Source organism: Rattus norvegicus, chromosome 20 (genome assembly GCF_036323735.1).
Source record: "Rattus norvegicus strain BN/NHsdMcwi chromosome 20, GRCr8, whole genome shotgun sequence".
NCBI lineage: Eukaryota > Metazoa > Chordata > Mammalia > Rodentia > Muridae > Rattus > Rattus norvegicus.
Window position 1 is genome coordinate 7,988,751 of NC_086038.1, and position 71,905 is coordinate 8,060,655.

The 71,905-nt window shown below is 48.7% G+C and overlaps 1 long non-coding RNA gene across 1 annotated transcript; it reads left to right on the forward strand.

The window, feature by feature from the left end:
• Positions 1-20,777: 20,777 nt before the first annotated feature.
• Positions 20,778-28,501, forward strand: LOC120098917 (uncharacterized). Its single transcript, XR_010060767.1, has 3 exons — positions 20,778-20,962; positions 22,589-22,770; positions 25,354-28,501. It is a non-coding gene; the product is annotated as an uncharacterized LOC120098917 (long non-coding RNA).
• The last annotated feature ends 43,404 nt before the right edge of the window (positions 28,502-71,905 follow it).

Consider the following 71,905-nt stretch of genomic DNA (forward strand, 5'->3'; position numbering starts at 1 on the left):
TCCTGTGGGCAATATCTCAAAACATAACTTTTAGAAGCAGAATAAGCCCCTAAATTGGCAATTTTTTGTATGCATAGTACCACTAACCTTGCAGGGAGACCCAAATGTTACCATTCTTCAAATACCATCCTGTCACGGGCGCTGCCTTTTTCCAGTGATTGAATATGAACTACGGAGGAAACGCAAAAAAAAGAAAAAAGAAAAAAAGAAAAAAAAACGAGGAACGTTGTGGAATTCTTGGCTGCAAACTCAGAAGCGGATTTGATATGTGAATGAGTAAAATCAGCATCGAATTCAGGGGCAGAAATGAAGCCAGGGCTAGCAGACACCCCTGCTTCATTGTGAAAAGTCTTGGGTGTCTGAATTCTCACGTTAAAGGTGTGCATAGCCACAGGCTTGGTCATTTCAGTGATTTCAACGACACTGCCTATTCCCCCACCCCAACCCCAACACTTTCTATGTTTGTCAAACCTGGGCACAACCCTTTCTATCTCTGTTTCAAAACAGGAATCACGACTGTCAGGCTAGCTAATAAGTCAGGCTCTGTGGGTTTTAAGGTTTTCATTTTAAAAAAAAAAGAAGAAGTTATAATTAACCTGGTATGACAGCATTCTCCTTCAATTTCAGCCCTCAAGAGGCAGAGGGAGGCAGAGTTTGAGGCCAGCCTGGTCTACAAAGGGAGTTTCAGGATAGCCAGGGCTACGCAGAAGGACCCTGTCTCGAAAAGCAAAACAGGCGAACATTTGAATATTAAATATTTGTGTTAGCTTTCAGATTCTGATGATATATAGTCGTGATTTTTTTTTTTATGTTTCCTTATTTTGATGGGTTTGGCTTGTCCAGCATCTATACCAGGTGGGGAACTATTTTATATTTTATTAAAATATACCATGTTATAAACATAGAGTGGCTCTTTAATAACAGTCCATGCATTTTATAGTATACCTTTTTATAAAAAAAATTACCTCAGAGGTTTTTGAGCGTTACTTTGGAAGCCGTTTATTATTTACAGCCCCTTTTCCTTCGTTATTTTTAAAATATCGCCAGGGAAAGAAACACACAATAATGTATGACATCAGAAATCCCCAAGAATTCTCAGGAATTCCCATTCCCAAATATCCCAAATTAGGCTTTTGTCACCGAGGGGCAGTGCCTGAGGTAGGGACCCTCGGTTTTACCCAGGGACTGGGAGGCTGGGTTCAGCTGAGGGTGGTTTGCACTATGCTAGCCCCAAAAGAATTCACTGAGGGCAAAATTCCCAACATCTTGGCCTCATGCTGGACTCTACATGGACTTACTAAGCTTGGAACAGTCAGAATCCCGAGAGCCTGCCTCCCTCTTCCCTGGTCCCCAGGAGAAGAAAAGACTAGCATTTACCTGTCTCCTAATTTAGTCCTTTGCAAATGTCAACAGGGAAGGGAGGGGACTCTGAGCCTGTCTCGGATCCCCAGTGGAAGCCCACGTTCCACATTTCCTCACCTTGTATGTCCTATGAAGGAGGATGAGCTGTATGCTACCCGGGATCTCTGTAAGACAGGCATGGCTCTGGGGGCAAGCGACACTGTCCTGTTCAGAGCATCCTTTCCTTTGGCTTCCTGGATCCCCAGGAACTACAGAAAGTTATGGGAGGCCACACAATGAAGAAACCAGGGTGGTGGGGCTGTCTGGTTTCCTTTGTCTTGGGGACACATGATGTTTGGCCCAGCTATTAATTGCTCTGTTATAATGTACCCCAAACTTCCTGGTTTAAATCACAAGAGTGTGCTATCACAGCAAGGGTAGGCTGTCTCTTGGGGTACAGCGTCTGTGGCTGCTTCCTTCCCTAGTGATACCCCTGATAGGAGCAGCATGGGGTTTCAGTCAGCTGGATCTGCTCAAGTCAGACATCTGGATTTCTAGCTGTCACCTTGAGAATCTTGGGGTCTCTCCCTGTGCCCTGGGCTCTCCACAGGCCATGGGGGCAGGGTCTTTGTTGACACAGCACTGGAGGAAAGGAGGCCAGCACGGGACTTCTCAAACGGAGGGGCAGGCCTCACTGGAGCTCAGGGCAGAAGCCACTAGATAGGACTGGACTGGTAATGGACCCTCCAAGACAAACAAGAAGGGTCAGATATGGTAGGTCACTCTCATAATGCCAGCACTTGGGAGGCTGAGAGAGGAAAATCTCTGTGAATTTGGAAGTCAGCGTGTGCTCTACGGAGCGTCTTCCGGGTCATCTGGGGCTAGAGTGGGACTCTGAGTTTAAAAAGCAGAGAAGGGGCAAGGCCCTGGGTTCGGTCCCCAGCTCCGAAAAAAAAAAAGAACCAAAAAAAAAAAAAAAAAAAAAAAAAAGAAGGTGGATACAAATTATAAAAAAAAAAAAAAAAGCAGAGAAGGGGAGGGAAGAGCTTAGAGCATTTGCTAGCTTCTATGGTACGCATTCTCATACCTACATACAGACATAAATCAATCAATGCCAATACATACTCCTTCCAAAGTCAGTAATCCAGAGGATCAGGAGTTCAAGGACAGCCTCCGTTACAATAGTGAGTTGGGGCAAACTTAGCCTAGCTAAAGACTCTGTCTCAAAAACAACAAAAGACTCATTGTGAGCTGCCAATATGCTATCGGACAGGTCATAAAATTCCCTCGGATTTACCAGTCAGCTCTGGACGGTCTTACTAGCCCTCGAGATCTCACTCACCAGGCCTCCAGACCTTCCTAAGACCCAGGCAGGAACTGGCACAAGACTCACTTGGGCTCCAGTCTATTCGTTACAGCAGAACATAAGGGTCAACTCAGAGTCACATGAGACAGAAGCATGGAGAGCTGTGAGTGGGTTTGCCTCATTAGAAGCCTTCAATGTGGCAGATTTCCACACACAACAAATCTAGTATCAGGCATGACGACACACCAGATGCTTTTGCCGAGCCTGATGGAGTGTGTGGTGGCTCTGGGAGTGGTACTATTAGGAGGTGTGGCCTTGTTGGAGTGGGTGTGGCCTTGGAGTGGGTGTGGCCCTGTTGGAGTGAGTGTGGCCCTGTTGGAGTGGGTGTGGCCTTGTTAGAGTAGGTGTGTCACTGTAGGTGTGGACTTTAAGACCCTCATTCTAGCTGCCTGGAAGCCAGTCTTCTCCTAGCAGCAGTCTTCAGATGAAGATGTAGAACTCTCAGCTCCTCTTGCACCATGCCTGCCTGGGTGCTGCCATGCTCCCACCTTGATGATGATGGACTGAATCTCTGAACCTGTTAGCCAGCCCCAATTAAATGCTGTCCTTATAAGAGTTGCCTTGATCATGGTGTCTGTCCACAGCAGTAAAACCCAAACTGAGACAGGGTGAGAATTCCCATTTTAAAGATAATGACCCCTAGGGTCAGGCAGGTTGGCAGAGCACATGTGAGCCAACAGGGGAAGGACATCATACATTATCAGATGGCACAGGGAACTCAAGGGGAATAAGGAACATCAATGCTTGTCAAACATGGGCTATGGAAGCAACAACCACAGGCTTAGCAGGAGCCAGGCATGGGGATTAAGAACGGACTCTCTAGGGGTTGGGGATTTAGCTCAGTGGTAGAGCGCTTGCCTAGGAAGTGCAAGGCCCTGGGTTCGGTCCCCAGCTCCGAAAAAAAGAAAGAACGGACTCTCACAAGCTGAGGGTTAACAGTGACACACGCAACACAACGTTGGTTGAATGCTTACTGTGTTCAAGGGACTGGTAAAAAAAACTTTGCACACATCATACCATCCGATTCTTACAACCCTGCGTAAGACCCTAACCTGTAAGGCAGAGGTTCTCAGCCTTCCTAATGCTGCCTCTCTTTAATACAGCTCCTCATGCTGTGGTGATCCAACAACCATAAAATTATCTCGTTGCTACTTCATAATGGTAATTTTGCTACTCTAATGAATGGCGGTGTAAATGCCTGATATGCAGGGTATCTGATATGCAACCCCTTTGAAAGGGTTTTCTGATACGCACTCCCCCCACAAGGGGGTTGCGACCCACCCTAGGTTGAAAACTGTGGCTACAAAGAACCAGGCACAGAGAAGTTACCAGACTCTCAGGATCACACAGCTAATACAGAGTGGAGCCAAGATTTGAACACCAAACCGCCTGATGGCCTCGAACTTGCTATTCAGCCAAGACAACCTGCCTCCATCTCCCATGTGCTGAGATTTACAGAACTTGCACCATCGTGCCTGGTTAACAAATTTCTGGGGATGAACTCAGGGCTTTGCACATGCCGGGGAAGAGGTCCACCAATTAACGTTCAACCCAGAAGCTCTGAGACTGCCAAAGGCCCAGGCCATGGCTCAGATGGGTTAAGAATAATATTCAGAGTTGTGCAACAAAGCCGCTGTGGTGGTGTGCACTTGTAATCCCTACATTGGGAGGTGAAGGCAAAGACTATTTGGAGCTTGAGGCCAGCCTGGGCTGCATGAAACCCTGTCTTACAAAACAAAACAAGGCCTGGAAGAAGTTAGTTAGGTAGGGTTTTACTGCTGAGAACAGACACCATGACCAAGGCAACTCTTATAAAGGACGACATTTAATTGGGGCTGGCTTACAGGTTCAGAGGTTCAGTCCATTATCATCAAGGCGGGAGCATGGCAGCATCCAGGCAGGCATGGTGCAGGGGGAGCTGAGAGTTCTACATCTTCATCTGAAGGCTGCTAGGAGAAGACTGACTTCCAGGCAGCTAGGAGGAGGGTCTTAAAGCCAACACCCACAGTGACACACCCACTCGAGCAGGGCCACGCCCACTCCATCAAGGCCACACCCACTCCAACAAGGCCACACCTCCTAATCGTTCCACTCCCTGAGCCAACCATATACAAACCTTCGCAGAGGTCAGTGTTCTGTCAGCATGTGGTACTCAGAGAGGTGGTATTAGCTGAGAGAACAATGACGTTTTGAGTGACAGATGGGTTACTTAACTCTGAAGCTAAGACTAACGCCCTAGTGTTCCCAGCCCTTACCAACAGCCACAAAGTCTCCTGAACGCTTGTGGCCTGCTGGTGTTGCTTGGTCTGCAAACTGGAAGGGTCAAGTGTAAAGATAAGCCAGCCCTCTTCTTCTCTCTATCTGAAGCCATGTCCCTCTCACGGACTCTGTCCCCTTCCCTGTCATGTGTGGGCAGGCTGGGCATCGCCGGGAGCCAGGTGCCTGCATCACCGAGAGGCAATTTATGAACTGTGGGTATTTTGTCTGTTTACTTGAAAGCACAAAAATTTGTCACTTGTGTGGGTAATTTGCTACTAATTACGAGCTTACAATCTGCAGATAGGAAAATCAGGGCCAACGTGCGCTTCTTGAGGAACAGGGAAATTACCCCAAGTACCGTGTAATTATACACTTAGCGGGCACAGTGTTCCCAGCCCTCACCCTTCCCACATGGGCTGACGATGCAGGGTGAGTTTGCACACACGCCCACGGAGGCTCCTTTCCCAGGAGTGGAGGGCTTGCCTGCAGTGAATCCTGGGAGCCACAGCGGAGACTGGCCACTCTCCTCATCCCTTCCATTCTCCTCCCAGAAGAAGGGAGACAGAGGTGCCTTTGGGTCTTGGGCGCCTCCCTCAGGTGATACAGACTTCAAGGATGAAGGAAAAGGAGCCCCTCAGAAGATGCGGTTCTGGCCTATTGGGACCACACTGTGATTGGGGAACAGACACCAACCTTCCAGGAGCCCCTAATCCAAACATACCACATTCTTGTAGACTCTAGAAGTTGTGGTTCTGATGGAGGAGTGCTGGATCCTGGGGATGCTCACCGACGAAGAAGGTACAGTTCCTCGCCTTGATGGCCCCAGGCTCAGTGAGGGAAGACAGTCCCTGGCTACAGGGACTCCAGCTCTGACCCAGGAGACAAGTCTGTTCAAGGTGCCCACTGGGCAGAGCCTCTCCATATACAGCACCCCGCCTATGGACAAGAAGCTGGTGCCCCAGCTCTCTGGGAATGTTTAACTCCACATAAAATGAACAAATTGATCATGCAAGTTGAAGGTTGGTGCGCCATTCACTCAAACTTGTTCTGGTAGGTATGTCCTTATATTAGTGATTTTTCTCTGGCTGTGATAAAAGACTGGACAAGAAGCAGCTTACCGGAAGAGGGTTTCTTCGGTGTGAAGGGACATTGTGGCAGGCAAGGCTAGGCAGCAGGTGTGAGAGAGACCACTGTTTACCTGGCATCTACCATCAGGGCGCTGGGAGAGAACAGAAGCTGGGTTCTGCTATAAAACCTCAAGGCTCGCCCACACGGACCCACTTCCTCCAGCCAGGCCACGCCTCCAAAAAGTTCCACAGCCTCCGCAAACAGCGCCACCATCTGGGGACTAATTGTTCAAACACACAAGCTTATGGAGGACATTTGATCCTCAAACCACAGACGTCCCCGAAGTCCACTTGCTGTGGTTTGACTCTGGACCGTTCGTAAAAAGGCTAAAGGCTTGGGACTTCTTGGGACTCCACTCCAAGGCAGGTGGAGCCTTCAGGAAGTGGGGTCTATTGGCCTCCAGTTGCTGGAGACCCACTGTAAAAGAGAAGGAAATAATGAAACCCCATCCTCTGCTGGCACTGCTTCCTGGCTGCTGTGAAGTGAGCAGCAGGTTCTACCGCGTAGACCAGCAGGTTCTACCGCGTAGACTCAGACTGCAGCCCCTAAGCACCAGGGCTGACTGAAGGCGCAAACTGTCAGCCTAAACAGAGGTCTTCTCTTTTTATTTTTAAAGTTCTTTTCGGTTTATTTATTTTGTTATTGAACATATACGCTGCTTTGCCTGCGTGTATATACATGTACCTCATGGATGCCCGATTCCTGAGGCCAGAAGAGGGCATCAGATTCCCTGGAACGGAGTTACAGACGGTTGTGGTGCTGGGAATCAAACCTGGGTCCTCTGGGAGGGACCTCTTTTTTTTTCTTTTTCTTTTTTTTTTCTTTTTTTCAGAGCTGGGGACCGAACCCAGGGCCTTGCGTTTGCTAGGCAAGCGCTCTACCACTGAGCTAAATCCCCAACCCCTGGGAGGGACCTCTTAACGGCTGAACCAACTCCCCCAGCCCTTTTTCTTACATTTGATGCAAAGTCTTACACAATACTTGGAACTCAGTGTGTAGTTCTGGTTCGTAGTGAGAATTTTGGGTTCCTTTAAAAACACAGAAATAGGAGTGTGCTTTCGTTTTAATCCTGAGTGTGGGGATGTGGGGCCGCTTCAGACTGTCCACAGCAGCTGACTATGATTTGCCTCGGGCTCTAGCAGGGGTGTGGTTTTACCGGCTGCAAATGGTTTCTGAAGTTGTGTAACATTTGGGATTCCAGGAACTTTTCAGAGCCGGTGTAAATGCTAGGGCCCTGAGTTGTGGGTTGTTGGTTGCTATTGACTGCAGTTTAAGAAGCCCTGTGTGGTGGTGGTGGTGGTGATGGTGGTGGAGTGGGGGGAGAGGAGGAGAAGGAGAAGGAGGAGGGGAAGGGGTGGGGGAGAGGGAGGGGGAGAGGGAGGGGGAGAGGGGGAGGGGATGAGAAGGAAGAGGGGGAGGGGAAGAGAAAGGAAGAAGAGGAGGAGGGGGATGAAGAGGAGGGAGAAAGGAAGGAAAGGAGGAGGGAGAAAAGAGGGAGGAGGGGAAAGGAGAAAAGGAAGAGGAAGAGGAAGAGGAAGAAGAAATTCAATATTTGGTGAAGACCAAACTTGACACCCCTAATCAGTAGAAAGTGGTCTAAGGATGACATCACCCCTCTTCCAGCCCCTGACTTTACTCAGGGATCTCTTTCCTTCCTATCTCTTTTTTTCTCTCTGATCTAGTGTTAGGGGGTTAAAAGTGGGGAAGAAAAGGGGTGGAGAAGGGCAGAAGAGAGAAGAACCCACAAAGTAGCCAAAGGCCAGCTATACAGGTTGGCCACATTATTGCAGCAATTCTCCTGCCTCAGCCTCTCCAGTGCTGGGATTACAAGCCTGTACCGTCCTATAAGTTTTCTTTCTCAAAAGAAGAAACACCTCCCCCGCTCCAATTATTATGGTGTGTGTGTATGTGTATGTGTGTGTGTATGTGTGTGTGCATGAGTGTGTGTGTATGTGTGTGCATGAGTGTGTGTGTATGTGTGTGCATGAGTGTGTGTGTATGTGTGTGCATGAGTGTGTGTCTGTGTATATGTGTGTGTAGTGTGTGGGCATGAGTGTGTGTGTATGTGTGTGCATGAGTGTGTGTCTGTGTGTGTGCATGAGTGTGTGTCTGTGTATGTGAGTGTATGTGTGTGTGCATGAGTGTGTGTCTGTGTATGTGAGTGTATGTGTGTGTGCATGAGTGTGTGTCTGTGTATGTGTGTGCATGAGTGTGTGTCTGTGTATGTGTGTGTCTGTGTGTGGGCATGAGTGTGTGTCTGTGTGTATGTGAGTGTATGTGTGTGGGCATGAGTGTGTGTCTGTGTATGTGTGTGTCTGTGTGTGGGCATGAGTGTGTGTCTGTGTGTATGTGAGTGTATGTGTGTGGGCATGAGTGTGTGTGTGTGTGTGTGTGTGTGTGTGTGTGTGTGTGCATGTATGGAAATGATGTTGAAGATGAGGCAAGCCTGTGCCAAACAAAGCACATGTGTAGAAGCCGGAGGACAACTTTGTGGATTTGCTCTTCCTCCTTTATCTGGGCCCCCAGCGTTTAACTCCGATCACCACCGCTGCACAACTGACACTTTTGCCGCTGAGCTAGCCCACTAGCCTCTTTGTTTAGGTTTGGTTTGTTGTGCTCTGTTTGAGACAAGATTTTACATAACCCGGGATAGCCCCAAACTCTCTGTGTAGTAGAGGATGACCTTGAAGGTCTGATCCTCTCAGGGGCTGAGATCAGACATGTGCCACCACACCCCGTTTCTGCAGCCACTCTACCAACCAGGCTGTGTCTCCAGGTCCCGCTTGCTTCTCGTTTCTACATTATTCTATCTCCAGTGTTTTGTTATAGTACAGAAGTCTGTCTGCCACACTCTGTAGAGGTGCCAGACCCTCTCCGCCTGTACTCCGAGTCTGTCCAGCTGTCCCCCATGGCAGGGCAATGTGTTAGATGACTCTAGAAGTCCCTGCCTTCTCTCTTCCAGATCCCCTTTATTTGCTGTTCTAAATCATTCATGACTCGCAATAAAGGCCTCCCTGGCCCCCTCCCAGCCCCCTGCAGAAAATATTATTTAACAGAAAGGTGACAGTTATGTAATTTAGTCTCTGTCTCCATTATTGATGAATTTGACCATGAAATATTTAGGCGCCTCTGTGTTCTGCCGCTCGGGGTCTGGTGGGAACAATGTCACATTCCTCTTCATCCCCATGGAGGAGGAAGGCTCTCCCTCTCCCACTCAGGACTGCACCCCACCTCTCCACACAAAGACCTTCTCCCCATCCCCCTCCTCTCCTGACTTAGGCCTCTCCTTCCACCAGCAGCCAAGTGGCCAGAGTCCAAGAAGGGGCCTGTGAACTGAAGGCCAAGTGAGCTAAGATAATGCCAACTTGAGATTTCTCTACGGCTCCACAAAGGAGGCAGGATGAGGACCCCCCCTTTGCATTTGAGAGAATGGAGGCTCAGAGAAGTTAAGGTATCTTTTCAAGGTTACTTTAGCCCAGACTGGGCCTGTGCTGGATCAAACCTTTAGCTTTTGAGCCTCCGTCTTTTCTACTCTGTGTGACGCTTGTATTTGGTGACTTGTAGACCCGTGCTCCTTCTGTCCTGGAGCTGGGAATTCTGGGAAAGGTGGAGAAAAGAGAGGACAGGAGCCTGTCCTTAAAGGATTCACAGCCTGATTGGGGGTGGGGGTGGGAGACAGTGCCCTGGAGAGGGGGGCTGGTGTTATTAGCATAAAATCAATTCTGATGCCCGGTCAAGTGGCAGTTTAGCTGCAGTGGGGAAACTGAGGCCTGGGTATCTCTTTAGTGCCATGGGAGGTAGAAGGAACGACTTTTGGTCTTTTGACTTGGCACAGCTCCCAGGCAGCCCTGTAGGAGCGGGGACAGGTCCCCCCAAAAATCAGTAGCAAGATTTTTTTTCCTCCCAGTTCTGCCAACTGTCTGTCCGTCTGTCTGTCTGTCTGTCTGTGCCTGGCTAGGGGATGATTGATGAGCAACTCGGATGCGATGTTAAAATATGCATTAGGCTAATTGCATGCTAATTAGACAGACGAGCCCATTAGGGCTGCTTGGGGGCCCATCTGTGCTCTGGTGTGCCCTAGTGTGCTGTCAGAGCTGGGGTCTGCTGACATTAGAGACCCAGGCTGCCAGGGGGATGGGCAAGGTGACCTCTGAGCAAGCTGCAGGGATGCCAGGCTGAGCAGGGCTGGGGTGGTGGTGGAATGGGGAGCCATTTCAAAGCCAGGGAATGCTTACTTTATCACCTCTCTCCTTCCTTCCTTCCTTCCTTCCTTCCTTCCTTCCTTCCTTCCTTTCTTTTCTGGGAAAAGAAGGATGCCGACAAGGTCTCTCTATGTAGCCTAGACTGCTCTTGAACTCACGACAGCTGGCTCCAACATGGGCTCCTTCTACCTCAGCCTCTCATGTGTTGGGCTTGCAGGCGTGCGCTACCATACCTGCCTCGCAAGGGAGAGCTTCTGCTAAATGATAATAGTGAGGTCCTCGTGATTGGGGGGTAAGCAAGCAGACAGATGAATTTCCCTGAAGTACTTGAGGTTGGCAGGGAGGAGTGGATTTGAGGTTCCAGTGACAGAGGAAGCCCCTGGGTCATTTAGATGTCCCTTTTACTCAGAGGCTCACTCACCTCAGGCTCCTCTGTGGGGAGCAGGCAGGAGGCAGAGAGCTAATTCTCTCCTCAGACCCAAAATGTGCCCTGTGAGCCCAGTGCTCTGGGGGATGAGAGAAAACCCATGGAGAGCACCCGGCCTGCCCTCCCCCCTCAGCGCCATCCTACCCACCACTCCCCCCACCCCCACCCCAGACAAGAGAGAGGTTTCTGTCAGGGCTGGGGACACACTCGTTTCATCGTCTAGTGCCTTGTGTGTAAATATTTCATATCCCCATTGAATATTTTGGGATGATTATGAATTCTTGATGTGCTAAGGACTTGGTATGTATGAGATGTGGACAGCCTATGGGGAGGAGACACCGGAAAAGCAGATCAGATGGCCAGTTCACACCTTGCTCTCCATACCACCTCCAACACAGAACACCCGTGTAGTGTCCATACCTTGTTCACGAGATTCGTCATACCCCACCCCAACACCCATCTACTCTCTCACCCAGCCAGCTGGCACATGGCTGTTCCTAGAGGATGCCTGAGGTTAGGATCTTATGTGAGGTCATAGGGCTGGGGTCATGACTTTGCCTTCATTACAGAACAGAGAGGGTCAACCACTATTCCAAGGCTACCCAGAGAGCCAAAGCTAACCCTATGCTGGCTCAAGCTGTCTGCTTGTGTAAGTCATTCTGATTTAGTAAAAGCGGCTCTCCCGCCAAAGTCAAGGTGGGAGAGTGACTTGTGGACAGCAGGCTTGTCCCCAAGCTCTGTGCCTTTCTGGTGTCTGGGAGCACACAGAGTATCCTCCCACCCCCATTCATTGATAAGTCAGCACTTCTCAGAATGATGCTCCCAATGGTGCCCACATGACCCCAATGGTGCCCACATGCTCCCAATGGTGCCCACATGACCCCAACGATGCCCACATGACCCCAAGGGAAAGCAAAACCACAGGATGCAAAGGAATGAAGGCTGACTCGTGCTGGTGTCTGGAGCACGTGATTGCGTTCTTTAGACCTGGGAATCTATGGGAAAGTTTTCTTTTTTCTTTTTTTTCTTTTCTTTTTCTTTTTCTTTTTTTTTTTTTTTTTTTTTTGGTTCTTTTTTTCGGAGCTGGGGACCGAACCCAGGGCCTTGTGCTTCCTAGGCAAGCGCTCTACCACTAAGCTAAATCCCCAACCCCATATGGGAAAGTTTTCTAACCCTGTCTACTCTCCTCAGAGCAGCCCTCGTTAGCTGCTTTTCTTTTTACTGTGACCAAGTACAGGGTGAGTAGTGACCTAAGGAGGCTTTCAAGGTGAGGGAGCTATAGTTACACACAACATGCACAGGTACATACACACACATACACATGCACATACAAAAATAAAATAAAGAAAAATAAAGAAGACCCTAACTGGCAGGTGCCTATAGACTCTGAGTAGATGGAATCTGGTCTGACCTCTCTCTTCCCCTCCCCCTCCCCTTCCCCTCTCCCTCCCCTCCCCCTCCTCTCCACCTCTCCCTCCTCTTCTCCTCTTCCTCCTCCTCCTCCTCCTCTTCCTCCTCCTCCTTCTTCTTTCTCTTTGTCTTTTCCTCCTCCCCTCCCCCTCCCCCCTCCTCCTCCCCAATGGTGCCCACATAGCCCTAAGCCAAGAAGAAAGGGTCTGGACAAGGTGGCCTTTCCCCTGCCTGGTCTCCATCCCATAACCAGGCCCTTCAAGCCTTCTCAAGGGTTGATTTGATTGAAGACCCATTTCTGTCCAGCCTCTGCCCTCTCTCCTCTGCAGAGATGGCCCCTCATGCTGTGCATTACCAGCCCCTGTGCCAACCAACTTCCTTCACTGCTGTCGCAGTTACCTTGGGGGTATGGCATGAGTCTGTAGTGTAAGGGGACAGCCCAGCAGTTTTCTCCTCTCAGTAGCTTGAGTCATGTTAACACCCCTTGCGTGACAAACCATCTGTCTTATATTCCTCTTGTGGGAGACGTCTGGAGTGGTGTCCAGGTTCTGTCCGGATGCTCTTCGACAGCCTACTAGAATCCCTATCGCCAGAGAAGGCCAAAGGGGGCTCCTCCCTCCCAACTCTTCTGTGTCTCTCTGGGTTCCCTTCCAACCACTGTGACGTCAGTCTCTCACTCAGGTAAGGCTTACGTCTTGAGTCTCCTCCATGTACCTACTAGGTTCACAGTTCCCAAACCACAAGCCATGGTGGATGCACTGGGGCATCATAGCATTGCTAGGTATAACGTGCTCATAGAAACACAGCAAGAACTCCGAAGTTCCAGGTAGATCTTGTTCATGGTAAATAAACACTCTAATGTGCTGTACCCTTTTGATAAAGTCTATGAAGACGAGTTTCTGGATTTTTAAACTATTTAAAAAAATTGTTTTTAATCATTGGCATATATGTGTGGGAGGTGCAGGCACACGGGAGTGCAGATGCCTACAGAGTTCAGGAGAGGGATCAGATCCCTGGGAACTGGGGCTGCAGGCCGTTGTGGGCCACACAACATGGGTGCTGGGACCCAAACTTGGGTCGCAGGCAAGAGTCATATGTACTTTTTGAGAACTGTGTCATCTCAAAAGTCCTTATGGAATGGAAAAGGGGGACAGACATGAAGTGGTTGATCTAATGCTAGAGCTTGAGAAACCATGGCCTCTGCTCCCTTCTGTGTAATTTCAATGTCTGTGGCAATGTCCAAAACTAGTAAGTGCGGGGCTGAAGGGGTGTCTCGGTGGTGAAGAGAGCTTACTGATCTTGCAGAGAAAGGACCAAGGTTTGGATTGCAGAACCTACAAACTGCTTATACCCCAATTCTGGGGATCTTATGATGCCCTCTTCTGGCCTCTGTGGATTCCTGCATGCACATGACACATAACTCACTCAGGCACACATAGACACATAACGTTTTTAAAAAGATATTAAAGTCTGGAGGATGGACACACACAAACAGACAGACACACACACACATATACACACTTACAAACACATATAGACACACACAGAGACACACACAGACACACCTACACAGAGACATACACATACACACACACTCACACTCACACATACACAGAGACACACACATAAAGACACACACACACACACACACACACACACACACTCACAGCCCATTCCAACCACCCACACGTACCACACAAACTGCTCCCCTATAGCTGGACTTTTATCTTTTTTTTTTTTAAGATTTATTTATTATATATAAGTACACTGTAGCTGTCTTCAGACACACCAGAAGAGGGCATCAGATCCCATTACAGATGGTTGTGAGCCACCATGTGGTTGCTGGGAATTGAACTCAGGACCTCTGGAAGAGCAGTCAGTGCTCTTGACCGCTGAGCCTTCTCTCCAGCCCTGGACTTTTATCTTAAAAAAAAGAAAAAAAAAAAGAAAAAGAAAAAAAGAAAGACAAAAGAAAAATAACCCAACCCTAAAGCTTGACCTTATTTATGACTTTACGTGCAAATGTTTTGACCGCACTGATCATGTGTCTTGACAAATATAACTACGTATTAAAAGAAAATAAAATGAGTCAATATTTCAAAGATTAAGAAAAGATACTAAGCAGAAAATTCTAAAACAATTGCACTTTAAAGTAACTTTGATTATATTGTTACGACTTGTATTTTTAGTGATTATTAATCTCTTACCAGTCGCAACTTATGGATTACACTTTATCATAATTATGTAGGCAGAGGAAAAACACACAGTGCATAGATTATTTTGGCCCTATCTTCGGTTTCAGGCATCTGCAGAAGGTCTTAGAACATAAAGGGCCAGCAAGATGGCACAGTGGGTAAAGGGGTCTGCAGCCAAGTTTAATGACTTGGGTTTGATCCATTGGCCCCAGATAATAGAAAGGAAGAACAGACTCCTTCAAGTTGTCCTCTGAACACCATGTGTGTACAAAGGCAGCTGCGTGCTTGCACACCCACTAAATGAATAAATCAACGTCATTTTAAAACACGTAATAAAGCTGGGTGTCATTCGTGGGGCACACCTGCAACCCCAGCCCTTGGAAGTTAGATTTAGAAATATCAGAGTGCGAGGTCACTCAGTAGGGAATCCGAGGCCAGCCTGGGCTACAGGAGACCCTGCTTCAAAGCATCCAGAAAGCAACAAGAGGAATCTCTTAAGATGCTCTGAGCCTAACTGTAAGGACAGATAGAGTTGTTTAACTTATTAAAAAGCCATTGAGTTTAGACATGGCCAGCAAAACTTAAGGTATGGGGGCTGGAGAGATGGCTCAGTGGTTAAGAGCTCTGACTGCTCTTCCAGAGGTCCTGAGTTCAATTCTCAGCAACCACATGGTGGCTCACAACCATCTGTAATGGGATCTGATGGCCTCTTCTGGTGTGTATGAATTCACATACATTAAAAACAAAAGAGAGGGGCTGGGGATTTAGCTCAGTGGTAGAGCGCTTGCCTAGGAAGCACAAGGCCCTGGGTTCGGTCCCCAGCTCCGAAAAAAAAGAACCAGAAAAAAAAAAAAAAAAAAAAAAAAGAGAACAAAACCCTAAAGTAATATCTGGCATGCTGGAGACTGGAGTTCAATTCCCAGTATGGCATAAACTGCGTTTGGTGGTTCAGCATGGAGATTGGGGGGGGGGTGTAAGAATTTCAAGGTCATCCTCAGGTATACAAGAAGCTTAAGGACAGGGGTTGAGGATTTAGCTCAGTGGTAGAGCACTTGCCTAGCAAGTGCAAGGCCCTGGGTTCAGTCCTCAGCTCCAAAAAAAAAAAAAAAAAAGAAGCTTAAGGACAAACTGGGCTATGTGAGACTGTCTGTCTGTCTGTCTGTCTGTCTCTCTCACACACACACACGATATGTAAATAAGAGCTAAGTATAAGTAAAAGTTGGGTATGGTGACTCAGCTGTGATCCCAATACTTGGGAGGCTGAGGCAGGAGGATTACCACAAGTTCAAGGCAAGCCTAGATTACATAGTGAGTTCAAGGCCAGCCAAGGCTGTATAATGAATATATCTTGTATAATGAATCATATCAAAAAGATATGAGGCTATGTGTAACAGCACAGTAAAACCCCTAGTCTGGGGCTGCTATCGCATGAGTGGCTTAAGTACTTGTCTGACTCCTTGGTTTGGTTTAACACCACTGTATTATTTACATATCACTGTTTTTGTGTTTTTGTTTTTGTTTTGTTTTGTTTTTGAGACGAGGTCTCACTACTTAGACCACACTGGCCTAGAACTCAGAGAAGACCCACCTCCCTTTGTCTCCCCATTGTCAGGTTTAAAGGTTCCAGACAGTGTAATGGCACCAACAGGACCGTTGTCAGATGGCATCAGATAAAGATGTCCCTCACAAAACCCTCCACCCTTGGGAATAACAGTACAAGCTGAGTTTTCAGCCAGGTGCACAATTCAGAACAAAGAGTAAATGTCACGCCCCTTCCTTGCAGCCATCCAACGGCATGCAGGTGTAAACGCACGGTGGCATTCTTGACAGATGTCCTCAAGGGGCTGTGTCTACTCTGGCCCCTTGAATACTTAGAACACAAAGGGAAGGGCTGGCGCTCTAACTATCCTGGACCAGGGGCATCAGTAGACGAAGGAGTAAGCTAGGGTTCTAAGGACTTTAAGCATGAGAGGTCCACGTGGATGAGAGACAGCATCTACTTTAAGTTACCATGATGAGGAATCTCGATTATTGACGCTCAGCTTGATACCTAACCTGAAAAATTCTGGGTAGTGGCAGGGGTGTAGCTCGGAAGGAAAGCACTTGCAGAAAAAGACAGAAAGTAGGTGGAAAGGAGGGTGGTGAAGGAATATGTCCCAAGAGTTGAGGGGCAGGGCGTTTGCACTACTTGTCCCTCAGATTCCCCAACAGTAGTCCGGTGGTTCAGGAAGAGAAGTAGAGGAGAGGGCATTGGCTAAAACCCGTCATGAAGTTCTCTGGTAACTTCTTGAGTTGCCTGGACTTCATATCCCCAGTCAGGATTTGGAGGGTAGATTGGAAGAAGACCCAGTCGGAGACAGAGATCCTGTAGGGAATGAGGATCCTGCAGGATCCTGGTGTATTTGATGGTGAGATATGCAGTGCGGTGTGTGGGAGGCAGAGCCAGCCGGGAGCTGGAAGTCCTTGGATTCCCAGGGTGTGTTGGGGGCAGATGTAACAGCCACATTTTTGGACTGAAGGTCTTAGATAACGGTGGTGCCCGTTGAAAGTGTGGAGATCAAAGGAAGATAATTTAATCCTCGGAAGAAGAGTCTGACAAATTGAAAGGGACAAATTGAATTGGGATTTCCAGCAAGGGAACCTTGAGGAAGGTGTCCAGGACCCAAGGGGAAGAAATACAGCCGGGAGTACTTTCGGGAAGAACGGGTTGGTGATAGGAACTGTTGGAAGATGTCTGCCGGTGGGTGGTAAAACCTAGAAAGCGAACCAGCCAGGGAGGTGCCGCGCCTGTGACGCCAGCACTCGGGAGGTGGAGGTGCTTGGTGGATGAGGGGTTCAAGGTCAACCTCGCTTGGTGAGTTTGGCACCAGTCTGGGCTACAGGAGATTGCCTGAAAAGCAAAAACAAAACCGAGCAAATAAGAAGGAAAAGAGAACGGAGATCACCGGAAATGTGAACCGAGAGTTCAGTCCCAGGGGACCCCGTGGCTAAGAGAGAAGACAGGAATGAAGGAGGAGCCCGAACTTCACAAGAGGAGTCCAGCCCCTTCAGGAAGGCAGGAGACGGTTGCACAAAGAGGGAGCAGGCCAGCTCAGCCCCACACACCGAAATTGACAACTACCCACGGTGGGGGTGGGGCACCCCATCTCCCCGCAAATCGGCCAATGGGAGCAGCTTGGTTCTTTTAATATGAAGTCCGTTTTTAAATTCTTTTGTGGTGTTTAAATGATTTATTTTTAATGCCTCTCGTCGCACAGTCTCACCTCTCTGACAGAGAAATCTTTCTAAATTAACGTCTCATTATTTCTCACCCTAACAAAGGCTTCTCTATGACAGGTGTTCCTTGGCAATGTGCGCACAGGACTGCTCATTTGCAAGTCAGGAGCGTGAGGCCACGCATGTGCACACGTGCCCACGCACACGTGCATCCATCAGCGTGCATGTGCCAAGGGTCTGGGCCTTGGCAGGCCAGGTCAGGGCTCTGATTTGTTCGCGAGCGCACCACTTCCAGGCAAATGCTTGTCTTGTTCTACATCATTGTTTCACTCATGCTGGTCCTGTGGGAGGGGAGGAGGGGGCGGGGCAAGGCCAAGTCTCCATCACTTTTCTCACTTCCTGACTCAGCAGCGCCCCCTGCAGCAAATCTGTTGAGGCCCCAGCACTCCTGGTGCAGAGTGCTTGTGTTTTGTCCCAGCTCTTTGAGCAGATGGAGGGAAACTGGAGAAAGAAGCCCGTACTCCCACTTTAGGGCCCACTTGAAGGTCCCCGGGTGACTCACAGAGAGGAGAAAGATTAATAATACCTAGGGGCTGGTGGTATTATACCTCCGTTGTCTTCCGAGTGTAGCAGCCATTGCTACCTTAAAGCACTTTGACTACCCAAAGAGCCGCTCAGGTTCTGGCCTGTCGCATTCCCTCAAAAGGGAGGGCTAGGGAGGGCGTGCCATTAGACCCCTCTCTGAGATTCCGACGACGCCTTCTAAGCCTTGTGCCTATACCTTCTTCCCAGCCGTAATTCAGCCCTTGCTGCATGTGGTCTGGGGTCTTGGGCTGTGAGGAAGTATATATCCTGGAATGTTAATTGTAGTGAAGGTTCATTCCACCCACGCAGCTGTGGGAAGGTAGTCTTTCATGCAAGGGTGCGCGACTTCCTGATGGAGTGGCTGTTTTGAGAGTGATCTGAAAGCCCAGTGATGATATTGCTCCACCGTGCTCTACCGTGACGCGATTGCTTCCTTTGGTCTGTTGGGTTTGGTGGCCACTGTCTGTGGTTAGCAGACATTTGTTCCCACCTCCCTCGGAAAAGTCAGTGCAACAGTCAACCATGGTGAATGCATGACGTCCCCTGAGGATCATGCAAATAAAACAAAGCAATCACACCAGTCTCGCCTCCCCATCCCTGCAAGACCTATGTGTGCAAGCCTTGCACCAGCACCCGGAGACCCTCACACACCCCTGGGCAGGACGGCGCCCCCAAGTGACCTTAGATCCACCCAGTCTCTGCCCCGCTCCCCACTTTCTTCCTCGTGGTTCTCAAGAATGCACACACGCAGGACATGTTGAGCCTGCATCTTGCTGACAAGAGCAACGGCCAGAGTGTGCAAAACAGCTCGTTTGCAAGTCGGGAGTGAGGTCACGCGTGTGTGGACTCACATGTGTGTGTACAGGTAGGTGCCCAGGATCGGGCCCCACACTACTTAGCGGCGATGCTTGACTTGCTATAGATGGCTGTGTAACCTGCCCAGCTTGTGGGCTCCAGTGGTCTGAGCAAAGTTTCCCTTCCCTTTCTCACCTCTGAGATCTCCTGGCACCATGTGAGTTCTTCTCCAGACCTCCCAAGGGCCAATGTCCATCAGAGATTTAGTTCATTGTGTATTATCCCTGCTGTCTGCTTCCCAGAGTCCTCCTGCGCTGCTACAGGTAGGCTGTGCATAGAAGAGACTCTATCCCCCCCAAGGCAACTCCCCATAAAGCCTCGCCTTTTTAACCCCTTGCTGCCTGTCTGTGAGTAGCAAACCTAGTTGATAAAACTTAGCGTGTGAGCACGTGAATGTTTCGTTCCAGCTGACTGGAGCACCTACCAGCGTGCTATGACCTCCTCCGTTCCCCATCTCTGATGCTTCTCCTCTGGACCCTATAGATTTCAATACCCAGCTAAACTACCCTCCACTCTGAAAATAACGATGCTCGATTTACCTCGGACCTCCAGAAAGGATCTCATTAAACTTCCTGACGACCACAAGGGGCAGAGATTCTGATTACCCATACCTCACGTTGCAGAGAGAACGCTACTGTTCCAGGAACTGGTTTAAATAAGATACCAGCGCTAACAAGAGAGGTTACGGAGGATTGGGAAGACATTGGGTGACGTGTAGAAAGTGGGCGGTGAGCTCACAGGAGTTTATTATCCCAATGGTTTCTGCCCACGTGGGAAATTTCCCTTTAATTAAAGGTAAAATTGTGAAAAAGCAGAGTCAGATACTGATCAGTGGATGAGCTCACTTGGCAGATAGTTTCATCTCTCTAGGATTAAATGAGATAATGTGTATAAGGAATAGAGCAGTTTTCTCTGCTAGGGAATTGCGTATGACTTAGGGGTGCAGTGCTTGTCTGGATTATGCAGGGCCCTGGGTTTCATCCCTGGAACCATTCAAAACGTAGTGGCACACGCCTTTAGTCCCAGCACTTGGGAGGCAGAGGCCAACCTGAGTTCAAGGCCGGCCTGGTTTGCAAAGTGAGTTCCAGGACAGCCAGGGCTACACAGAGAAACCCTGTCTCAAAAAGCAACAAAACGACAGCAACAACAAAGGCATAAATAAACAAACTGAAAGCGACTGGGTTGCTATTCTTTTTTTTTTTTTTTTTTGGTTCTTTTTTTCGGAGCTGGGGACCGACTGGGTTGCTATTCTTGATGCCGTTATTACTACTACTGTGTGAAGCCTGACCTCTGCCCTGTGCTGTCACCCCAGTGCACTGTCGATAGTCCAAGGCCTCTCCGTCCAGATCTCCGTGGGCCAGCGCCATTCCAGGGGCAGCCTCCGCACCCCAACCTGTCTCGCCTGTCTTGGGGAGACGCCCCAGCACAAATATCCCCCTCCCTACAGTACTCCTTCAGGATCAGCCAGACATAGAGCTGTGGCAGTCACCCACACCAATTGCCCCAGACATTGGGGCGGAGGCTCCCCTGCCAGCCCCGTGTGCCACTCCCAGCCGCCCACGGCAGAGGGCGGCCTCCCCGGCTCTAATTTTAACCCTGAGGAAGGTGCCAATCGCTCATTTTCAAAGCTGTTTCAAAGTGACTCTGATAAGCAAATTGCTGGCAGCCCCGGCGGGTGATTATTCCTGCATTAATCAGGGGGAAATTATGCCAGTTACTGATTAACTAATTACGGCAATCAGATCGGCTGGGAGAGCAGGGCAGAGGGAGCGGGCCAAGGTAAACAACCCGGGGAAGGTGAGGCAGGCATTCCGGCTGGAGACAGGACAGGGACAAGACACCTCTTCTCTTCCAACTCCTACTCTAGTACTCCCGCCAAGTAGTCCCTGAAGCGGAAGCTGGGTGACTAGCCCACTGGAGGAAGCCAGGCCCATTCACGAGACAAAGAAGTTGTGCTTTTCCCGGCCTTGCCGGCGCGGTATGTGTCCCCATCTACCATAGAATGTGCGCTCTGGCCTTCAGGAGGCCATGGCTGATGGAGGAAGGTTTTGGGGGAGGAGTGAGCATCGACCGGTTTACAGAGAGGCTGCAAGTCGAATCAGGTTTGACCTTGAAGACCTCTCCATGCTGGCTTCCTCCCCACCCCACATCGAGGGACAGGAATGAGCTCAGGGGCCTCACAATTCTTGCAACCTCACAATCCCAGTGTTGGGGTGAGGCCTAGTGGGTGCTCCCCAACCTTTTGTGTTAACCTCCTGCCCTCCTGCTTCCAGGTGACTCTCCTGTGTGATGGGGGTGGGGCTGGGGGATGTCTCACACTAGAGCCCGCTCAACAGCATTCCAACTGCTCACTCTATTCATGCGCCACTGAATGTGAGAGGCTGGGCAGTGCAGAAGCCTAGGGACAAGGAGGGAGGGGACAGAGGCTTTCTCCTAGTGGCCTAATTTGGGAGAGCTATGGAGGGCAAAGGGGTTGTTGTTCTCTCTGACTCCTCAGCAGGGTAGAAGTGACCTGGTACTGCTCTTCTTTTTTTTTTTTTTTTTCTTTTTTTTTCTTTTTTTTTTTTTTTTGGTTCTTTTTTTCGGAGCTGGGGACCGAACCCAGGGCCTTGCGCTTCCTAGGTAAGCACTCTAACCACTGAGCTAAATCCCCAGCCCCGGTACTGCTCTTCACTATTGGGTTTACGGGGTCCCCACGCTCAGGTTTGAATCTCTCACTTCCCATAATGCTCCTCTGCGTGGTGTCCCCTGCCCTTTGGTGGGGGGAGGGCTGTCCAGCTCTGGGAATGGCCGCCCTAATAAAACTTCTTCGCAGGGGTTGGGGATTTAGTTCAGTGGTAGAGCGCTTGCCTAGGTAGAGGCCCTGGGTTCGGTCCCCAGCTCCGGGGAAAAAAAAAAAAAAAACTTCTTCGCGGATTTCCAGGGTTTGGCGGTCAGCAGCTTCCAGCTCTTGTGGCCACGTAGATTCAGCAGCAGGATGGATTCCGCCAAGCAGGCCTGCTGGAGGCCGAGGGAGTGTGCACTTTGACCCAATGGGACCTTCGGGTCTGGATGAGTTGTAAGCCTTGAAGGCAGAGTGGGCGGCTCTCAGTTGAATGATTTTGCAGATTGGAAAGGCCTTCTCTTCCTCCCTTTCTCCTCCTCCTCCTCTTCTTCCCCTCCTTCCTTTCCTCTTCCCTTCCCTCCTCCTCTTCCTATCTCTTCTCTTCCTCCTTCCCCTCCTTTTATTCTCTCCTTTCTCTCTTTTCCTCCTCCTTCCCTCCCTCTCATTTCTCTCCTCTCCCTCCTCTTCCTCCTCTTGCTCCTCCCTCTCCTTCCCCCCACTTCTCGTCTTCCTTCTCCTCTCCCTCCTTCCCATCTTCCCCTTTCTCCCCTCCCCCTCCCCTTTACCAGGATAAGCGTCGTTTAAAACAATGTTTTTATTCATTCTCTGAGAATGCCATATAACGTCGTATCTTTTTTTTTTCTCTCTCTTTTTTTCGGAGCTGGGGACCGAACCCAGGGCCTTGCGCTTGCTAGGCAAGCGCTCTACCACTGCGCTAAATCCCCAACCCCATAAGTCGCATCTTAAGCATGTTCTCACCCTCCCCTTCTGCCTACACAGGGAGCCATCTCCATGGCGGCTAGCAGAGGAGCCACTGGGAGGCCCACAGGGTGCGCACAGAGCCGCGGTTCTTGGTCCCTGGAACATAAGATGCTGAGGGTCCCAAAGATCAAACCTTCTGCCAGTTCCCAGATCATCAAACCCTAACCAGCCTTGTCCCTGTGACCCGCCACCAGCTATAAGTGAGTCGTGAGACATTGGCCATTTGACCAACCCAAGACAGGCCTGCCTCACTCAGGGCTGGGTCTTCCAAGCCACCCATCACGTGGCTACCTTAATGTCCTGCGGTCCTCTACCTCGCAGCCTGGTGTGTGGCCCCTGCCTCACCGTCTCCCCACCTCAAACTAGCAGCCACTGTCCCTGGTGGCAGGGAGCAGGGTGGAAGGAAGACAGGGAGGCAGATCTGCGTAGCAGAAAGCAGGGACGGCTGTCAGGGGGCGATTTAGGGCGATTGCTTTCTGCAGGGCACACGGTTTCACTGCAGCAAATATTTCCTCGGCGTTGCTACAAGACGTGCATTTGGCAAAGCGCAGCGGGCCTGCGGGCCCTGCTCTCGCTGGTAAAGAGGCGGGCGGGCACAGCTGATGGCAGGAGTAAATCTGAGCTCACAATTAAAATCTCTTTAGAGATTGCGGCCAAGTGACTGATGGATAGGACCCCAGGCTCCATCCGTCCCCTCCACGCTCCCGCGCCAAGACAGATATCGACAGGACATCATAAATAGCCTCCCGTAGGCTGGCAGGAGGTGCGGTTGAGGGATTCAAAGAAAGGGCTGAATGGGACTCTGTTCCGCAGGACCCTGGGCAAGCCGGGGCTCCCTGCAAATCACCTCGCATGAGCGGGGAAGGTGGTTTATCTCTTCTATAAATGAGTGCGGTCTCCTGCGCTTGAATTTTGAGACCTCCTGAAACTGCAGGGGGCGCTCTCGGAAGTTCTGTCTTTCCGGAACATTCCTCCTTTTCCCCAACACCTATGGTAGCAGAGGTGTTGGTGACCACAAGCATCCTTCTTTTTGGCTACTTTGGTGCATGCCAGCCTAATTCGAAACCACCAGAGCCCGCAGTACTCATCGGTGTGCTAGGCCAGCCCTTTCCCCCACTGCCTTCCCCATGATGGTCAGTCCTGACCATTGCGATTAACCTGAGAGACATGCAGGAAATTACCACAGAACACCCCTGGGCCCCTGTGAGAGTTCTGTCCTAACCAGTAATTTAATCTCTTGACCAATTTGAAGTTGATTGGACTGGGCCAATGATAGGGCTGGGCGGAGCTTGCTGCAAAGCCTGACAACCTGAGTTTGATCCCCCAGGATCCACATGGCAGAAAGAGAGATCTAACTCCAACAAGATGTCCGCCGACCTCCACACATACACTATGGCTCGTGCACCCCGTCCCCCCCCCCCCCAGTAAATAGATTAATTAATTAAAACATTTTTTTTAAATCGAAAAGGTTATCCGGAGGGGAGCAGCTGTAGAAGGTGGGGTGTCAGTGAGGGTGTGTGTCTTTGAAGGATACATCCTTCCTGTTTGTCCCTCTGGTCGCCGTGAAATGAATCCCTCCGAGGAATGCTGAGTCAGCCAATCGTGAATGGACTTTCTGAAACTGAGCGAGACACATCTTCCCTCCTCTAAGGTTGGCTAGGGCCTCTTGTCACAGCCTGGAGACGTGAAGTGACACCTGCTGCCATATTCCCCGGGACCCTCCTCAGTCAAGGCACATACACCCATCTCCTTGGGTGTGAGACTGCATTACATCGAGATACCAGTTCATTTTGATTCTCAGGCTGACTTGCTCTCCACCCGGTACCCTTCCCTCTCCCTCCCTGGGCTGCACACAACACTACATGCGTGAACCTGACACCGTGAGCGTTGTCTGTCACATATTGGTGTCTAGCTTTCCTGGCTAGATAGGAGCCTCTGGAGGACGGGAAAATTGCTTCAAATTATCTCTGGGGTCCCCAAGTCCAGCACGGTGCTTGGCACACAATGACGACTCGCTGAATAATTAATGGGACAAACGCAACGAACAAATTAAATGTTCTTGTCAATTACGAGGATGCAGGTGAGGAATCTTTTCTTCCCAGGGAGAAAGAAAGAGGCAAGGGAGAGCCTCGGGAGTTAAAAAAACAACTTGGCTTCAGCTTTGTTTTGAGCAGGGAATATAAAACATCTCATCGATCTGCCTTTTAAATTAAGAACAGGAAACAGTAAAGCCATTCGATAAATAAAACATAATAAAAACACCTCAGCCCCAGAGTATCGCTAATTAAGGGGGACGGAGAGAACAAAGGGGGGAGAGAGGAGGAGAAATGAGAGACGACGAACCAGAATGAAGGGCAGCAAGGTGGACAAGGAGATACAGAGGCTACAGGAGGATGGACAGCCACTGGGACATGGCAAGAGGACACCTCCGTGTCCCAGCGGATGCTGGAAAACGAGGGAAAGCCGTGTAGACGAGGAGACTTCCCTGCCAACGAGAGTTGGTTGGACACCTAGAGGAGAACATACCCTCTCTACATGCAGAAGGAGAGAGACAAGGAAGCTTGTGGAGCCCCGTGGATGGAGGAAAAAATCCCGATGGCTGATCTGGACCTGTGTGTGTATGGGGGGTGGGGTGGGGATCACTGAAGTTAAAGCAAGTGAGAGTGGAAGGCTGGGGAGACGACTCAACCGTTAACATAGTTGGCTGCTCTTGCAGAGGACCCAGGTTCAGTTCCAGGGACCACCACATGGCAACTCACAACCATCTGTAACTTCCGTTCCAGAGATTCTCATGCCCTCTTCTGACCTCCCTTCTGAGCCCGGGCACACAGTGCACATACACAACTTGCAAACGAAACACATGCACATGAAAAATAAGATAAAGAAATCTTCAGAAGAAGAAAAAAAAAAACCCAAAAAGGAACCGAGGAAAACCATCGGGAGGAAATGAGTCACAGGTGAGCCAGGCATTTAATGAACAGGACAAAGCATTTCCTACTGTTAGTCACACAGACCGAGGGCTTCATGTGGCTGGGTATGTTTCAGGGCTGTGGCAACTCTAAAGAGCAGACAAGCATAGGAGAACAAGACTGGGGAGAGTCAAGGAAATTTCCCAGCTCATCACACCGGTGTCATCTGATTCCAGACTCCATGCCTTATGTGTCCCTGTGGCTGCTTTGGAAAAGCCACACGGGGAAGGTAATAACAGTTCTGGAGAACATCAGTCATAAGCCCTCCTCTCCATTGTCAGTTTGGTGGCATCAAAAATTGCCTAGGAGATGGGCTTTTCTGAACATGGCTGTGAGGGAGGGGCTATCTTGTTTAGGTTAACTGAGGTGGGAAGATTCGCCCACTGTGGGTGGCCCATTCCCTAGGTTGAGACCCTGGGCTCTATAAAATGAGCTAAGTGTTCAAAGTGCAGAAAATAAAGGACAACTGAATGCAAAGGGACCCCTGTGCACCACCCTCTTCCAAAAGCTCAGGGACCACCTCAGAGGGAGAGGTAGGAAGGTTGTAAGAGACAGAGGTCAGAGAGAACCAGAGCAAAACAGTGACTGCTGGGCATGGCAGGACCACTATGCTCAAAGAACTCAAAAAGCAAGCTCCTGCGGGTTACCTGCACAAGAACTATACAAAATCAAGCCAGTCGACATTCTAGTGTGAAGTGGGAAGGGATTCTTAAGCCCTCACCCCTAAACGAGGAGCTATGGAAAGTCAGTGGCTACAGGGATGGGGAACACAGAGCCAATTTTTTTTTTTTTCCGGAGCTGGGGACGGAACCCAGGGCCTTGCGCTTGCTAGGCAAGCGCTCTACCGCTGAGCTAAATCCCCAACCCCGCCAATTTTCTTTAGGGTGTGACTCCTGGTAAGCTAACTCTGTTCCCTCCAGTCGATGTCCCCATACCCAGGAGTATATCGGCAGCACAAATTGGAATTAATGGGCCATTTTAAAAAGAGGACACAAAGTTTCAGGAGGGAAAGGAGGTGGGGATGGGTGGAAGGATTCAGGGAGAAAGAATGGGGGGGTTGAGTTGATCAAAATAATATCACATGAAATTCTCAAAGAATTATTTAAAATATTTTTAAAGATTTATTTTTATTTTTAATTCTGTAAATGTGTATGTAGTATGTATGTATGTATGTATGTATGTATGTATGTATGTATGTGGGTTCCCTTAGAGACCAGAGATGTTGGATCCCTTGGATATGGAGTTATAGGCAGTTGTGAACTGCCTGATGTGGGTCCTAGGAACTGAACTCAGATCCTTTAAAGAATCAACAAACGCTCTTAACCTCTAACCCATCTTTCCAGTCCCTAAAAAAAAATTTGTTGAAGTAAACTGAGCACAAGCATTCACTGTCTTTTGCTTCCTGACACGATGCCACCGACTGCCTCATGCTTCTGCTGTCTTGATTTCCCCGATAGGATGGGTTGTATCCCCCGGAAGCATGAGATCCCTTAAGTTGTTCTGGCTGGGGTATCTCATCACAGCCTCAGAAGAGTAACTATGACCCAGAGCAAGGGAATGACAGTTCAGGGAGAACCTTGCAGACAGAGCAACTGCCCATCCAAGCCCCCTAAGAGACCCTAAGACTTATGGGTACTGAACTGAGAACCTAGACAGAAGAAGGTGAGATCTCCTATGGGTGGGTGGGTCTGCCTTTCCATGTCAGCCTATCTACAGGACCTGGAGACTTGTACTTCCTGACCCAAAACATCAAGACTCCGAAATCTGGGTCTTTCTTATCCCACATGCTCAGAACCTCAGGTCCTGCTCTCCAGTACCTAGGAACCTCTCCCCCCCTTTTTTTTTTTTTTTGGTTCTTTTTTTCGGAGCTGGGGACCGAACCCAGGGCCTTGCGCTTCCTAGGTAAGCGCTCTACCACTGAGCTAAATCCCCAACCCCCTTCTCCCCTCTTTTACTCAATCTTAGATCCATCAGGGTTTGTCTGGTCATGTGCCAAAGGGATCAGACTTCAAATCTGGAAGAGTTAAAGAGCCCCCCACATTCCCCATGTCCCCGACAGGTTTCCTGAATATCAACCAAAAAAAAAAAAAAAAAAAATAGATGTGTTTGAGTTGAGGAGGGCCATGAATGAGGAAGTGGAGAGGATTTTGTGAATGAGCATCTTAAATCCCAGCCCCAAATCTGCACTAGCTTAACACACACAGCACCTCTCAGTATCTGTACAGGTCACCTGGGTCCTACCACTCATTCTTTTTCCTGTAAGATAAGATGGTTTGAGTGTGTGTGTGTGTGTGTGTGTGTGTGTGTGTGTGTGTGTGTGTTTAATCAAATTTGTGGGTGCCCACAGATGCCAGAAGAAGGTGTCAGATCTCCTAAAATGGGAGTCACAGGAAGTTGTGCGTTTCTGTGAGTGCTAGGAACCAAACCCAAGCCCCTCTGCCAGAGCATTTAACTGCTCAGCCGCGTCTCTAGCCCCTTCACAATTCATTCTTTTCTCAGTCCAGGCCAAGTTTCCAGAATCTCCCGGGACCTCAGCCAGTCCCCACCAGTGGATTTTAATTGCCTGACAAAAGTAATACCAATATTTATAAGGGAACAAACACGGATACCATAAATAAGTACATTACTGACTCATTGAATTAATTAGTGTTTAATTACTCGAAATTACCATCAGTTACTACCAATTACCCGAACAACGAATGCATTCTTTCTCCATTACAGATGGCAATTTCCAGGGCCAAACCCAGAGACCTGAGCTGTAGGGAGCAGCCTCTGCCCTGGGGTTCTGCTCCAGCTCCCCTCCCCCACTGCCCACCTTGGAATGGTCCACCTGCTTTGTCACATTCCAGAACACCAAGCGCCAGACTGGTCACCAGGGACACATCTGCAGACTAAAGAGACAAAATTTTTGTCCTTGTAGAATTCACAATCCAGTAGAGGATGAGGGGGGGAAAAAGCTTTAAAAAAGATGGTTAAAAAAAACAAAACAGGGGTTGGGGATTTGGCTCAGTGGTAGAGCGCTTGCTTGCCTAGGAAGCGCAAGGTCCTGGGTTCAATCCCCAGCCCCCCCCCCCCCCCGGAAAAAAAGAAAAGAAAAGAAAAGAAAACAAAAACAGGCAGGAAAAGCAGACACCTGTGGAGTCAGGTGGTGATGGTAATGTTTCAATAGGGTCCTCAGGAGCAAAGAGTAACAAAGACGCCACTCTCCACCCCCTCCCCCAACATCTGCGCCCTAGGATACTGCTTTCCAGGCACAGCATCGCCTGAACCTCCTGACCACTGGCTTCTATGAACTGGGGGGACCTCAAGAAAAGCAGATGGTGGCTGCAACCCATTCTCAAAGTTCTCAGCCGCTGGTTTGCCCTTTCAATATAGCATCTCCCCCTTTTATCTTTTTCAAGATTTGTCTTTCAATAATGTATAACCCTGGGTGTCTGGGTATGGGTATGGGCGCGTGAGTGAAGTGTTCTTGGAGGCTTAGAAGAGGGTGTTGGATCCCCGAGAGCTGGGGTGACACTCCGTGTGAGCTGCCAAACATGGGTGCTGGTGACTGGACTCAGATCTACAAGAGTCTCCCCTCTTCCCCCCTCTTCCCCCTCTCCCCTCCCACCTCTTTTTCTCCCCTCCTCCCCCTCCTCCTCTTTCTCCTCCTTCTCTTGAGAAAAAGTTTCTCTGTGTAGCCCTGGCTGTCCTAGAACTGGCTCTGTGAGATCCACCTGCCTCTGCCTCCCGAGCCCTGGGATTAAAGACGTATGCATCATTTCACCCAGTTTACACCAGCCCTCTTAAATTGCTACTTGTCAGCTACTTGGTTACAGCATCCAGAGAGGGTGATACTTGGTTACAGCATCCAGAGCAGAGAGGGTGATACTTGGTTACAGCACCCAGAGAGGGTGATACTTGGTTACAGCATCCAGAGCAGAGAGGGTGATACTTGGTTACAGCATCCAGAGAGGGTGATACTTGGTTACAGCATCCAGAGAGGGGACTAATCCAGAGGCCATAGCAGAAAGGATGAAGGTGCTGATGGATTACAGTGAAAAAAAGACAAAGGAATTGTGGGAGACTCCAAAGTTTCTCATCCAAGCAACTGCAAAGATGTCCTGGGATGGGAAAGATTTGGGGAGAAGCAGCTTCTCTGGGGGGAAATGTGGGACTAAGGTTGAAATTGCTTATTAGAGGCACAAACTGGAACCGAGGCTCTAGTGTAGGCAGGCTGGCCCTCACCTGTGCCCCAAGGGCAGGGATCTTCTCTGAGTCTCCTTAATTGGGTTAAGACACTGAACTCCTCCTTCAGTCCCCTCCTTTCTGGTTTCCTGGCAGAAGTTCACTCTAACCAAGATCCTTTTTTTTTTTTTTTTTTTTTTTGGTTTTTTTTTTTCAGAGCTGGGAACCGAACCCAGGGCCTTGCGCTTCCTAGGCAAGCGCTCTACCACTGAGCTAAATCCCCAACCCCGATCCTTTCCTCTTGAATGGCCGAGTGCCCAGGAATGACTGCATCTGGGAACTGGGAAGGAGAAGAAACAATGGCACCCGGAGAAAAAGGATTCCTACCAGGTTACAGCGCACGGGAGGGAGGCTGTTTTTATCTTTCCGAACCTTAGGAAGCCTGTGCCAAAAAATAAATGTGGATTGAGAATAACCCCAATCTCACTTGGGTCAGAGCAATCAAAATGTAATTGGGTTTGTGAATAACTAATGTTTACACTGATGTTGTCCTAATAGGACGATGAGACCTGTAGATGTGACTGTCATCTCCTCCCTGTGAGAATCTCAGGTTTTCACAGAAACTGGGTCAGGCAGGGGGAGATAGAGAAGCTACTGTCCGGGGCTAGGGGACCGGGATGGAAGAAGGTAGTTCTCCAGGCAGAGGCAAGAAAACTGGAGAATAACAGTAGTGTTTCTATGTGGTGTTTAGTAAGCACCTGCTGCATACAAGACAACACATTTCTCTCCTGTAACCTCACAAAATGATCCGTAATATCTCCCCCACCCTTAACAGGTAAAACCATGAAGACCCTGGTGAGTGGTGGCTCTAGGCTTCCCATGTGGTTGGTCAGTGGTACAACCAAGCCCAACGTGAGGTGTCTGGAGCCAAGCTCTTCTGATGATTCCCTTCGCCTCCCGGGAACTAGGGGAGTCATGGGAGAAGGTCACTGCTTCCTCTGGGAGCCTCTGAGAGATGACATAAGTCCAGAGCAGAGACAGACAAGCTGTGACAATTCTCATTCTCTTGTTTCTGCAATCCACGCTATAAGGGACAATTTGGGGACTGGAGAGATGGCTTGGTGGTTAAGAGCAGTGGTTGCTCTCGCAGAGGACCTGGTTTTGAATTCCATGTCTCCAGTTCCAGAGGATCTGAGGTCCTCTACTGACCTCCATGAGATCATCAGGCGTGCACTCAGTACACAGACCTATGCACAAGCAAAAACAGTCGTGCACATAAACATAATAAGACAATTTTTTTTTAAGGATTCTTGAGACATCTTGGGAATGAGACCCAAGTCTAAACTTGTAACTCATTTGTGCTTCATACACATCTTAGGCATCCAGGCTGAAGATGTAATTTTATTCACTCTCTTTAGAGCACCTGTGTTTTGACTCGGACCTGTCACATGAGGTCAGGCTTCGAGTCTCCCACTTACCACCTTTATGTCGCCATTCAAAGTGTTTTAGCTTTCAAGGCATCTTGACTTTGGGTTTTCCTGATTAGGGATATTTAGTCTGACATCACCTAAGCTGGTTCAGTTCCATGACTGGGTGGTGGGACAAGGGGTAATTAAATGAGTATGGGGATGCTGTATGTGACCCTCTTTGTGCTACGTTAGCTTGGCAGGGTGAGTGACATTTGTCACTGTGATGTGGCGATATTTCTAGAGACCTCCGGGGAAGCTGAACAGGGGTCAACATTTGCCCCACCCCCAGCAGAGAAACCTCGGGTGCGGGGAGGCCGGGGCTCAGGGCTTCCTGTAGAACCAGCTTTATTGCATTCCGTGTTCTGGACAGTGTAAGCGATGACCCTGCCTCTCCAGAGGGACAAATGTGATAAATAACCACGGAGGACAAGCGGGAGGAGGCGGCCCAGACGCCAGAAGTCATAAGTCTCTGTCCAACTGTATGGCAGACTCATTACAGAAAGCCCTGGGGCCATCCCAGGCTTCCGGCCCGGGACTCCTGAGAGCCTCCAGTGTGGGGGTTCCTGATGGGTCTGCAGTTTAGCACTGAGGGCTCAGTGTCCTCACCCTTAGCAGCCCCCTTATTTTTTATACCAGGTCACATATTCCCACTCTGTCTCAGTATCTAGAGATTCAGGTCTCTAATTCCTGAGAAATCTAGGAAGGCATCTGAAAAGAGTTCTTTTTTTTTTTTTTTTTTTTTTTTTGGTTCTTTTTTTCGGAGCTGGGGACCGAACCCAGGGCCTTGCGCTTCCTAGGTAAGCGCTCTACCACTGAGCTAAATCCCCAGCCCCCTGAAAAGAGTTCTTAAAAAGAGACTGGGCCCTGGGTTCAGTCCCCAGCTCTGAAAAAAAAGGAAAAGAAAAAAAAAAAAAAAGAGAGACTGGACATATGAACCTGGTGGCAGTTGTATTAGCTATGCTAGATTATAACATATCCAACAAGGTTGAAAATGTAAGGTGAAATCGTGTTGTGTGTGTGTGTATGTGTCGTCCGGATAAAACATCAGTTAATATGTGTATTCCTTCTGTGAGACTAACATAGGGCCATTTTTCTTAGTGTTAATTGTCAATCTAATACAACTGAGAATCACTGAGAAATCTCAATAAGGGGTTATCCACATTGTTGGCCTCTGGGCGTATCAGTGGGAGATTGTCATGTTTGATATAGGAAGACCCAGCCCACTGTGGGCAGCACCATTCCTTAGGCAGCAGGAAAATGGAACTGGGCACAGGCAACATGTGAGCATGTCTGCATTTTTCTCTCTCTGGCCCTGATAATCGTATGATTAGCTGTTTGACATTCCTGCTTGAGTTCTCCATAATAATAATAATAATTTCCTCTAATCCGGAAATGTGAGCTGATGTAAGTAAGTCCCTTTTTCCATGGTCTTAGGTGGCAGGGCAGGCTACTCACATCAGGCTGTTCCTCACCACCCTCACATCTTCAATTCCCCCTGTCTTCACAGTGCTCAGATTGTTCCCTTTCTCCTCTCCCATCTCTCTACCACACACTTGCACACTGTAGTGAATACCTCAGTGGGTGGGTCACTTAGCAGCCGGCGGGGCACCTCTGGATGTCTTGTGCCTGCCATCTTGGGTATTCATCTCTGATTCCTGAAAGACAGAACAGATGCTTAGAAAGGCTTGTTGGGGGGTTGGAGATTTGGCTCAGTGGTAGAGTGCTTGCCTAGCAAGCGCAAGGCCCTGGGTTCTGTCCCCAGCTCCGAAAAAAAGAACCAAAAAAAAAAAAAAAAAAAAAAGAAAGGCTTGTTGACCGGGGATGACATACCCAGAACTGGTGAGGTGAGTGGTCACACCCAGGTTTGCTCAACAATGTTCTAGTAGCCTTCCCTGCCAACCTGCCCCATCTAGGCTTGAATGCTGGCCTCAATCACTCATCTTCATTGCCTTTCAAGAAAAACATGGTGGTGTGACCCCAAGCCGTGACAGCTGCCTCACAGGCTCCTTCATACTTAGCTTTCCACTAAAGGGAGCTCACCTCTTCCCAGCTGCCTCCTTGGATCCGGTAGACTCATTTGCAAAAAATAATTGGTGGGGGTTAAATGAAGTCTTGGTGTAGGCAGGGGAATATAAAAGAGAAATCGCTACAAAGTAACAAGCAAAAAGGCCCAATAGAAGCCAATAGAAGAACTAACAAAGGTTCTGCACAGATAACTCCCAAAAGAAACCAACCTGATTGGCTGTGAGCCTGTGAAAGAGCACTCCACTTTATCACCAGGGAGACACAGACGCTAGGAGAATCCAGCTTTGGTCCTTTGCCTGCTGGTGAGGATGCTCATGGGAATACGCAGTATTGGGTATTTAAGGGAAACTATTTGATAAAACTACCAATTGCATAATCATGACCCAGAGACTGACTCCTAGGGAACTGACACTGCATGGGAAGTTACATGTATGTGTGCCACATGATTTAAAAAAAAAAAAACAAAACAACCAGGTAGTCCCATCAGTGCAGCCCATAAATTACAGTTGTGACAGTTAAGCAGTGCTGACCAGCAGCAATGAGATGGGTGGACACGTTATGCAGTGTTTGTATTGTGGAATATTATGCATCCATGAAAAATGGACATCTACAGTGGCTTCCAACACAGATGAGGGTCAGATGCAACCTGGGGAAAAGAAACTAAATAGGAGGCTGTGGATAACATCACAGAACTATGATTACAGCACTCGGGAGTTGGGGGACAGAGGTCCTCCTTGGCTGCATAGTGAGTAGAAGTCCAGCCTGGGCTACATGAGCTCTTGTCTCAAAAAAGAAAAAAAAATCCCTGCACCCAAGGCGCAGGGACCAACGCATAAGAATGGCTGGAAAGACTGTAAGAACCAGAGGACCAGAGAGTTTGCCCGTGAGATTGTGTTTCCTGGTGACATCAGAAGCTAGGCTCATAACCATCCAAAAACAAGCTGGACAAGGGTGACACCGATGGTCAAGCCAAGCTGGACAGGGAGAAGCCAACAAGGCCTTAACCCTATACTAAGAGCTATGGGCAACGGAGGATGTCTGGGAATGGGAGATATGGTCTTCCTCAGGGAAGAGCGCACCAACTGGTTGTCCAGAAGCAAATAGTCATCCTTGAAAGCATTCCTACAAGTAGCATCGTATGGACCGAGCAGGTTATATTTAGGAATGTGCCTGTATGTACATATACACATACATATACGAATATGCATGCAATAGCAATTACTGGAAAAAAGAGGCCATGAATTTGAATGAGAGTGGGGAGGGGTATATAAGAGGGGCTTAGAGGGGGGTTGGGGATTTAGTTCAGTGGTAGAGCGCTTGCCTAGCAAGCGCAAGGCCCTGGGTTCGGTCCCCAGCTCCGAAAAAAAAAAAAGAACCAAAAAAAAAAAAAAAAAGAAAAGAAAAAGAGGGGCTTAGAGGGAGGACAGGATGAGAGAGATACAATATTATAATAAAAAAAACCCATAGGGGTTGGGGATTTAGCTCAGTGGTAGAGCGCTTGCCTAGGAAGCACAAGGCCCTGGGTTCGGTCTCCAGCTCCGAAAAAAAGAACCAAAAAAAAAAAAAAAAACAACAACAACAACAAAAAAACATAAACAGCAAAAAATAAAACTATAACAATAAAGGAAATAGAATATATATGCATTTCATATATATACATATATATATATTTCATAAACAAGAGGAGCTAACCTGCGTTGTTAGAAGCCCTGGGGACCCTTTTTTTAATGGGGTGACCCTAGTGGGGCACTGTTTTATTTCTTGCTCTGGGTGGTAATATTATATGGTATGTCACTCTGGAAAGTCACAAGTTGTATGCTCGCGACGAGAGAACTACTGACCTAAATGTATGTCTCAATAAAATAGTTGTGTGGGGTTTTTTTTAATAAATAAAAATTGGGGGGTTGGGGATTTAGCTCAGTGGTAGAGCGCTTGCCTAGCAAGCGCAAGGCCCTGGGTTCGGTCCTCAGCTCCAATAAATAAATAAATAAATAAATAAATAAATAAATAAATAAATACATACATACATACATACATACATACTGGGCATGTCGACGCTCACCTTTAGTGCCAGCACTCAGCAAACAGAGGCAGGCAGATCTCTGCGAGTTCAAAATCAGCCCGGTCTACAGAGGGAGACCTATCTCAAAAAACAAAGGGAGAGAGAGAGACAGAGAGTGAGAGAGAGACAGAGAGACAGAGAGACCAAGGAAGACAGGCAGAGAAAGGCTGACCATCAATGACTGGAGAACTAATCACCTTCCCCCTCTCAGACATGGTCACCAGTCTGAGAGAAGGAAACAGTGTCACAAGTGTCAGGTCTCCACTGAGGAAGGTGACAAGACCTCTTACAATGTCCTTGAGAAGAAATGGCCCAACATGGCCCCGGTGGTCATGTAATGAGGTGGATTGATCCGCTGTCCCCAAAGGGTGCTGATTAAGGGAGCCATGTCTATCCTCAGGGAAAGTTTTAGAGCCTCGGGGCTCTGTCCTCAGCCTGGGCAAGGGAAGGCTCTGTTATCAGGGACAGCGATGAAGACATAATAGGCTTATCGCATTTGCCGGTGACACAGAGCCAGGAGGGAGAGGGAGGATCGGGCATGAGGAAGCAAGATCCAAAGTGATGTTGGCAGGATGGTCAGGAGCAGCGAGCGTAATGAGGTGAAATTGGGTGGAGGAAGTGGGGACCGGCCAGCCCGAGATTGAGGCTAAAAGAGCATTTTGTAAGAACAAGTCCAGGTAGTGGTGATGTCTCCGGCGGAGAAAACACGGACCTTCCTGCCCAGGCCTACCTCAAGGCTTAGCTCTGACCAAACACCCAGAATGCATTGCCAAATTAATCCTGAAATGAGGAATGGTGGCCCCTAACAGACACCTTAGCCTTGGGGGCCATTTGATAAAAGTCAGGGAGTGGCATTTTATGTCCTGCTCTGGTCAGGCTGTCAACTCAGTCCTGAGGCCACCTAAAGAGACAAAAATAGAGATGGGTTGTATTGGTAGAAGGCTTCTTTGGCACGCACACGCCTGAATTAGATCCCTAGTATTGTATGAACTGGGAGTGGGAGGCAGAGGCAGGGGGATCAGAAATTCAAGGTCATCCTCTGCTATGTACACAGTGAGTTTGAGTCCAGCCTGGCCTACATGGAAACCCTGCCCCAGAATAAATAAAGGGATATGAACGAATTGTTACTAAGTCAGGCAAAACCAAATCCCTTGGTTTTAACATTTTATTTATTATTCTGTCTCTCTCTGTCTCTGTGTCTCTCCACGTCTCTGTCCTCTGTCTCTGTCTGTCATTCTGTCTGTCTCTGTCTGTCTCTGTGTCTCTGTCTCTCTGTCTCTGTCACTCTGTCTCTGCGTTTCTTTGTCTCTCTGTGTCTCTGTGTCTCTGTCTCTCTGTCTCTGACACTCTCTGTCTCTGTGTCTCTGTCTCTCTCTCTCTCTCTCTTCTTTTTTCATCTTTACATAAGTTTGGAGGATCAAACTCAGGTCACCAGGATTACTCAGCATCTATCTCTCTGGTCCAGAGACCTTGTTTTAGGGACTGTAACAGTCACATAACCAGCAAAAGAGAAGCCTGGAGACAGGACCAAGGCTGGACTGGCAACATCCCCAAGAACCTGCAAGCTCCTACGGCCTCCCTCCACTGCCCCAGGACTCAGAGGCAGATCCAATGACTTCACCATGTGTCTGACGTGGCTTCTGTTTCAAAGCCACTTACTTGAATGGTCCCTCTCTGAGCTGCTCGGAGGGGCTTTGACAAACAGATCTGCATGCAGGGACCTTCTGCACGGTCTGCAAGCGGTGCTTGTCTAACCGGAGCCAGTTTAGATTCCTCTTCCTCCTCAATGGCCCCTTCATCACGCTCGTCCTCACCGGGAGGTGCTGGAATGGTCATGGGCACTGAGAAGACCCAGCTCAGGGAAAATTGATTAGAGGTCTGTGTCGACTGAGTCTAGTGGATGTGTATATTTGATTCTCAGCCCTTTGCACACCAGTTGTCACCAGCCATCCTAGGGAGATAATGACATTCAGGAATACTTCTAGGTTGTAGAGATGATTTCTTGGGTGAGGGCCCCTGAGGACTTTGGTGGGGGGGAGGGTCTAATTCCTACAAATTGACCTCTGACCTCCAGGTGCACACTATGGCATACGTATGCCCCTCACATACACCTGGGCAAAATTTAATAATAATAATAATAATAATAATAATAATAGCCAACTAAGGGCTAGAGATGTGGCTCAGTGGCTGCTCTTTCAGAGGACCTGAGTTTGGCTCCTAGCACCCATGTCCAGAAGCTCATATGCACTGTAATGGCAGTTCCAGAGTATCCAGCTCCCCTCTTCTGGGCTCTAAGGGCACCTGTCTTTACCTGCACACACACACCCCACAACCCACATATACACATAATTAAAATGATATAAATAAATCTTTTAGGCTGAGTGTGGTGGCGCATACCTTTAATCCCAGTGCTGGGGAGGCAGAGGCAGGTAGATCTCTGTGAGTTCAAAGTCAGCCTGGTCTATAGAGTGAGTTCCAAGCTAGCCAGGGATATGCAGTGAAGCCTTGTGTCAAAAAGAAAAAAGTCTTAAAAATAATAAATATTTTTAATTAAAAAGGAATATTCTTATTCCCCATAAGGTTGACATCTTCAGAAACAGGACACAGAGGTACAGGGTGGAGGTTAGGACTGGAAGTGTGTAGTCAGCAGAGAAGAAATAGAATCTTGGGCTGGAGAGATGGCTCAGTGGTTAGAGCGCTGGCTGCTCTTCCAGAGGTCCTGAGTTCAATTCCCAGCAACCACATGGTGGCTCACAACCATCTGTAATGGGATCTGATGCCCTCTTCTGGTGTGTCTGAAGACAGTGACAGTGTATTCATATATATAAATAAATAAATCTTTTTTTAAAAAAAGAAAATAATATCTCAAATAATATCTCAAATATATAGAGCCAAAAAAAAAAAAAAAAAAAAAAAACCACTTTTACCTTCAGTTCCACCGGAACAAGTGCCTTTTTCTGGCCTCCGACAGCACTGCACACATGCATTCCATGGGCCAACACATGTGAGTGTACACGTACATGCACTCGCACACACACACACACATACACATACACAACATAAAAACAAGTAAATCTAAAAATCAAAAACAAATATATATATATATATATATATATAGAGAGAGAGAGAGAGAGAGAACACACACGCTCACGCACACTCACACACGCACACACACAAAACAAAACCCCAGTAAGTTGGTCCCAAGCAAGTTACTATTCATGGGCCAAGCTCCTAAAGCCTGAAAGAGGAAACAAAGAGTTGCACGTGAGCCTCATCCGAGCATAGACATTCAGAGGGAAAGAGCTATACAAAAGGGACAGGCATTCTTCAAGCCCCGCCCCCAGCATCTCCTGAGCATTCTCATTAGTTCCTCTAAGCATGGATGGGAAGAACAGACCACCACATGTCCTATCAGTCAGCCACACTAGACCCCCTGTTTCATAAACACATGGACCGTTCCCCTCATTCCAAGGAATTAGTGTCTGAGGGGAGCAGATAGCCGAGCCGCCAGGGAGGCTTGTTAAAACCTCTGATGGCCCCTGTGGCAGGGTTGGGATTCAAAATACGTGGGATGGGACTGACAATGGACGATCTCCCAGATGATGCTGTGATGATGGATTCTGGTCCAGAGGTCATGATGCTCACAGAACATCTAGTGACTAAAACCGACTGACACCTTCCCAAGGTCCAGGTATCCACAGGTGTGTAGCTATCCCTCAACTGCTGGGAGGTCGACTGCTAAGGGCTCCCAGCTGCCGCTTTGCTGGGGTTTACCTTCTGTTGATGGAAAGCACCTTTGAGGTACACACACACACACACACACACACACACACACACACACACACAAGCACACGGCCAATGGCCATTGAAGAGGAGGTAGAAAGGAGCTCTTCTCCCAAAGAGCAAAACAATTTTGCACTCTGTGTGCGTTCCAGGCCTTGTGGGTTTAGCCAAGACTAACATTTCACATCCTTGCCCCACCCCCACTTGAGGGATTCCTGAAGGGTGAAAGCGTGTGCGTGCGTGTGTGTGTGTGTGTGTGTGTGTGTGTGTGTGTGTGTGTGTGTGTGCTCCGAATCTTGTAAGCCCTGTCTCAGCCTGTTTCCAGCAAGTCTAAGACACACAGCAGGCAGTGCGGTGTTTGTGGAATCAATGAACCAGAGACACAAGAGCCTTGAGTGGGCAAGCCCCCCCCCTTCCTGGTCCCCCAGCACCTCTCTCAGGTCATAGGACCAAGGGCCATGTGGCTGAGGTTGGCAGGGCCTCTGTGACCTCAGCCTCCTTGGAGTAGCTGCCATCCCTGCCCACTGTGCCGTGTTCAGGAGAAGCTGTTGCTGCCTCCCGGATGGATTGATTAATTAATTACCACCAGCCTGACAGCTCCAGGCTGCTGGCAGGGCCCTAGGCTCCCCTCCCGGCTCCTCTTGGCAGGTGAGGTCTTCATTTCCCAGCACTTGGCAGAGTTGGGCTGGGGAAAGGTGGAAACTAATAGAGACGGGAGGGGGCGAGGAGAGAGGGGACACAGGGAAAACAGAGAGCTCCTGCCCAGGGCCTCCTTGCGGAGAATCCATTCCACCATCCTGACTTAAAAAACCAGGCAAATCTGAAGATTTGCCTCTAGTGTCATGGTGTAGAGAGAGAAGGGTAACACCTGGGGCTCTTTACTTCCCAAGCTGGCTTTCAGCCTGCATTAGAGGGCAATTAGGAAGGAGAGGAGGGGTTTCTAGTAACTTCATGGCTTCTTACCATAAGCCATCTTCACTAGCCCAAGCATCCCAGCTGGAAACAGAACAGAGCAGACCAGAGCAGACCAGAATAGACCAGTACAGACCAGAGCAGACTAGTACAGATCAGTACAGATCAGTACAAACCAGTACAGACCAGTACAGACAAGAACAGACCAGTACAAACCAATACAGACCAGTACAGACCAGAGCAGACCAGAGCAGATCAGAGCAGACCAGAACAGACCAGAACAGGAAAGCTTCAAGGCATCTGCTCTGGGAGGGGCTGGGAAGGACCAGGCTGCTTTCACTAGTTCTTCCCTTATCTTCTATCTCCCGAGACCCTCTCCACCCAACCCTGTTCCCTTCTTGGCTGGGAAAGAATGGCTAGCAGGCAGGTGTTTCTATGATTAATCACATCTGGGCTCACCCAGGGAAAGGGATGTGGAATGGGGCTCTTCTGAGAGAGGGAAAGGTCCCCAGGCCCCATAGCCTCTCTGTGTGGCCATGTCCAAACAGATTCCCTCCTCCACCCTCCTCTGTCTCCCCTCCCACCCCCCAACTCTACTCTGGTCACTAGGCTGAAAGTTGATGTTTGCAAGGCCACTTATGGGGCTCCATGCCATTTGGGGAGCAGATGGAAATTCGTCTCCACGACATTCGTTTCTTCATCTTTGAAAGGGGGACAAAATTAATTTCAGTCCAGAAGTGGTTGGGGAAGAAAGCTAAGCACGTGGCTCAATTGGTAGGGAGCTCACCTAGCATTCCCAGCACCAAACTCGGGGATGGTGACACACATTTGAAATCCCAGCATTTTAGAGGCAGAGGCAGGAGGGTCTATTCCAGCTTATCCTCAGCTATAGTGAGTTTGGGGCCAGCCAGAGATACATGATGACACCATGTCTCAAACAAACAACAACAATAACAATAACAAACAAAAAGATGCTAAAGCCAGGAATGGTGGTACACAGTGTAATCCCAGCTTTGGGAACAGAGACAAAAGAACGAAAATGCTAAAGCCACCATTGGCAACATCGTGAGTTCAAAGCCAACCTGGGCTACAGGAGACCTGTCTCCCACTTAGCCCAAGATACAGTGGTGGCTTGGATTCTGGTTTTGGAATTGCTCCTGCCCAGCTCAGAGACTTAGCCTCCTCACCACCTGAGCTTCTGTAGCCCCGGCTCCATGAGACTCATGGAACATGGTTATGTGGCTGCTCCCCCTGCTTTAAACATGACCACTGCTATCTTGAATCAGAGCAACTCTGAGTAGCTGGCCAGAGGGACTAACAAGGCCAGGCCTAGAACTCTCATGGGAGATGATAGAGGCACGTGAGGCCCCTTCCACTTCTCTCAAAGGCTGTATAGGAGATAGAAGGTCATCTAGGCATTAGAACTCTGGTTATTGGTGTTTTAATATAGGCTCTCGTGTAGCCCAGGCTAGCCTCAAATGCATTATGTAGCCAAGGATGACCTTGAACTCCTGCTCCTCCTACCTCCACTTTCAGAGTACTGAGACCTGGGCCACCTCCCGTGGTTTATTTGGTGCTGGCGATGGTGAGTGCTAAACTAGACCCCCCAGCTCTGGGGCATAGCTGGGGTACTTTCTGACAGTGTGGCTGTCTTTCAAATCACCTGCTTGCTGGTTTGAGAAGATTGGCTTGAACAGAAAACTCTTTGGTCGACAGTCCCGACTTCCTACTTGGGATGAATGGAGTTTTCATTACATCTCCCTAGGAAAAGCTACGTGACAAGCATTTAGAGCAGGGCCTCTGGGGGTCATTGAGATGGCTCTGCAGGCAAAGGCACTTGCTCCCAAGTCTGATGACCTGAGTTAAATCTCCCAAGTTCCACATTGAGGAAGGAGAGAACCAAGTCCTGAAAGGTGTCCTGGACATCTCCTTAATTAAGTAACTCATTAAAAAGGTTTTTTTTTTATTTGTTTGTTTTCTGTTTTCTAAAACAATGTTTCTCTGTGTAGCCCTGGCAGTCCTCAACTCCGTTGACCAGGCTGGCCTCGAAGTAACAGAGATCCACCTGCCTCTGCCTTCCAAGTGCTGGGATTAATGGCATGAGCCACCACCACCCCGCTTAAAAAGAATTTTATAAAAGAATTTAGAACAGGGCCTGGCACCTTGTTAAGTGCCCTAACAGTACATGGATCTGAATCTTGTAACCTCTGTGATGGTTCGTGTATGCTTGGCCCAGGGGGTGGCATTATTAGGAAGTCTGGCCTTGTTGGGAGTAGTTGTGGCAGTGTTGAAGTATGTCACTGTCGGTGTGGGCTTTAAGACCCTCATCCTAGCTGCCTGGAAATCAGTCTTCTCCCGAGAGCCTTCAGATGAAGATGTAGAACTCTCAGATCCTCCTGCACCACGCCTGCCTGAATGCTGCCATGTTCCCGCCTTGATGATAATGGACTGAACCTCTGAACCTGTAAGCCAGCCCCAATTAAATGTTTTCCTTATAAGAGTTGCCTTGGTCATGGTGTCTGTTCACAGCAGTAAAACTGTAAGATGACCTCTAAGCCGCTGTGGTGTGAACAGCCCATGAAGTGTGCCCAAGAAGACCAAACACACCGCAGACGACCAACTCTAACATTCAGGGCTTGTGAAAAATGAATTCCGATTTCAAAAATTATTCAAATTGCTGGGGATGGGGGTGCGTGTGTGCTTCTTAGAAAGAAGAAATCCAACATTATTCTCCATTCCGTTCTCATTGCTCCCTAACTGAAGTACTTAGCCTCCTGCCAGCTGCGCGGCAGGCGCAGAATAAACATTTGTTGAAGAAATGAATGAGTGACAGACAGGTGGACCACTTCACAAATGTGAAGACTTAAGGAGCTGGCCTGGCAACAGCCCCGCCCCCGGCAACAGCCCCGCCCCCGGCAACAGCCCCGCCCCCGGCAACAGCCCCGCCCCCGGCAACAGCCACGCCCCCGGCAACAGCCACGCCCCCGGCAACAGCCACGCCCCCGGCAACAGCCACGCCCCCTCTCGTACTTTTCAGCCCTTCCCACCACCCCCCTCTCCACATTGTCCAGACCCCAGTCCAGTAGGAATTACCACAGGTTTCTTGGGTATGAGCTAATGGTATTTTCTCCAACACATGCAAGTTCTGGGCTCTCCTAGCCTCATCAAAACACACTTCTTTGGGACCCTCAAACGTGACCCCAGGGAAGGGAGGTTAGGACTTTCAGGTTCCTGAACCAGTTGCAGAGAAATGCTTGGGGGAAGGGGAACACGACGAGAGAAGAAATTGTGTGAGTGGTCCCGGAACTCTCTCTGTGCAATGGCCAAGAGCACAGTCCTCCCTTCCTCGAGTGATGGACGGGTGGGTTGGGGCCGATAGATAGTAGAGTCAGTGAGCTGCTTCCTGCCTCCCTCCCTCCTTCAGCCCCCCCCCCCACCTGCTTCTTCCTCTTCTGACTCACTCCAGGCCTGCTCTCTAACCTCCTTCATGCAAACACTGATTAATTTCCTTCCAGTCTCTAAAATGCACTTTAATCCCGGAGGGAGAGGGAGAGCGGGGTGGGACTCAAGGCCAATGGAAGCCAGAGCTGGGGGGGGGGGTGCCACACAAGTGAGAGGGCCCTCCTCACACAGAGCCCTCCACACTCTGGCTGTTGCTACAAAGATTTAATTTGTGTCTTAATGGGCCTCAGCCTCCTGCATAAAAGCCCTAAAGTGCCTTTTTATTAAAAAAAAAAACCAAGTTGCTGATTGTATCTGCTTCTTCCCAGGGAAAGGCAGAACTAAGGGCAGGGGAGAGGAGATGAAAAAGAGGTGGCTGACATTTCTCGGGCTCCCCCTTTCTTGTATGCCAGTCTTGATAGGTAGTGAGGATATGGGGAACCCCTTACTGGTCTTGTCAAGAACCAGGGAGGCCTCAAATACCTGGCACTACTTTCCTGGGGAGAGCATTAGATGCTGCCATTCAACTCAATTTAACTACTAATCCCAGCTCTCTTAGGAAGATACAGCTGACTGGGGCTGACTGGTGTCCTGGGACTTTAGGGAGCAGAGGGAGAGGCGCCACAATTGGCCCGCTTTGTAGTTTACTCCTGAGGAACTGTAGCCACTTCCGGTGCCTTGTCCCTCCCACACATACCTCAAGTTCAGCGCCCTGGAAGCCCCCCCCCCCCCAAAAAAAAAGTCTCTGCCAGAGAGCAATGAGCTAAGACCTTGGGTTTGTTGAAACAGAGCATTACAAGCAATTTAGTTCTGGATCTGCCTGGCTTTTCTTCATGACTGGTGAACCAGGGCAGCCTCCATTCTGCAGACAGAGCGAGCTCCCACATGCAACGCCAAGCAGCACGAGTGGGTTTGTAAGATGGGATCAAGGGGCGGAATGAGAGCAGGGGGAAAAAATACGCTGAGTGATTGACAGCAGCAAGTAACGTCACTTTTTCGTAGTGGTTTTAGGCAGACGGTCTTAGGGTTTAAGAGATGGCTCAGCAGTTAAAAGTACACATGGTGGGGTGGGGGAGAGCGCTTTTCTTTTGGAGTTTGAGTCCCCGCACCCACAAGGGTGGGTGGCTCACAACTGTACCTCCAGCTCCTGGGAGATTAGACCCACACGCACACACATAAAAGAAAATAAAGCAAAATAAATAACACAGAGGGTCTTGGGCTGGCAAGATGGCTGCTCACCACTTGATTTGAGTTCTATCTTCTGAATGCACATGGCAGAGAGAGCAAACTTTCCCAAGTTATTCTCTGGCCTCCAGATGCTTGCTGTGACGTGCGCGTGTCGTCCCCCCATCCCCCGTAAGATAAATAAATGTAATTTTCAAATCTCGGAGGGTGCTTCCTTATCTTACTGACTCAGGTGCACCAGAACCTCCTGTTTTCAGGGGGAAACATATCTTTCGGGGGACCCGTCTGTTAAAATGTCTGTTTGGTTTCGTGGCATTAAGCACACATGTTTCTGTTTTGGTTTGGCCAGATCCACTGGGGCCAATGAAGGTGCTGAGTACCTGGCACCTTCATCTCTTGACTAGCTTCAACCACTTCTGTATTGCTAGCTCCTCCCAGAATCCCTCTTGATTCTCCTTGTTTCTTCTATCACACACACACACACAGCCCTTGATGCTAGGGGCAGATGGGTCAGACTTCTGAATTCAGAGGGAAGTGGTCAGGTCTCCCAGCTGGCACGGAGCAACCCCAATAGCAGGAGTCCTAAAACACCATTGCTTGATATCAAGACCTAACCCTCCCATAATGTTCCAAACGAGTAGGACCAGACCGGGCATTAAAGGTGTGCACCACCACAGCCCAGCTAATACATCTTTTATTTTAAAGAAAGAAATCAGAATGTCAACCCAGTTAACTGAACTATCTTTAATATTCTTTGCTGTCCTTTTCCTCCAGACTCTGATTATATTCTCCTTCTCTTGAAGTATCTGCCTTAGTCAGGGTTTCTATTCCTGCACAAACATCATGACCAAGAAGCAAGGTGGGGAGGAAAGGGTTTATTCAGCTTACACTTCCACATTGCTGTTCATCACCAAAGGAAGTCAGGACTGGAACTTAAGGAGGTCAGGAAGCAGGAGCTGATGCAGAGGCCATGCAGGGATGTTACTTACTGGCTTGCTTCCCCTGGCTTGCTCAGCTTGCTCTCTTATAGAACCCAAGACCACCAGCCCAGGGATGGCACCACCCACAATGGACTGGGTCCTCCCCACTTGATCACTAATTGAGAAAATGCCTTGGGGCTGGGGATTTAGCTCAGTGGTAGAGCGCTTGCCTAGGAAGCGCAAGGCCCTGGGTTCGGTCCCCAGCTCCGGGAAAAAAAAAAAAAAAAAAAAAAGGTGCGCCAGAAAATGCCTTACAGCTGGGTCTCATGGAGGCATCCTCAAGGGAGGCTCCTTTCTCTGTGATGACTCCAGCTTGTATCAAGTTAACACACAAAACTAGCCAGTACAGTATCTATGGGTGTGTTTGTGTGTGGCACGCTTGCACAATTACACATGTGTACAGGTATATGCTTCCGGAGACCAGAGGTCAATCTCAAGTGTTGTTCCTCAAAGAGCTATCATTGTGGTTTTTGAGACAGGATCTCTCATTGGAATTTGTGTGAGTGTGAGTGTGTGTGTGTGTGTGTGTGTGTGTGTGTGTGTGTGTGTAGATTTTTCTAAGATGGCTGGCAAACAAACTCGAGGGACCCACTTGTCTCTACCCCATCCCCAGTTCTGAAATTCAACCCCCCCCCCTCTCTCTCTCAATACATGAATAAATTAAAAAAACTAAAATTAAGCCGGTGTCTGATAGCACATACCTTTAATCCCAGCACTCAGGAGGCAGAGGCAGGCAGATGTCTGAGTTTGAGGCCAGCCTGGTCTACTGATCGAGTTCCAGGACAGCCAGGGCTGTCTCGGAAAACCAAAAAATAAATAATTAATTTGATGTAATTAAAATTAAAAAAAAAATTACTAGTAGAGGACAGCTCCTCAATATCCCTCTCACCACAGGTAGTCTACATTCTTCTACCCCAGCAAAAGGAGGTTTTCTCCAGGAGAGACTGAGCAAAAGGGTCTCTGTTGTTAGAACAGCCAGCCAGTCAGCTGGGGGAGGAAGAGGAGGAGGAGGAAGAAGAGGAGGAAGAGGAGGAGGAGGAGGAAGAGGAGGAGGAGGAGGAGGGAGAGGAGGAGGAGGAGGGAGAAGAGAAGGAAAAGGAAGAAGAGAAGGAGGAGGAAGGGAAGGAGGAAGAAAAGAGGAGGAAAAGAAAGAGGAGGAGGGCTAAATAAATTTGCTAGCTGATTGAGCAAGCTGACACACACAAGGTGGCTGAATACAATAAAAACAGAAGTCCGAATTCGAAGTGTCCTTCTGGTTTCCAGTGGCCTCACTGTCCCTCCGGTTATGGCTGCATAACTCCAGCCTCTGGCTTCATCATCCCATGATCTCACCTTCTCTGTAAGCTACTTACAAGACACCTGCCACTGGCTGTGACATCTGGGGAATCCAGGATGACCTCATCCATTATATCTTCGAAGATCCTCTTTTCTGAAGAGGCTCACTGGAGGGCACTCCTGGACTCCAGCTAGACAAGAGAGAGATTCTTTGTTGGGGAGCCACTGCTCAACCCACTTCAGGCCCTTTGCTGGGAAAGGGGGATAATGTGCTCATTTGAACTCTGAACTGTGGGGCTGCAGCTCTTTTCCCCTCTCCCAGCCCCCAGCATTACCGGCAGGCAGGTTTGTACTCCTAGGTGGGAGAAGGGAGACCCACTTCTAAAGACTTCCAGCAAAAGTATCTGTATACTAGCATGAGGCTTCCATCTGGTGAGCAGCTCCGTCCCACCTAACCGCCCCTCCATAGGAGGAAGTGCACACACACACACACACACACACACACACACACACACGCAAAACAAACAAATAGCAACTGTAAAAGTGTCTTTAGGGCTGGAGAGATGGCTCAGTGGTTAGAGCACTGGCTGCTCTTCCAGAGGTCCTGAGTTCAATCCCCAACAACCACATGGTGGCTCACAGCCATCCGTAATGAGATCCCATGCCCTCCTCTGGTGTGTCTGAAGACAGCTACAATGTACTCATACATAAAGTCAACATTTTTTAAAAGTATCTTTTTCTCTCCTGTTGTAATTGTCATCTCCACGGCATACTGCCTGAGTCTGCTAACCTAGGCCTAGTCCTGGAACTTTCTAGCCTCCGTACAATCAAATCAAAGTCCAGAATGTTTCCTCTGAGACTTGCTGCTGAATAGGCTCGCCCTTTCCAGTTCTTTCTGATCTGGCTGGCTGGTTCAACTCAGCTGCTGGCTCATGCTCCAAGCTGACTGATTCAATCTGGCTTCTCTCAGTTTCTTAAATTGCTCTGCCTCAAACTAACTCTGGCAATTCATTCTCTGGCTCATTCTGTCTTCACCTGTGTCTAGCTTGTTTTCTCTTCAACCTGTCTCCAATAAAATTGCTTCTCCCCACCCCGTACTGACCCCTTAAGTAACTTCTCTTTCCTCTCTCTTCTCTGAGAGTTGAGCATATCCTGTTCTGTCAAATCTTTCTCTGATTCATCACTTTGTCTGCCATGCAATTAGACATCACTTTCTTTTTTTTTTAATTATTTATTTATTTGATATATACAAGTACACTGTAGCTGTCTTCAGACACACCAGAAGAGGGCATCAGATCCCATTACAGATGGTTGTGAGCCACCATGTGGTTGCTGGGAATTGAACTCAGGACCTCTGGAAGAGCAGTCAGTGCTCTAACCACTGAGCCATCTCTCCAGCCCTAGACATCACTTTCAAACATGGCTACTTGGGGCTGGGGATTTAGCTCAGTGGTAGAGCGCTTACCTAGGAAGCGCAAGGCCCTGGGTTCGGTCCCCAGCTCCGAAAAAAAAAAGAACCAAAAAAAAAAACCAACAACAACAACAAAAAAAAACATGGCTACAAACTAACTTTACCTTTATTGTTTGGGATTAAAGGTGTGAACTAAGTACATTTCTGTATTCCAACCAGGGGGATAAAGGTGTAGGCTGAGCCACACCACGACTAGAAACAGCTTTTTTTTTTTTTTTTTAAATAACACCGTCCTGGGGCTGGAGAGATGGCTCAGTGGTTAAGAGCACCAACTGCTCTTCCAGAGGTCTTGAGTTCAATTCCCAGCAACCACATGGTGGCTCACAACCATCTGTAAAGGAGATCCAATGCCCTTTTCTGGTGTATCTGAAGACAGCTACAGTGTACTTATATGAATAAATCCTTAAAAAAAAAATAACACCGTCTTGGGGTGCACAGTGTAATCAAATATCCTGCAACAAGAAGCTGGGGAGATAGTCAGGAGTAAAGAGTACTCCCTGCTCTGGCATAGGATTCCGGTTTGGTTCCGAGCACCTACACATCAGTTCATAAGCACCTGTAACTTCAGTTCCAGAGAAGAATCCCAAGTTAGATTCTGGCCTCCACAGACACCACACACACACACACACACACACACACACACACACACACACACACAATATACATACAGACATGTAGGCACTCATACATACACATGAGATAAAGTATGTAAACCCTTAAATTTTTTCCAGAGAGATCCATCAGTGTTGTATTTATGAAATAGAGTTAAAATAAGGAGCTAGATTGGGCATCCCAAGCCTGTAGACCAGCACTTGGGAGGTAGTAGTAGGAGAATCCTGAGTTATAGGCCAGCCTGGCATACACAGTAAGATCCTGTTTCAAAAAGCAAAGCAAACAAACAAACAAACAAAAAAACCCAAAACAAAATAAAAACTATAGAGGGATCCCCCCAAAAAAATGGTGTTTAAAAAAACACAGAGTGAGTTCCAGGACAGCCAGGGCTACACAGAGAAACCTAATCATTAATTAATTAATTAATATGCAAAAGATAGCTTATATTCCATATAAGAGATAAAAGGTAAATTTGTGGAAACTTCCCATGAAGCAAAATAAAAACAAAAACAACAACAAAAAGAAAACAGTAGAGGGGGAAGGGAGAGAAGAAAATGAACCAGTAATCAGTTGAGAAGGTCCAACACATGACCTATAGGAGAGTCATAAAGCATAAGGAAGGGAGGGAGGAGGAAGAGGAGGAGGTAGAGGAACTATGGAAATGAAAAAAAATCGGAAAAAATAATACAAGAAAATTTCCTAGCACTAAAAGTCATCCTTCAAATCAATCAAAACAATGACCCAGAAAGTGCTTTTAGAAAGCTCTATCAATGTGAAATTTAAAAGAAGGCTAACAAGTTGACTCAATGGGTAAAGTGTGTGTGCTGCCAAACACAATGACCTAAGTCTGGACCCCCCGGAACCAAGTTAGCAGGAGGAAAGAACTGACTCCCACAAATTGTCCTTTGACCGTCACACACATGATGATATGTATGCATTCATATGCACATGCACACAAATAAATGTATATAACAATTTAAAAGAAGTCTAAAAGTTTTCACAAAGTCAAAGTAGGTTATTTACAAAGGAAAAAAGGAGTCAAAACAGACTCAGAATTGTTTAAGTCTTAAGAGTGTAAATGTGAAGACAACAGATCAAATTCTAGAGCTTGAAACAGAGTTTCCAAAGTAGAGTTCTATACCCAGCAAAACTATCAACCAGGGGGCAAATAAAGACATTTTCAAATATACAAGTTCTCCAGGTACATTTCTTCTATAGACACTTCCTCAAATATCTATCTAAAATATACCAAAAAGAGGGAGCCAATCAAAATGGAAAATTTTATACTTCAAGGAAGTACTCCAAAAGAGAAGAAACATGAAGACATTTCTCGGGACCTGGACGCAGCAGGGCTGGTTAGTCCCAGAGAAGCATCTGCCCAAAATGCAGAAGGACAGAAACTTTTAGGAAAGACATCACCCAAAGAGCCTGGTGAGGTGTTGTGCACAAATCCTCCTTGATCCCTGGGAGGCTGAGGTGGAAGGATGATTTGAGTTAAGGAGTTCCAGGGCAGTCTGGGCAGCACAATTCCACACACCATCTCTCAGCAAATTAGAGCTTCCAGTAAGAGGAAACAAACAGCAAGATGGCCTGGTTACTTCATAGATCAAAAATTTGGGTTGAGTGGTTAAGAGCACTGTCTGTGGGGTCGGGGATTTAGCTCAGTGGAAGAGCGCTTGCCTAGGAAGCGCAAGGCCCTGGGTTCGGTCCCCAGCTCCGAAAAAAAAGAACCAAAAAAAAAAAAAAAAAAAAAAGAAAAGAAAAAAGAGCACTGTCTGTGCTTGCAAGAGGATCCAGGTTCCATTCCCAGAACCCACACAGTGGCTCGCAACCATCTGCACTTCCAGATCCCAGAAACCCCATACCCTCTGAAGCCACAGACTTCCAAGCAGGGAAAACACTCATGCACTTTTTTTTTTTCCACTTTGGAATTGAATTCCTGATAAATACTTCTAAAATGAATTAGATTGTTTTAAAAATAGAAGTAATAATTAACTCAATGAGAGAAGTAATGCAGTTAAAAATACAACCAGGATGTATTGTTTTGCTCAGCCTTAAATATTTATAAAGCCATAATAAACATCAAGGATTGATTTAAAAGCAGTAAAATTGGAGTGTCCCCAGCTTGCCACCTAGCATAACTATCTGAGTTCTGTGCCCAGGACTCACATCTCACATAGTGGAATAAGGTGACCTACTCAGAATAGTTGTCCTCTGTCACTCTGTCACACACGCACACAGAGACAGAGAGACAGAGAGACAGAGAGAGATTGACAAAAGCATCATTGAAGGAAAGTGGGGGATGGACTAATCAACATAACATGTTATCTCCTATTGTTCGAGAGATCAATAGTCAAGACTTCAAACTGTAAAATATAAAACAAACAGTATATTTGGTTGTTGTTTTAAAACATCTGAAATAAAACCTAGGAAAACAAAGGGTGCTGCCTCTGGGGCTGGGCTGCAGGGTGGAAAAGGCTAGAATGGAAACGGCTGGTTTATTATAAGTCCTGTGATACTTTGTAACTATGAGCATTCTTTTAATTTAGAAGCATTCAGTTCATAATGTTCAGGGTTGTGGTTTACTAAGCAGATACAGAGCCTCATTCCGCCTCAGTAATCTCAGCTCTTGGGTGGAGACCCAGAAGAATCAGAGGTTCAAAGTTACCCTCAGCTACAAAGCAAGTTCAAAGCTAGCCTGGGTTACATCAGACCTTATAAAAATAATAGTAATATGGTACTAACATATTAGGCAGACAGAAACATGTGATACCTCTAACCTTTGACTTCTGTTTCCTGCCCAACACCTGTGGTCTCTTCTCTGGGTGGGGCTCTGGTATCTTCTTTTTCCGGAGCTGAGGACCGAACCCAGGGCCCTGCGCTTGCTAGGCAAGCGCTCTACCACTGAGCTAAATCCCCAACCCCGGGTTCTGGTATCTTAATGTGCCTTTCTTGGTCCCTCTTCCTCCTCCATCTCACTCTGAGGCCAAGCGTCTATCATCCAGTGAATGTCAGGAGTGCCTTGGTGCCCTCAGGCCTCGCAGTTCTACCCTGTCGCCTTATCCTTCTCCATTTTCCGCTTAAGTTCAGGCTGAGTAGGCAGCAGAGCCAAGGTGGAGTCTGACAGAAACCTAGATTCTCCGGTTCCATCTCTATCAGCCATCTGTATCTGCAGTTTCTGCATCCGCAGATTTCAGCATCCATGAAAATGTAAAAGTAAACAGACACAGACCTTTTCTCTCTGTTATCATTCTCTATTATTCCCTAAACGATACAGTAAAACTGCTATTTGCAGAGGATTAGCACATACTGGTCGGTGCGCATAGCCTGTACGCAAACACTAGGGCGTTCTAAGTAAGCCGTGAGCATCCTTGGATTTCGTTGTCTGCACGGGGTCTCAGAACCAGTCTCTCATGGGCACCGAGAGAGAATGCATCGCTGTTCAGTTCTCTTTGCTGTAGTTACACATGATCGCTAGCTTAGCGCCTCGAAGCAGCACAAATTTATTATTTCACAGTTCTGTAAGTCAGAATCCGACTGAGCTCAAACCAAGGTGCCAGCAGGACTTCATTGCTTTCTGGAGGCCCCGGGGAGCCTTTTCCGGCTTCTAGAAGCTGCTGGTATTCCTGAGGAAGCCCCCGCACCGCACCGCACCGCACCGCGCACCGTCCTAGCACCCAGAAGGCATCCCATTGTTCTGAGTCTGCGTCAGAACAATATTGCATTTCTATCGGCTGGCCCTGGCTCTTCCGTCTCCCTTTTTCCCCCTCAAGGACTTAAGATTTTTATTTTAAAATTATATGTATGCATGAATGTCTATGTGTAGGGATGTGCGCGTGTAAATGCAAGTGCCACGTGGGGGCCAGAGGGTCACAGATCCCTGGGGTTACAAGGCAATTACTGTTTGTGGGAACTGAATCCAGGTTCTCTGCAAGAACCGGCTTAATGGAGCCATCTCTCCAGCCTCTCCTTTAAGAGCTCGCGAGGAGGTGAGGCTGGTCCCACCTAGATGAAGCAGGCTCCGCCCCAGACCAGCTGATGAGCCCTTATTGTGCATGAAGCGTTTTCACAGGAAAGGGAGTCAGGTCCTAAACCTCTTAGGAAAGACTGCTTCCCTTTGCCTACCACAACCATAAGTTTTGTTTAGTATTAAGAGTTTGGGGGATTGCAGAGATGTCTTGGCGGTTAAGAGCACTGACTGCTCTTCCAGAGGTCCTGAGTTCAATTCCCAGCAACCACACGGTGGCTCACAGCCATCTGTAATGGGATCTGATGCCCTCTTCTGGTGTGTCTGAAGACAGCAACATTGTACTCGTACAAAAAAATAAATAAATCTTTTTAAAAGAAAGAGTTGTTGTTATTGTTGTTGTTGTTGTTGGTGGTGGTGGTGGTGGTGGTGGGGTGTGTGTGTGTGTGTGTGTGTGTGTGTGTGTGTGTGTATGCACATGTGCACATAGCTAGCTGGCCAGTGAGCCCCAGGGATCCCCCTTTGCGTCATTGGGATTACTGGTGTGTGCTACAGTGCCCTAGATGTTTACTATGGGTGCTGGAGACCAAAGTCAGGTCCACTTGCCTATGTGACAAGCATTTTATTGACTGAGTCATTTCCCCAGCCCCTAATTTTGATTTTTTTAAAAAAGTATTGTATTTAAAGAAATATATTTGTTTTAATTACTGAAGTTTCCTCCCCTTCCCCACACACAAGCTCCCTGATCTAGAATTTTATTCCCGAGGTTAGTGAGTGTCTTAGTTAGGGTCTCTATTACTGTGATGAAGACACCATGACCAAAAGCAACTTGGGGAGGAAAGAGTTTATTTTATTTGCCTTAGCTCTCCCAAGTCACAGTCCGATGAAGGAGGCCAAACCCTCAAACCAGACAGGAACCCGGAGGCAGGAGCTGATGCAGAGGCCATGGAGGGGTGCTGCCTACTGGCTTGCTCCTCATGGCTTGCTCAGCTTGCTTTCTTGTAGAACCCAAGACCACCAGCTCAGGGATGGCACCACCTACAATAGGCTGGATCCTCCCCCATCAAACCCTAATTAAGAAAATGTGTTACAGCCGGATCTTATGGGGGCTTTTCCTCAGTTGAGGCTCCCTACTCTCAGATGACTCTAGCTTGTGTCGAGTTGATGTAAAATTGGCTAGGTCAGTAAGCCACCCTAATGTTGGCCCTGCCTGGATCTCCTTCTTGGTTCACCCTTAATCCCAGCTCACTCAAGCAATAGGAGTAGGGGCGGGGGTGGGGATCATTCTATCCAGAATCCAGCCCAGTCCTACAAGGCCTTTGCCGAGTCACACATTCTGCTCCAGTTTGAGAGGTGGGGGCTCAGGCTACGGAGCCAGTGATCGGAAGAAGAGTTATTGGGATTTGATTCGGTTTCTCAGGCACCCAGAGAGGAGCTAGCCCCCTTCACACAGATACCTGATCCTCCCCTGGTGGCTGCAGAGTTAGCAGCCTTAAAGACTGATGGGAAGGCTGGGAAACTGAAAGGGAACCTAGTACAGCTTGAAGGTCACATGCCGCCAGCGGGTGTCTGAGCCGCCACGGGGAGGAGGGAAGGACAAAGGAAGAAGTTACTCCCCTCAGAGAGGCCCCCCAGGAGGCAGGGGCCTGATTCTAGCCACCCTGGCAATGTCACCAAAGAGACTGCTGAGGTGGGAGGAGGGGGGTGGTGTCAAAGGAGGGTCCCCCACTCAGAGGCTGGGGGAGGGGAGGGCTGACGGAGGTGGAGGCAGGAGGCAGTCAGAGTTCTCAGAATGGGTAAGCTAAAGGGCTTCTACAGCTCCATGAGGCAACGGGGCCATCCTCGGAAACTGCGCACTGAAGACATTCCTCTGTTCTTAACCGCCCGCCCCCTCCCTCATCTGCCTCAGCCTCAGCCCCAGGAGGAAAGTGGGGGTAATTCCCATTTTACAGGCAGGGGGTTTCTGATAGCATCTGGGACAGACGGTCTCCAGCTCACCCCGCCCCCATTTTCCCTCCTTTGCCTCTTGGTATCCCTCTCAGGAAGGCACAGGAGAAGGAGGAAGACTTGGGAGGAAGCTCCTAGACTGCTGACTGCAAGTGTTACTGTTGGGGCGGGGGCGGGGGGGTGCGTGTACCAAGACCAGCACTTCTCCCAGAGCTAGCCAGAATGCTGGCTGGAGTCTGGGGAAGAAGCCAGCAGCAGCCTCCCTTTGCATAGCTCACACTGCCAGCCCCCTGTTTCCCACGTCACCATGACTGAAGTTCAGCTCATACCTTCAGTCACTGATTTAAGGTCCATCCCTACAGTCTACACACACACACACACACACACACACACACACACACACACACACACTAAAGGCTGGGTCAGTGGCCTCCTGACCACCCTACCCTTGCACCCTACCCTTGGGTCTCCCTCCTGTCTTGTTTTCAAGAACCTGTCACCTCCAAGGGACTGTTATGGCTGGAGAGGGTTGATTCCCACAGGTAGAGGGGAGCTGGTTTGAGACAGTTGAGGGAGGGATTTCAGCTCAGCTTCTGGGAATCCATTCTGCCGGTACCAACTCCCCACCCCCAACCTCCCCTCCTGCCTGCAATCTAAGGTACCTTCCAACACTGCGGGGCACCAGGCAGGGACTTGGCAGATATTGATTGGATTTACTCCTCTTGCCCCTGCTGCGGCACAGCCCCAAGGAAAAAAATTCTTCCACAGAAGTCCTGGGAGCAAGCCCAGGCATTCAGAAGGCAACAACTTCTTGGGTTCTATCTGCAATGAAGACCTTGCCACCTGGGCAATAAGACCCGATGAGATACAGGGGACCACAAAGATGTTCCTGGGAACATCTCACAGACCAGCAGCAATTGGCAGCCCCCACATCAGCTCCCATATTCGAAATGGTAGAGCAGGTCCTTTCTCCCTCCTCACTCTAAAGCTGGCTGGTCAGAGTAACAAAGGCACTAAGACCCAGGTCTCACCAACAGGTTGGGAGGGAGATAGGAAGGACCTGACTACCCAGATGTTCTGCAAGGTGTGGGAGACGAAGCTGAGGAAGGGAGAAGGAAGAAATTCTCATGGTGGTGATGATGATGATGCCGGGAGAGGAGGAGAGAGGGGGAAAGGGAGGGAGAGGGAGAGAGGGAGAGAGGGAGAGAGGGAGAGAGGGAGAGAGGGAGAGAGGGAGAGAGGGAGAGAGGGAGAGAGGGAGAGAGGGAGAGAGGGAGAGAGGGAGAGAGAGAGAGAGAGAGAGAGAGAGAGAGAGAGAGAGAGAGAGAGAGAGAGAGAGTCGCTCCATCCAGCCCCTGCTGAGCAATCTAGTCTGGTGTAGGCCACCTCAGGTCTGAGGGCCAGCCTCGCTGTGCTCTGCGGAAGCATGGAGGGGCAGTTTGCAGCATGAACGCGGGTTCCCGTGAGCCTCCAGCTGCCGGAGACCCTCACTGATGAGGAAAGGACCCAGGAGGGCTGGTGACCTGAAGGGTCTGAGGTCCTAGTCCAGGCCCACCGAGGCCAGCCCTTGCTTCTTCCCCTGGGTCCGATCAGACGCTTTGCGCTTAGACTTGCCGACGTATTACTCAGAGGGCCCTGGAGCTGTTGACCCACAACTAATCACTAATGGTTTGCATATTTTGCATAGCGTTTGCATTCCCCCGAGGCCCCTCCCTTGTCTCTCGGGGCTCTATCCCTCCGCTCTGAGTATCCCTCATCCTTCTGCTCCCGGAGCCCAGTCTTCCTGCATTGAGCTTTCACCTGGGCTGAGGTGGGAAAGGTCATGAATGGGGCGTTTCTAAACCTCAGACCTCATCCTCTCTGACTTGAGGGCTCAGCAGGGCAGCGGAGGGAGCTGGGGCCACCTTCCAAGGAGGTGGCTGAGATCTGCCTGGCGATTAATCCTCCTGCTAATGGAGGCGTCTCCGCCACCAGGGCTTTTACAGAAACTCAGGGAAGCCCTTTAGGGCCATCAGCGCTGTCTCTGAGGTCCTTAACAGACTCATTAGTGGTCTTCCACCTTGCAATTAGGGGCCTCTCCTCTAAATGGCAATGGGGGGGGCAGAGTGGAGGGAGGGTGAGGCCCGGAGGCTTTGAGCAGAACTCCTGCAGCCTGCACCTGCCCACCCCATACCCTTGCTGAACATCATCACGTGGAACGAAGCCATGGCTGCCTTTCTTCCTAAGCGTGTGTTTCAGCTGGAGAGGCTGAGCACGGTAGAAGAGCGGGTCTACACCAGGACTCGGGGAGACCAGCCAGGCCTCGGGGAGCCAAGTTGAACCTCACCTAGAGGCCCAACCTCAGGTCTGCTGCTCTCTGTGTCCATGAAGCACTAAGGAAGCAGCCAATCGTTTCTCCAAAACATTTAGGTGGGCGGACCCAGCTAGGACCGCTAAAGCCAGAGGTCATATGTGACAGCCCTCTGGGCGGTCCCCATCAAGCCAGGATGCTGGGACCCACCATCTTTAGGGTTGGTTATAAGGGTTGGGGATTTAGCTCAGTGGTAGAGCACTTGCCTAGCAAGCGGAAGGCCCTGGGTTCGGTCCCCAGCTCCGAAAAAAAGAAAAAAAAAGAAACTCCCAGGATTGGTTATAAAACTCACCATTACTGTTGAGTTTAGGGTAAAAAAGGATCCCTTTCTGGAGAGATGTGAGGAGGGGCTGGGGAGGATGGTGGAGGGGGAGGGTAGGCATAAAGGCCATCCAGGGGGAGAACTGGGCACAGAGATAGCTGTTGTTTTCTGTTCCTCAGACAGAAGCTTGTGCTGGGCGCCAGATCCTCTGCAACCCACCAAAAGGGACAAAGATATAAGAAATCTGTCTTGTTCTCAGTAATGGCCCACCAAAATGCCTAAGTGGGGGCTGGAGAGGAGGTTTGGCAGTTAGGAGCCCTGGCTGCTCTTCCAGAGGACCTGGGTTCAATTTCCAGCAACCACAACCATCTGTGACTCCAGTTCTATTGGACCCAGTGCCCTCTTCTGGCTCCCTCAGACACTATACACATGAGGTACAGACATACCTTTAGGTAAACACTCATACACATAAAATAAAAATGAAAAATAAAAATCTTTTTTAAAAAACACACGAGTATGGGCCAGGTGTAGTGGGACATGCCTTTCATCCCAGTGCCGCTCAGGAGGCAGAGGCAGGTGGATCTCTGTGAGTTCGAGGCCAGCCTAGTCTACAGAGGGAGTTCCAGGACGGCCAGGGCTGCTCAGAGAAATCCTGTCTCGAAAAACATAAATAAATAAACAAACAAACAAACAAATAAAAAGATGCATGTGTGGCACAGGCTCGTAATGTCACTTCTGAGACATTCAAGTCAGGGCCTACAGTTCTAGGCCAGCCTGGGCTGCATACTGAAATCCAAATCCTGCCCCTCTCTCTCTCTCTCTCTCTCTCTCTCTCTATATATATATATATATATATATATATATATATTATCATATTTATCATATATCACATATATCATATATCAAATACAACACATAATATATCACATATCACATATACCACATATATCACATATATCGTAATCACATATCACATATATACACATATCACGTATCATACATATCACATATATCGCATATATCATATGTATCATATATCATGTATCGTATATATCATGTATCGTATATATCATATATCATATATCACATATATATCATATATCATATATATCATATGTATATGAATGACTTAAGGAAAACCTGCCTTCTCTCTCTCTCTCTCTCTCTCTCTCTGTTACATGCATGTGTACCTACACCTGTACCTGCTACACACGTGTGTGAGGCTGGCTACCTTCCTCTATTATTCTCTCCCTTATTTTCTTGGGACAAGATCTCACACTGAACCTGGAACTCACTGTATTTTGGCTAGAAGACCGGCACTCACAGCCCCGGCCATCCTCCTGCCTCTGCCCCATTCCTAGCACTGGGGTTATAGGTGTATAGTTAAACCAAACCATGTACGTGCTGCTGAGGACCTGAACCCAGATCTTTGGGATTCCACAGAAAGTATTCTTATTCCTTAAGTCATCTTTCCATGGGGCAAACCTCGTAAATCATTCGAGGCTTATTCTCCTGTCTATGGCATGGCTCTCTGACCCGACACTCTAAGAAACTTGAATGGTGACAGAGAATTGGATCCCAGAAAACAGCTGTGGGTGATGGTAAAAATGAAGGCAAAATTCTGCTATTCAGGTGACCTGCTGACCTAGGGTCCCAGCCTATAAATTATATATGGTTACCCCTTTCCCTGGCTCCCTACTGTTTGCCAGCTCTCCCATTAGATAATTCTCCCGTGTCAGTCATTTTACTACTCGTGGTTAGCAGACACAATAGTCACAATAATGTCTTCCCTCTTTCCCACTTTATGAATCATGAAATTGGAGCCCAGAGAAGCTAAGTGTTCTGTCTAAGGTCACACTGCCCCTGACGCGCCGAGCGCCAACAGGTACAAGAACGTTCGTGAAGCTTTATTCAGAGAAGCCAAAAAAAAAAAAAAAAAAAAAAAAAAAAAGTCCCAGCTATCCACCACCAGGAGAGCTCTTTAATGAATCGGAGTTTAAGGGAGAACTTTAGAACAAAGAAAGGCAGTGGCGGCTACGAACAGCAGCAGGGCCCGCAAGCAGACATCGCAGCGAGTGGAGAAGCCAAGCGGCGCACTGTCTGACCGTTTCTATGTAGTCTGGTAACAAGTAGTCTGTGGTTCCCTCATGGCGGCTGGGCTCTGCGGGGAGCAAGGGCCATCATTCCAGTGTGAAGGAACCTCTTGGGGTCCTTTCTACCTTCCCCTCAGAGTTTCATGGTTTTACATGTATGTGTGTGTACGTGTGCAAAGTGTCATCCAACTGAACCCATAAGAGCTCCCTCTCAAAAAGCTGAGGCAAAGAGGGTTAGTAAGATGATTCTCTGGGTAAAGACGCTTGCTACCAAGGTTGGCAACTTGAGTTTGCTTCCCGCGACCTGCAGGGTAGAAGAAAATCTGCCCTTGTAAGTCGTCGTCTGACCTCCACATATATAAGTAATAAATTAATTAATAGATAAATGTTAACATTTAGAAAAGACTTATTTGTTTATTTATTTTATGTGAGTACACACCGTCGCTGTCTTCAGACATAACCGGAAAAGAACATCAGACCTCATTACAGATGGTTGTGAGCCACCATGTGGTTGCTGGGAATTGAACTCAGGACCTCTAGAAGAGCAGTCAGTGCTCTTAACTGCTGAGCCATCTCTCCAACCCCCTAAAAAAAGTTTTTTTATGGTAAAGCAGATAATTGTGATATATGCCAACTTCAAAAATGCACAGCCTAGCCCGGCTCAGCAGGTGCCTGAGTGCAGTCAGAGGAACCCACACAGTGGAAAGGAAACTGTCTTCTGCACTATCTCTTCTCTCTCTCTCTCTCTCTCTCTCTCTCTCTCTCTCTTCTCTCTCTTCTCTCTCTCTCTTTTCTCTCTCTCTTTTCTCTCTCTCTCTTTTCTCTCTCTCTCTCTCACACACACAGAAACATACACACACATAATCACATATATACACACATACACACATAGATACACACACATAGAAACATACACACACATATTCACATATTTATATACACACATACACACACAGAGACAGATACATAGAAACATACACACACATATTCACATATTTATATACATACACACACAGAGACAGATACATAGAAACATATACACACATACTCATATATATACATACATACACATAACATACAGATACATATAGACACATACATATACATATACTCACACACTCACACATATAAACACATACACACATAAATACATACATATACACATATATACACATATACACATAGATTACACACACATACACTCACATATACTCACACATAGATACATACACTCATACACACACTCACACTCACACAATACACATTCACAACACACCCACACATGCACACACTCACACACAGATACACATAGTCACTCACACACAGATACACATAGTCACATACACTCACACATAGATACATACACTCACACACATTCATACTCACATTCACACACACACATACACACACACACACACAGAATTTAAAAATGCATAGTCAAGATGGCACCCAGAAAGTTAATGAACTTTGCAATGTGGGGCTTAGAGGTACACCCTATTCTTCCTTGGAAACAGAGGTTCCTCCCCCCCCCCCAGTCTGCACACCCCTGTGGCTAGGTCAGCACCTTGTGTACTCAGTGCCTTTCCCCAAGTGAAGGTGCTGGCCAAGGAGGGGGAAAGACCCAGCAGAGGGTGGGCAGGAGCTCATCTGCTCGGAACCTCCAGTGGTCCTGAATTGGATGGGCTACATTTAATGAGACCTTCCTGGGCCCATGGGGAGGCAGCACCGGACTGACAGGCGCCTGGGAGGCTGGGGGAGATGGAGTCATTTCTATGCATTTTGATGGATCATGAGAGCGGCTGCCTTGAGAGCTCAATGAGATGCCAGGGCATGTCTCCGAGGCAGAGGACCCAGAGGCCGGCTCACCAGAGGATCTTCACCAGGATGCAAACTGCTGGCCCGGCCATCCAGGTCCAGCCGCCCTACAGTTTTGGCCCTCCCACGCCTGGAGATCCCTCTTTTTTAGCTCCCCTCCTTTTAGCTCTCTCTTCCTCCCGTGCTCCTCTCTATCCGGCACCATTTCGAGATTCTGTGTTTCTGATCCTCTCTCCTGCCTCCCTGCACTCCGCTTCTCTCTCTCTCCCCGTTTCCCTCATTACTATTTCCTCATCTCCATTTCCCATCGCTTCTCCAGCTGCCTCTCCTCCCCCTGCCCCCCTCCCCTGTTCCCTGGGCTAGCCCAATATAAATAATAGAAATTAATTTGTCAGCTGGCACACGTGGCCCAGCCGGTGCAGCAGCGAGCAAAGGCTAGTTGAAATAATTATTCTTGACTGAAGAAATCATTCTTTTGATTCCTGGAGGCTAATGGAGTCAGGGCAACCTTTGACCAGGCTGCGCTGATGGTGGTGGCTTAGGGAGGACAAGTGGACACTTCCGGTAGCAGGCAGAAGACACACACACACACACACACACACCCTAAAATCTGATTAAAGGGCATGGAAAGCCACTCCCTGAGTTAACACAGTCACAGAGAGGTATGTTTTGAGACAGGATTTGTCACTAGAAATATGTATCCTAACCTTAGATTGGAGGCAAGGAGTGCTGTTCCCTGGCTCAGGAGGAGACATCACAGGGACCAGGACCAGGTTATTACCCCACATCCTAAAAGGGGAAGGTATTTCACACTGACCTTAGCTTTGCAATCTATCAGGCACTGTTCTGGGCTTCTACTGGAAATCAGGTAGGAATCAAGTCAGTTGGCAAGCCCCCCTGTTAATTAGTGTATCCTGTCAGCAACCTAAGGCTAAAGTGAGGGTGGGGGACCATTGAGGACTGAGGCAGACGGAGCTCAGCTGAGAAGTGTCTGTCACCATGGGGAAACCCAGGGCTCATTCCCTGGCTTAAGAGAAGGGGTGTGAGTGAGGAAGTGAGGGCTAGAGGTGAGGGGTGATGATATGCCTGGGGCTCCATCCCATAGTAGGGGTAAGGAGAAAGGAAGGCACCAGCCACAGAGCCCGGCAAGAGCGCCGGCTGTAAGAGCAATGGCAGAAGCCGGGGTGCAGGAGGGAAAGGCTGTGAGCGACCCACAGAGAGGGATGGGACCCTCATCCTGCCCTCTCGCCTGTCTAGGTATCAAGCGAGTATGTCCAAGGCCGTAGCAGAGACCAGGTGTCCTCTGGGGACACGGCGCACAAAGGAGGAAGTCGGAAGTGGATGGAAAAGGCTAGGTTAATTAGCACCAAGTGAAGCTCCGGCAAGGTGCTTTGCGGAAGGTAGGTCAAGTGGGTCCAAGACTCTGGGAACTTTGGAGGAAAAAGAGAACCCCACTCTCGGAACTGAATTCCTGTCTGAGTGGGAAAATCTTTTCTGGGGGTGTGGGGGTTGGGGTGGACCAAATGGGGGTCCCTGTATCTGGATGTCAGAAAAACTCCTGACTGGAACTGAGATATATGGCTGTATAGCCAAGCATTGCCGAGTGAGTGATTTGGTGCGGAAAGAGAGGAGGAGGGAGAACGAGCAGACCTGCAGGAACAAACCGGGGTGGGGAAGAGGAGCCAGAGGGAGAGACTTAGGAGAGGAGAGGTCAGGGGTCAATGACTGGCAGGAGGCTGCGGTGCTGTTCCCAGGATCTCCTGATGCCCAAGACTCGCCCCCACTTCGTGTGCAACGTGCAACGGAAAAGGCTGTGATTAGCTTGGGGCGGGGGTAGGGCCGCTAGCGAGCACAGAGCTTGGCGGACAGACGGACCGGAGCACCTAGCTGGCCTCCCCGCTGCTCCTGCGGCCCCTCATCCCATCCATCTTCCTCCGCATAGCAGCCACCGGGATCTTTGCAAAACAGAAGCCCGATCCTGTCAGTCACGCTTGAGCCTCCTGGATGTTCCCCACTGTACAGATCACCGAGAAAGTCCTTCACGGTTGACAGGGCCAGCCCCTTCGGCTCCCTACCAGGCCCCCACACTGAATTACCAAGTACCCGGAAGGTCTGCCACTGGTCTCTGATGCAAGCTCGTCCCTTCGCTCAAAACACTTCCCTTCCAAGATGGGTGCAGTGGTCCATGCCTACAATATCAACATTCAGGAGGCGGAGGCAGGGGGACCAGGAGGATCAGACACACACACACATACACACACACACACACACACACACACACACACACACAAAAGACCCTGTCTCATAAAACCAAAAACCAACATGCATAAAAAATAACTTCTTATATCTGGGCATATGGCTCAGTGGTTAGGAGGTCCCTAGCTCTGTCCTCAGCACCCCCTTAGAGTAGTTTGCAAGCTGTCTGTAACACCAGCTCTAGGGGACCAATGCCTTCTGGCCTCCCTGGGCACTGAATTCACGTATCCAAATACACACACTTTAATACTCCACAAAATCTTCCAGAACAACGGTTCTGAGGATTTATTCATTTCACTTTATTTTTGAGACGGAGTCTCACTGCGTAACTCTGGCTGGCCTGGAACTCACTACATAGACTAGTCTTTCCCTTAAGAAAAAGCCCATGGGGGTTGGGGATTTAGCTCAGTGGTAGAGTGCTTGCCTAGCAAGCACAAGGCCCTGGGTTCAGTCCCTAGCTCCGAAAAAAGAAAAAAAAAAAAAAAAAGAAAGAAAGAAAAGAAAAAGAAAAAGCCCATGGCTTGGGACATATTTAGGACAATTGGAGAAAAGGTAAAAGATTTGTGACACCCTGGGCACATTCCCCTTTTGTTTTTATTGAGATACAAGATCTGTGTATCTATGTATTAATGTATCTTTAATTAATGTGTCTATGTATTAATGTATCTTTGAATTAATGTATCTATGTATTAATGTATCTACAGATTGAGTTGCCTAAGCTCAAGTGTCCAGCCCAGGGAATTCTCTCATGCAAAGTATTCACTCAGTATGGTGATGCACACCTATAAACCCAGTACTTGGGAGTCACGGGCAGGCAGATCTCTGTGAGTTTGAGGCCAACCTGGTCTACAGAGCAAACTCCAGGACAGCCAAGGCGACACAATGAGACCCTGCCTCAAACAACAACAAAGTATAAAATAGTTGTACATCCCAGCACCTCAAAACATGGATGTCCTCTGCCACAGCACAACTCTGCCATCACCAACACACACACACACACACACACACACACACACACATACACACACACAGAGACAGAGACAGAGACAGAGAGAGTCAAAAGAAGCCATAATTATACACAGTTCTCCCAAAGTACCGTTGTCTGCCCTTGATCCTGGTGCAAATGGAACCAAACAGGATGTGGTTTCTGTTTTGCTCAATGCCTTTGACTCAGCACCGTGCCTGTGAGATGCGTCCATCCTGCTGCAGACGCTTACAGCAACTCTTTTTCACTACTGTGTAGAATTTCACTGCAGAAATACAAGGGTAGATACAGGAGTTGGGGGTGTAGCTTAACAACAAATGACTTCCTTAGCACGTTTGACCTCTAAACTCACAAAAAAAAGAAAGAAAGAAAGAAAGAAAGAAAGGAAGGAAGGAAGAGAAGAGAAAATAAAGAAATAGAAATAGAACGGAATATGTACATCACGAGTTAATTGCACCACGTCTTGTTGGACATTGTGTTGCTTGTCGTTGTTGCTATTTTTTCTCTCTTCAGTGTTGAGAATTGCGCCAAGGGCCCTACCCACTGAGCTACATCCTCAAACCCCTCCTCCACTTTTTTTTCTTCCAGAGGATAGGGTCTCATTTAACTCAGGCTAGCCATCTTCCAGCACTCAAATTCGAGCTTCTCGGCCGGCAGCATCACATCCAGGGTTGGTCATTATCGGCAAAGCTGCCGAAAATATCCATGTTCTGCCGTCTGAGGGATCCATTAACATTATTTTCAGACACGTACTTGACTTTTAAACGCAACAGCAGACCACTTTCCACCTCTTCCTGCTGGACTGCTCCTTGCTGGGCTGAGATTACCCCATAGCTTGGGTCTGCTCACGGGGAGAGGAGAGCAGCCTCAGGCCTCGCCTCTGGCCCCCTGCTGTTATCATAAATGCCCCAACCACAGTCTGTGTCTCCATGCCAAGGTCTGTGTCTGGAAGTCGAAGCAGAGGATGCAAAGAGGTATTTTAAACTGCTAGGCTGCTGTGTGGGTTAGAGTTAATTGTCAGCCTGACAGAATTGGGATCAGCTATGTGAGTTGCGCCTCTAGGCACACCTGTGAGGGATTAGCTTGAGTTTAGGAATCAATATGGGAAGAGCCATCTTAATTTCCAGAGGGACCCTTCCCTGGGCTGGAGATCTTGGACTGCGTTAGGGATTCAGAGGAGATGAGTACACACCACACGTATCCTATCCATCGCTCTCTTCTAGCTGCTGATGCTACGTGGTCAGATGCTTCAAGCTCATGCTGTCGGGACTTACCCACCATGATGGGCTGTAACCAGGAAGTGCGAATTTCCTGTGAGTTACATTAGACCCTGATAAATCCTTTCTCCTTTAAGGTTTTTTTTTTTGTTTTGTTTTGTTTGTTTTTTGTTTTTGTTTTTGTTTGTTTTTATCATAAGAACAGGAGAAGACGGGGTTGGGGATTTAGCTCAGCGGTAGAGCGCTTGCCTAGCAAGCGCAAGGCCCTGGGTTCGGTCCCCAGCTCCGAAAAAAAGAAAAAAAAAAAAAAAAAAAAGAACAGGAGAAGACTCGGAGAAACAGGGATTTTAAATGTGAAACCATTTAAAAACCATCCTGCAGATGAAGACTCGGGCTTGGGAAGGCTGGAGGCTCTGCATCCAAATCATGGCTCTTCTACCTGCCAGTTCTTTGGGCTTCAACCGTTTAAGCTCCCCAAGGCCAGTTTCCTGACCTGGGAATCTGGGAAGAGTACCGTTTACCTCCAGGCACTGTCAGAAGTGCCTAACAGACATAAATCACACAGCACAGCACGCCACACCTGTAACTGTGTTGGTTTTTCCTTGTTTGTTTTCAATCCAAGGTCGTACAGCAAGCAGAGACACTCTGGAAGCAGCTTTTGAAAGGAGGGGTGCAAGGCGGGGAAAAAAAAACACATTACTCATTGCCAGATTAGGGTCTGTGACAATGACTTTGTGTCTCTATACCGGTGCCTCATCCCTGTACTTAACATACAGTTGGACAACAATTAATGTGTGTTCCATGAGTGAGTACAAGAAAGGACAGACAAGGGGTTGGGGATTTAGCTCAGTGGTAGAGCGCTTGCCTAGGAAGCGCAAGGCCCTGGGTTCGGTCCCCAGCTCCCTCCGAAAAAAAGAACCAAATAAATAAATAAATAAATAAATAAAAAAAGAAAGGACAGACAACACAGAAGGACTCCCACCAAAAACTGCCTTTGTTTCAGAAGATTCCATGGGTGAGAGACTCTAGTGGTGAAAAGGGCTTGCTGCCAACCCTCATGACCTGAGTTCGATACCCCCAGGCTCCACATGGTAGACGAACAAGAGAACCAACTCTCACATGGTGTTCTCTAACCTCTGTGTTTTTCACGGTATACACACACACACACCAAACAATCAAAACCCCAGACTTATTTCAGGCTGACACCCAGGTACAATTCTCTGGCATGGAGAAGCTGTGCCAATAGCACCCCAGTGAGCCACTGACAAGTTCTTCTCTGGGGTGGAAATCTCTCATAAATGATGAGACAGGTGGTCACAGATTGGCATCAGGGAGCAGAGAGAAGGTGGCTGGCTACCGTGAATACAAACTGGTCCTAGCGGCATGTGCCTAACAAGATAGTGACAGGATCTGCTGCCGGAGTGTACCAAATGGATGGATGGATTAACCTGGGAGACGCCTCAGGCCCCTGCCCCCTCTCTCCCTCTGTTCCGGGGAAAACCCAAGTTTGTGAGGACTGCGTCACAACCAGGCCAGGAAACAGTCTGGAGTTTCTTCCCGCCTCGTGGCGACAGGGTTTCTTCTGCAGCTCTCTCCTGTCTGGGGGGGTACGGGGGGAGGTGACTCATCAGCTGTGGTGTCCTCCATAGCAGAGGGTTCCAGAGAAGAGGGGCCGCCTGGGCATATTCCATCTGCCGAACAGCTAGCGCTGGCAGCCGGGCCTCTAAACCGTTTCAATTGTGACCACAGGGGGGCGAGAGGGAGCTAGGCCCAGCGGTCCGGCCATCTGGAGGCTCCTAAGCTGGGAAGAGTCCTGGACTAAGAGCCTGCAGGAAACCAGTGCTGATGCTTCCTGGGCCTCCCAGGAGCCCTGGGCCTCCTCTAGATCTGAAATAGGGTCTGCCTAAAATCGGGACTAGAATCTCTCGTTTACGGATGTGTTTCTGTGTTCCTAAATCAGGGAAGCGTTCTTTCTCCATCTGTCTACTATTGATCTCCTGAAGAAAGCCTTAGGTCAGCTTCTTCCCTTATCACAAAGTCAGCCAGGGTCTGGCGTCTGTAGCTCAGGTGATTTGAGGCTTTGCCTAGCATGCACAAAGCCCAGGGTTCCAGCACTCTCTAAGCTGGGTGTGGTTAATACACATGCTAAGACTAGGGTGTGCTAAGACATGCTCACATTGGCTTTGTTTTAGTTTTTTTGTTTGTTTGTCTAGATGGATTCATATAGTCCGGGCTGGCCTCCATGGGCTTTGTGACTCGGGATGACCTTGAACTTCTGATCCTCCTGCCTTTACTTCCTCCGTGCTGGGATTCCAGATGCGTGCCGCCTCGGTACCTGATTTAAGGGACGCTGAAATGCGCTCTCAGAGCTGCCATGTGAGGTCAGAGGTCAACACAGGCTCTCTACAGCCTCTGGTGTGTCACCCTTGCCTCGTCAGTAATCTCCATCACGCCTCAAAAATAGATGACACTGAGCCTCCGAGATATCGATCATTGATCGATGTGCACAAAGCCCCACAGTTGGAATAGTGTGGTGCGTGTGCTCCAGAAAAACCCAGCCCCTCCATTTCTCCACACCCAGCAAGACCCCAGCTCCCACCTCCCAGCACAGCAGAACCAGCCGCTGGCAGCAAGTACCTTGACCTCTGCCCCTGCCCCTCTTTCTCACTGGGGGACTCCCCGGGGAAGGCTTTAAGCCTACAGGCCTTGGCACGAAAGTGATTGAGGCTTAATTCCAGGAACCAAGTCCAACTCCATTTACTCTGAGTATCCGCTAATCCCCGTGCCTGGGCCAGCGAGTGACACCTGGAGTAATCTCTGAGGGCATGTGTGAGCATGTCCCCCCAGCTCCTCTCTTCCTTCTCTCTCGACTTCTGCACCGCCACCCCCATGCCCAGTCCCTTTCTGAGACTTCGATATCCATTCGTCTGGGAAGAAGAACTCCAGTCCTAGGTGGGATTTGACTTTGGGATTTGACAGCCTCTCAAATCCTCTCAGGAGCCTCCATCCCATAGGACCTGCTTCAGACTGTGTTGAGCTGGACCTAGGGGTTCCCTTTATGGGCAGCTCCAAGGGTGTTCTAACTTACCCTATATCCTTGTCCTCCTGAGTTTGAGTTCTCAGAAGGAAGTTCTGCTGATGCTTTGGGGAACCGGGCTCTGGTGCCCACTCTCCGCAGTGTGGCCTCAAGTGGCTTCCTGGGACTCTCTATGGCAAGGGCTATTGCCTGTCTTCTTTTAATTTTATTTATTTCTGAGACAGAATGACTATGCAGCCCAGGCCGAGTCCCAACGTGTGGTAATCCTCCTGACTCAGCATTCCAAGGGCTCAGATTGTGGGTATGGGCTACTGTGTCTCGCCTGTGGCAGCCCTTCTGCAACAACGGAACCTCTGATGTTCATTTCAGCACATGGCCATCTGGAGAGTGTGTGTGTGTGTGTGTGTGTGTGTGTGTGTATGTGTGTGTGTGTGTGTGTGCACGCGAGCGCTTGTCTGCCTATGAGCCCGTGGCCATCTGGACTGTGTGTGTGTGTGTGTGTGTGTGTGTGTGTACTTGTCTGCCTGTGAGCATGTGGCCATCTGGGCTGTGTGTGTGTGTGTGTGTGTGTGTGTGTGTGTGTGTGTGTGTGTACATATCTGCCTGTGAGTATGTTTTCCAGTGTATGCATGTCTGGAGACCAGAAGTCTACTTAAAGTATCTTTCTTTTTTTTTTTCTTTTTTCTTTTTTTCGGAGCTGGGGACCGTACTAAGGGCCTTGTGCTTGCTAGGCAAGCGCTCTACCACTGAGCTAAATCCCCAACCCCTTAAAGTATCTTTCTTTATTGCTTTCCACACTGTTTTGGAGGGGGGAGGGATATATTTTGTGTGTTTGTTTGTTTTGAGACAGGGCTGCTTTGCGTAGTTCTGGCTGCCTTGAAACTCACTCTGTAGACCAGGTTGGCCTCGAACTCACAGAGCTCCGCCTTTCTTTGCTGCCTGAATGCTGGCAATAAAGTCATGCGTTGCCACTCTGGGCTCCACGTCAGTTGTTTTTTTTTTTTAATTTATTTTTTATTTCAAGTGCATTGGTGTGTCTGTGTGAGGGTGTCAGATCCCCTAGAAATGGAGTTACAAATAGTTTTTGAGCCTCCTCGTGGGTGCTGGGAATTGAACTCAGGACTTGTGCTAGAGCATTCAGTGCTCTTAATCACTGAGCCATCTCTTCACCATCACCATCACCACTATCACTATCCCGGTAGTTTTTTTTTTTTTTCTTTTTTCTTTTTTTTCGGAGCTGGGGACCGAACCCAGGGCCTTGCGCTTGCTAGGCAAGCGCTCTACCACTGAGCTAAATCCCCAGCCCCATCACCCTGGTAGTTTTAAGGCACGGTTTTTCACCAAATCTGCCAGACGGGCTGGCCCTGGGGTCTCAGGTGCTTGTGAACACGCCTGGCTTTTATGTGGGTGTTAGGGATCCAGACGCAGGTTTCCGTGCTTACAACAGCATCAGTTTACCCCCGAGTCGACTCCCCATCCTTGTGCCTCCTTTCCAATTCTGTCTTCATTCAACCACCTGGTCCACATGTGTGATGGATGGTGCCTTAGCCAGTATCTTGGAAACAGAACAAGGACATATGGTAGGGCTAGAAGAGCAGTGAATCCCGAGGACTTAACACAACAGATCTGTCATACCAGTCCAAGAGACTCATGTCTGGCCTTTCACATAAGTGAGAAATAAACTTTTCCCTTGGGGGTCGAGATGGAGGTCTAACCTATTCTAATACAGGCCCCGAGTCTCCTTGCTCTGATGGGTAAAGTAGGGATAATAATGTCTATTACAAACTTTTACATATGTATTTATATATAATGTATGAGAGAGAGAGAGACAGACAGACAAGTGACCAAGAGAGACACAGAAGAGTTCAGCTCTGTAAACATAAGGAAAGCTACCAGCCCCACTGCTCTCCTGTTCCTGGACTATGTCCAGACTGACTGCTACCAAATGCCCAAGGGCCAACCGGATGGAGCACCAATGAGAAGGAGGCGTCACCCTAGTACAGAGGAGAGGTTCCCATTAAGACTTAGGTGGAGAGGAGGGACCCAGTGAAGCCCAGTGGTGCAGGGGGACACTGGAGCACAGAGTTAGCACAAAGGAAAGGCAGTGGAAAAACCCTTCCGGCCAAGGGAAGGCCCTCAGGCATGGCTTTCCGGTTCAGAACCTCAGGACGCCCATGGGGCTGAGGCCCAAGTGGGAGGAAGACTGCATTGCAGAGGCGAAGGTTTAGCTGCTGGTGTCCCTGCCAGACCTTGATGAATGGCGGGTGATTGAAGTAAGAAGCACGTGTGTTTCTGTATGGGTCTCAGCGTATATCTATCTCTGTGTGTCTGTATGTGTGGGTGTCTCGTGTCTGCCTATGTTTGTGTGCCTGTTGGAATGGGATATGAATCAGACCACACAGCATGCAGAACAGTGTTTATGTAAATACTGGGGCTTGCAAACAATAGGAACTGGAGAAAGAAACAGGTGAAATTCATGTATGTATCCATTTCATTTGAGACAAAGTTTCACTATGTAGCCGGGCTGGCTTGGAACTTGCTGTCGACCAGGCTGGCCTCAGACTCAGAGCTCCATGGGCTTCTGACTGTCAGGGGCCAGATTAAAGGAGTGTACCACCCACACCTGGCTACTATTTCTAGTCCTTCCCTCATGCCTTCTTCGTAGGGAGAGGATTGCCCCTGTGGCTGCCTGTGTTGGGAAAGGTCCACGCTTCTGAGCCACTCCCTCCGCCAAAACTTTATTATACTTTAGACCGAGGACCATTTTGGCTTGTGGTTTGTACAGCTGCCAACACAGCTGGGCCCCAACGATCTTTGCCTCAATGAATTTAGATTACAGATGGGACTGGCCTCAGGTTAAGTCTGACTCAGACTCCTTACAGTCCTGTGTTCCTCCTCTCCTCTCTTCCCATACTCCCTTCCCCTTTACTCCTTTCCCCTCCCTCCCCGCTGCTCCTCTCTCCTTCCTTCCCTCCCCTTCTCATCTCTCCCCATGTCAAACTCCTAGCTAAAACCTTTATTGTCATAGCTCAGGGCAGCTGCCACTCCTAATACA